Below are 72089 nucleotides of genomic sequence, written 5' to 3'. Positions count from 1 at the left end.
CCTTGCCAATGGATTGGACCTGCTTTGGGCTTGCTTTGAAGGTGATTTCAAACCGGCAGTTTGAAATCACAAGGGAAGACATGGCTTCACAACGGAATACATGGCTGAGCGAGTAGTGAACCTCCTGTTACCTCACCACCGCAGCCAATGGGCCAGTTAAATACAGTGCATTCGGAAAGTATTCAGAGCCTTGGCTTTCTCCAAATGTTGTTATGTTACAGCCTCATTCTAAAATGAATTTTTAAGTTTTTTTCTTCCCTCATGTCAACACACAAAACCCCAAAATAACAAAGCAAAAACAGTTTTGTTTTTTTGTAGAAAGTATTTGTAGAAATTATATCGGAAATTTCACAAGAATTCATACCCTTTATTCAGTACTTTATTGAAGCACCTTTGGCAGCGATTACAGCCTCTCAAGCTCTGTCAGGTTGGGTGGGGAGCGTTTCTGCCCAGCTATTTTCAGGTCTCTCCAGAGATGTTCGATCGGGTTCAAGTCTGGGCTCTGTCTGGGCCGCTCAAGGACATTCAGAGACTTGTCCCGAAGCCACTCCTGTATTGTCTTGGCTGTGTGCTTAGGGTCGTTGTCCTATTTGAAGGTGAACCTTCTCCCCAGTTTGAGATCCTGACTTCTCTCCCAGTCCCTGCCACTGAAAAACATCCTCACAGCATGATGCTACCACCACCATGCTTCACCTTTAGGGATTGTGCCAGGTTTCCTCCAGACGTGGTAGTTGGCATTCAGGCGAAAGAGTTCAATCTTGTTTATATCAGACTAGAGTCATTAGGTGCATTTTGGCAAACTCCAAGTGGGCTGTCATGTTCCTTTTCCTGAGGAGTGGCTTCCTTCTGGCCACAACCATACAGGCCTGATTGGTGTAGTCCTGCAGAGATGATTTTCCTTTGGGTACTCCCATCTCTATAGAGGAACTCTAGAGCTCTGTCAGATTGACCATCGAGTTTCTTGGTCACCTCCCTGAGCAAGGCCATTCTCCCCCAATTGCTCAGTTTAGCCGGTTGGCCAGCTCTAGCAAGAGCTTGGTAGTTCCAATCTTCTTTAATTTAAGAATGTTGGAGGCCACTGTGTTCTTGCGGACCTTCAAAACTGCAGACATGTTTTGGTACTCTTCCCCAGATCTGTGCCTCGAGACAATGATGCCTTAGAGTTCTATGGACAATTCCTTTGACCTCATGGCTTGGTTTTTGCTCTGACTGTGGGACCTTATATAACAGGCGTGTGCCTTTCCAAATCATGTCCAATCAATTTAACACAGGTAAATTGGATGGTGCCAATGCTTTAGCCATAACACTCCAATCAAGTATTAGAAACATCTCAAGGTTTATCAATGGAAACATGATGCACCTGAGCTCAATTTGGAGTCACATAGGAAAGGGTCAGAATTATTTTTTATTTAACCTTTATTTAACTCGGCAAGTCACTTAAGACCAAATTCTTATTGACAATGACGACATACCCCAGCCAAACCCGGACGACACTGATCCAATTGTGTGCCACCCTATGGGACTCCCAATCACAGCTGGATATGATACACCCTGGAATAATTATGTAAATAAGGTATTTCTGTTTTTCTAAAAAACAGTTTTCGCTTTTTCATTATGGGGTAATATGTGTAGATTGCTGAGGATTTTTATATTTTATTTAATACATTTTAGAGTAAGGATGTAACGTAACAAAATATGGAAAAAGTCAAGGGGTCTGAATGCTTTCCGAAGGCCCTGTATTCCTGGCACAAGGCTTCTGTCATTGATTTTATGATTTCCTGATAACAAAAAAAAATGTATTTTTTTGTAGGGAGAGTGTGTGTGCATGTGTGTGTGTATTCGGGAGGATGATTCTTTCCCGGCTGGGCCCTAACCACGGCAGTGTGGGGTGGGGGATGGTATATTGGAGCCGCTGCTGCCGCCCCATGGGAGAAGGCTTGCCCTGTCTGAGTGGAGCTGAATAGTGTTGTGCGGAGGCTGTTTGTGACCCTGCGACCTCGTACGAAGACAGGGTTGGGTGGGATTAAATCAGAGTTGGACCGGTGCCAATGCTTTAGCCATAACACTCTGGCCAGAGATAACATACTTTTTAATTACAGGGAGCTACACCTCTGTCCAATCTCTCCACTGAAACCTCTCCAGGGGGGTCACTGCTATACTTGACATAATACATCATCAAACAGTCCTTAATGTGATTGCACACTGGGCCCGCTGCAAGGAAGTCAAGGCTGAGGGCAGAAGTTGCCAACACTTTTGTATCTGGCTGGATAGTTTGTGTGTAGAATAGAGCTCTTTTTCTCTTGTCAGCGGTCTTCTTGAAAATGAAGCGAGTCAGGAAAAGTGCTGTGTTCTCTTACGCAACCTGTCCAGGTTTTATGTGTGTGTGTGTGTGTGTGTGTGTGTGTGTGTGTGTGTGTGTGTTTGTGCTCATTAAAATTCAAGGTTGCGCAAGGTCCTCTCTTAATCCATTTTAAATCTGCATAATGACTATTTTTCAACTGCTTAACACACTCTCAGTCGTGGCTAAACAAGATAGTATGAATAATAACAACTTAAGAAAACAGATATTGAAGCAGACGGATACCCTTGGGGGAAAGAGTTGATGGAAGATGTGAACGAAGCTAAAGCTATGCCACGTCCTAGCGCTCCAGATGCATTTTCAACGTTACGGGCGCTATCGTTTCAATCCATTGCCATTGATACAAATGTTTTGGAATAAACAGACGCGTTTTTTGGAAGCATAAGCTCCGATGAATTATCCCTATTGTGGAGGTGATTTGTTTTTGCCACGCGTTCACTCCTGTGCACTCTGTCTTCCTGTAACAGCACGACATGGGAAAAGTCACCTCGTCTATCAGGTTGCTTGGTTGTTCAAGGTAACCTCACAAGTCTGTGTCATATGGTCAGTGCACTAGCCCGGGCACTAGCGCTGATGCTCTCTGAGCCATTGCTTTGGAGGTCAAAGGTGTAATGGCCAAGTCCATCATCACAGGAAGAAAAAATGAGGCAAAGCTCCAATTCAGCAGGTTTGCAGTCTGGCCAAATGGCTTTGATGCTGGAGACTGGAGAGGCTTGTAGTTGGATCTCTTTCGTTTTGCTCTGTGTTGTTTCTGATCTTCACAGGATTTTGACCTATCAAAGCCAAGTAAAATAGCATGGGATGTTTGCGCTGTGTTTTGGGTTTGTCTACAATGCGATAAACTTCTGAATAACATAAAGTGTAATTACTGTGTTAAGACAAAGCCAAACAGGAGTAGGTTCTTTTTTTTTAAAGGCATTTCCTCCGTTAAATAACTGGCTCCTCATTGGAATGCATTGGTTGTTACTAAATTCCCATCTCAGTTCTAAAGCCCTCAATACAATTCAGCTGAATTTTGATCACATGAATAAAGAGTGTGTCTGACATGCAGACGTATTAACATACAGTCTCAGAGTTTATATTTATGCCATACCTGTGCACCCTTTACTAATGAGGCAATCATTTAGACGGCAGGCCTGAGGTTCTATCAGGTTATAGATGCCATGGAGTTGGGAGCCGAGATTAAAATGGTTAGCTAGACTTCAGAGAAATAGCGGACAGGGAGGATTTCACACTGCCTAATGAAGAAGACTTCCACATTTCATGGCAAATAATTAATTTGAAAACAAATTGGCCAGCAGCCCTCCGAAAGCCATCTATATGAATGTAAATTATGAAAGCACCAATCCTCTTCCATGCTGATAAGGCTGGGGATTTGGTTACATTTTCCTACCAGGAATATTAAAAAACACCCTTTTTCACATTACCACGATCAATCTTTCTGAATTGTATTATCATACCCGATCAATAAGTCAGATGTGAATCAATTGCCTATGCCCATATAACCGTTGTTAACAGATAATTATATATTTAAAAAAATAAAAACATGCTTGCAGACCTCAAAGCTGAGGCCCAACAGTGATATCGAAACCTGTCCTAACCTGTCCTAACCGGCCACTGATCAATTGCACTCCTTTTCCGCGGCTTTAAGATGAACTTGATGGCCGTGATCAGAGGCTGTAGTGTAGCCAACCGCAGTCACGCAGTCACGCAGTCACGCAGTCACGCAGACACGCAGTCACGCAGACACGCAGTCACGCAGACACGCAGACACGCAGACACGCAGACAGACACGCAGACACGCAGACAGACACGCAGACACGCAGACAGACACGCAGACACGCAGACAGACACGCAGACAGACAGACTGACATGCAGACAGACACGCAGACAGACAGACAAGACAGACACACAGACAGACAGACAAGACAGACACGCAGACAAGACAGACACGCAGACAAGACAGACACGCAGACAGACAGACACGCAGACAGACAGACACGCAGACAGACAGACTGACATGCAGACAGACTGACATGCAGACAGACTGACATGCAGACAGACTGACATGCAGACAGACACGCAGACAGACACGCAGACAGACACGCAGACAGACACGCAGACAGACACGAGTCAGCAGGCCCCCATGCTGCTGGATTAACAGCGTTTCACAGCTGAATCAAACTCCTATGGGATTGAATGACCAAAAGTGTATCTGTATCGACCTGTTTGTCTTTCCCCTTTTTACTAGATGAAACAGTAACAGCCTAATCCTCAGCATTTTAAGTGCTTGGTGATAACCCCTTTATATTGTACACAGATTATTTGCATACTTAGCCATAGGCCTATGTAGGCAATTGTTCTGCTTTTTCTGTGCTCTCGAGAAGTAACTCTTCCCTCATTTTGATATTAAGAGTACTATGGGTACGAAAACAAAAATATTAAACCATTTTGTCACTGGAAGTTAACTCTCACCATCTCCCACCAATGTATTATTACAAAGGCATGTGCTTTAGATGTCATCAATAGCCAGTACAGTCAAGTCAGGTCAGACCAGGTGTTTTATAAAAAGATGGCACAAAACAAAAGTTCTTAAAAATGGCCAAGAATATGATGGAAACTTGTTTTTATTTTGATACTTAATTATCTTCCCGACGGCTGGTCTGGTTTGAATTCACTTTGGAAAGAGTTGCAGAAATCAATTCCAAGATCCACTGCGTGTTATTAGATCAAGCTTGTTTCTCCCCACTTAGTTGCAAGGCTACAAGTGGATGAAATACAAGGTATGCTATGAGTGCAAATGAGTGCAAATTTTTCCAAAAGTATCGGGAAAAGGATGTTCAATAGCCCGACTAATCATCACAGGCTCTTCGATTACCTCCAGGGGCACGTTTCCAGCTAAAAATAAATTGGTGGTAGTAAGCTCATTAGTTTTGAGAAATGCAAGGGCTACATTGAAATGATCCAAATAATTGGAACCTCCATATTTATCACTATCCCAGAAGTACACTATGTTCTGTTCCCTGTTCTTAAGACAGGTTCTTTTTCATGCTGCCGAGGGTAAATGTTGTATTAATATCCACAGATGACCTATTGGATGACCTGTTGCGTTAGTCTTGTGCATTCTACACTGTCCTGTGTGGACATAGAGTCATGTCTTGTTTGACTGGTGGGTTGACCCTTTATAGTGGCCATTAGAATGTAGACCACATGTCTGGCCTATGTCTGTCCCTCAGTTACACACAAGACATTTTAAAGCAAATACAGAGCGAATGTAATGTGTGAATTCCTATTCGTTTGTGTCTCTGTGCTCTGCAGTTGTGATGACAAAACACATGCAGAATTTCTGACTCACAGTCTTCCTCATGCACACAAACACAGGAAAACACGGATGGAAGCACACACACGTACGCACAGACAGACAGACATGCCTGCACACACACACACACACACACACACACACACACACACACACACACACACACACACACGCACAGGCAGACAAATACACACACCTTTGTTTTACCATCCTTGTGGGGACCAAACAATTGATTCCCATTCAAAATCCTATTTCCCTAACCCTTAATCCTAACTCCTAACCCTAACTCTTAGCCTTTACCTAACCTTAACCCTAACCTTAACCTTAACCTTAACCCACCCACAACACATACACAAATGACTCATTTTCCACACAGCTTAGGCTTGCTTCTCTTATTCTTTAGTTTTTTTTCCCACCAACATTGAAAATTGTGAGTGACAAGTTCAAGTACCTGGAAACATTAGCATTGTGCTGTCATTTCCATAACTGTCGCGTTTCATTATCATCCGCTCTTCGAGGATCTACCTCATAGGAAAAAAAAGTCCTCATGTTAACGAACAAGCTCTCTTTTATAACCTAATTGCTTTTGGTTCAATAGCTTAAAAACATAATTAAATACAGGACAGGCTTGTAATGGAGGTTAAGGTGGCTTTTTGGCCAAGGTAATGAGGCAGTATGCACACAGTCCAGGCAGTTTTAATGGCATAATAGGACGCTTGAATATAATTGTTCCGGGCCTTTTCTTTTATGAAGACACCGGGGAAGATGATAGAGAAGGAGAGAGAGAGCGTTGTCTGAAAAAGATCATTGAATTCAAAAACCGGACTAAATTGTTGCTCGGTGTTTCGACCCATTGTGGATGTCATCAGAAATGATATGTACCGTGGTAACACGAAATGTAATGTATTTGTCTGTGCAGAAGAGCACGTCCATCATGAGCGTTTTCATTAGTGTGTCAGTTGGTTGAGGGTGGGTGGGTGGTTCTCTGAATGCTGTAGGTCTATGTTTTTTTTCATCATATCACATCAAAGAGACCGTGTTTATTTAGATACTTGGCTTAGTACTGATTACCTGCCTAGGGTTCTTCCAAATTAAAAACACAGATCTGTAAATATTGTCCCAAGAAGCATGAGATGCTCACTCATCCTCTGCAAGGATTATATAGGTACGCTTATCAAGCGGGAAAATGTATTTGAGCTATTTTATGTCAATTGTAAAGACAAAACTAATAAAAACGTGCATTTACATTTTTAGCACCGATTAAGCCAGGAGCAAGTATAAAAAGCCTTTAACCTAATGTGTTGGACTGTTTGGTTAGAAACACAGCACAATGCCTGTCATTTTCTCTTGAGTATCTCCGGCCTTACTAACCAAAACACACCTGGCCCTGCAAGGAACACAACACACTGAACAGGACATTTTTGTCCATTGACCTCTGAACCTGAACGACCAGCGGGGGGATCCAATGACATCATAATGGCCGATACCCCAGAGGAGAGTGAAAATTGAGGGAGGGTAAGAAAGAGAGAAGAGGGAGGGGGAATAGCACCAGCACGGTGACTTTGGAGGAGATTAGTCGTCTTCACCTTTAAAGACAGCCAAGATAGTCTTTCAGGAGGAGGGAAATGCCCGAGCTCAGCAGTTTGTTTTGTGTGGCTTTAAGAGCTTCCTCTGTCAGGTTCAGGTTGCCTGTCTGTCCCCAGCCGCCGCCCATTGTCTCCACGCCACAAAAGGAAGACCTAGCATGATCGAAGGGACTGGTACTGCACATCTTCACAGCCATACAGTCTTCTTAATTTCCCCACCGGGGATTAGACCTGGTTTCAAATACTTTTTATAGAATAAAAGATGTGGCCCTTACACAGATCTTTCAACTACTTTCAGTGTTTGGTTTATCCTGTCTGAAGTGCCAGATGGGCAGGATTTGCACTTTTGGGATCCATTCCATCAGGCAAGTTCAATCAAACCCAGCTAAAGTATTTTAAATGATTTCAAATAGTATTAGTATTTAAATGAGTTCAAATAGTATTTAAACCCAAGTCTGCCAGGGATTGACTGGGACTTAAAGCCTTTCCACGACTCCATATTTGTGGGTGTGGCCCTTTTGCAAAATTAACGCGATCACACTCTCAGCGTTGGCACACAGGGAACATCAAGGAAGGAAGTTGTTGCTCATCTTCAAAGAGTGGTTTGATTTGTTCTATCCCTGCCGGACCCCCCGCCGTTCTGTTTATTGAATTGTGGGGAAATGCAACTTATGGCGGGGGCGTGCTGGATAAACCACCCTCTAGCTCGCATCATTCACATCCCCCAATATCATAAAGTGATCTAGAGTGACATGGTACTGGAAAGCTGGCAGCCACTGAGGCAGAATACAGATGATGTGTTTTTCTGTTTTCATAGTTCTAAGATGTTGCTTTTAGAGTTTCTTCGGCGACTCCAGGCACAGATTAAAGGCTTTATAGCTTGATGATATTTCATTACTGCAACTTGATGCACCGTTTTGTTGTTGTGTTGTGGTTTTTTTTGCGCACCTCAATACTTTTTTGATAATGCACTCCAGATGTCTTCACTCCAGAAAGGGGAAGGAAACAAAGACACAGGTAATAGTTAGTGGGTGTGCCTTGATCTCCGTTGCAAAGATTTGATCAAAAAAAATTGGAATGTAGGTCACATACTAGTTCCCCTGTCTATGGGAACAAGGGTCATCCAGAGTTCTCTGTGAAGATTACGAGAGAGAGAGAGAGAGAGAGAGACGCTAGAGTCATGGGAGGTTGACAGTAGCAGCAACGGCTTATCCACCCCACGTCTCTACTCCATCACAATGACATGATGATCCTCCCCATTGGGCAAGAAATAGAATGTTATGTTGAATCAACGCGGAAAACTGATTGGATTTGCAAAAAGTCATCAACATTTTTAAACCTAAATACAATGTCATGGTGACATTTTTTACAGTTGATTTCACGTTGAATTCACGTTAGTTGACAACTCAACCAAATGTAAATAATAAAAATAAAAAAACGTTGAACTGACATCTGTGCCCAGTGGGTCGTTCCTCATCGCTCACCAGCTCACTGCGATGGATTACTTAACTAGTACATCTCCCTTCTGAAGTGAAATTGAAGCACTTTAATAGGTGATATATATATATATATATATATATATATATATATATATATATATATATATGCCTAGTATAATGCCGAAAGAGAATGCTGTTACATACAGTCATTGAGTTATGTCAGTGATCAGTTACTTTAATGCATGACTGCCCAAAAACACTTGCCTGGTGTGATAGATTTGGTTTGGCCTCTGAGATCAGAAAGAAGACGAAGCGTCGTGAAGCATAACCAGGCAGGGAGCTGTAAGCAGTGGAAAAGCCTGGATGGTACACATGATGTCTAGCTTTAAAGTGGAATAGCTGGTCCAGACACAGGCCAAACAACCCCAAGGGCCTTCACTTTGCAGCCAAATTAAATTAAAAGGACTTCACTCCACTGCAAATGAAAAAAGGAAGCGCTTGAGCGAGTTAGGCCCATATAGGGGCGATGTCCTGCTGTCCAGAAACTGAGACTGATCCCCTCCCACACTGGCACACACACACATGCACACAAACTCACATCCACTTTCCCCACACACACACAGCCTCTCTCCCCCCACAAACACACGGCCTCTCTCTCTCCCTCTCTCCCTCCCTCTGGTTCTGAACCTGACATTCCTGCTGGCCTGCCTCTTTGAAGTGGGCTATTGGAGCGGGGTCTCGTTACAGGGGCCGAGGCTGGCGAAAGTGGATCCGTCTGGGCTGTGGAAAGCGGCCCTGGCCCTGGGGTTAATCAGGAGCCCCAGCACAGTGCCCACTCTGTCCCCACTGCACAGCTGTAACAAGACTCGCCAGATTTGGAGGTTAAGAAAGACAGCACAGCCACCGCTTTGAAGTTGACTGACAGCGCTGGATTGGGAGTTAAAGAAGAGAGAGCCTTTTCTTCTGCTGGCCTCCGTTCAAAGGAGTGTGTGCTGCTTGGGAGAGAGAAGCTGACTAATCTTTTTTTAACCCTCTCCTGCACTCTGTGTTATGATGTCTTAGGACATGTTTAGGTCTTCCCCTTCCTTGTTATTCTCAATGCACCCTACTCCGTTTTCGAAATCTAATCAAGCGACAGAGTGACTCACACTTGCAAGACGATGGCCTTCGAGCCTTGCGTCCCCAGAAATAGCATAATGTGGTTTGCAATGAACTCAGAGATCATAAAAGGAGATAATGTTGTTGTTTTTTTTAGTCGCACTTTTACAATCCTGAAGCTGAAAAAAGATTAGAAGACTACTTAAAGTGTCTGTTAGGAATCCCTATATGCACCATAATGGTTTAAATGGCCATTTGGAATATACATTAAACCTTTATTATGATATAATGAAACCATTAGGCTAGTGCACTTAGCGTGGCCATTATGCATGTTCACATTCAAATTGCTTTTATTTATACTTTATGCTTCAGTGGTGTTATGGCAAGGGAGGCATCTAACACATAACCAGATGACAATAGACCTCGAGATAAAGCAAAGAAGCAGACAGCCAATATACCATCCCACCCGAAACATATTAGCTATAAATTAACAATTTCATGCCTTTAGAAATGCTAATTGTAAAGTCAGGAGTAGATCGCCATTATCGACACTAAGGAAGTACCCAAATCAATTCGCAAAATCTAATGCAAACGTTTCAAAGCTTCCATCTGACTCCAACGGTTTCTGATTATGTGAACTGGGTCACAGGAAGGCACGCTTATTCACGTCATTCATGTGATAATGATATCTCAGGAACAATTGCAATTCACATTTATAACATTCCTACTCCTGAGCTAGACACCGCATATACTCTGTGGCTTTTAAGAAATAAATATCTGATACTGGCAGCCGTTTCAAGTTATTTCCAAGAACCAAGGCCCGAAACAAAGCCAAGTTGATGTCAGAGTAAAATAATCCATAACAAAAGCCACTACAAACCCTATATGTGTGCTAACTCACTTTTAAAGCAGTTTTGTGTCCTGTTAACATTGTCTGCGTATAGTGAGTGAATATATGAGCTAACTGACAAACTCCCTCCGTAGAATCCATTTATCTCCCTTGTAGCATCTGGGCATGGAAACAAGGGTGGACTCTATCCAATATGGCAGCAGGACAAAGTCAACAGTGCAATACAACCACACAATGACAAGTCATCTCTCTCCATATTAACATAGGTGCAATGATGACCCTAATGCCACGGCAAACACAGACAATGACGAGCCAATGGCATTGCAGGATCAGGCTGTGTATTGAATGTTAACATTGAGACATGGTGGTTTCAAACAAGAACATTGCTAGAATGTCGCTAGGTTGATTCAAAGTCTTCTTTTTTTTGCAGTAGGGTAAGAAGAATGACCTTAATGAAATCCATGTCAAAGAGGAAGGAGGCCCTTGAAATTTGGGCCAGCTGCAGCAGACCAATTTGATAAATGACCCTCGGGTGCCAAGGGTTACACGACCGCCATTTTGTTATTAAGTGCATTACCAGACATGACCCGAGATACACATTAAGTGGTCCAGCATGCTCCCACCTTTAGTTTGTTTTAGTGTAATACATGTGATGCCCATTAAATGAATTCAGTTGCACAGTGTGTTTTGGCCAGGCGTTAAGTATTCAGTAGCCTGTCATTTCTCGAGGACCGGCTTCATTTGTGTCTTTTGTTTATCAAGATGTTTGAATATTAACAAGGGCCATTTCTCCGGTCATAACGAAACGGCAATGCGTATCTACACATCTGCATATTTCCTATATTACTCTGTAATTCTGCCTTCATTCTGCTCTCCTCTCTTCATTTCCTGCTACACACGTGCCCGCGAGAGCACTCGTTTGCATATGCATCACAGGTCCTCTGACTTGGAATGTCTTCCATGTCTCTATTCCCGATGTTTGTTTACCGATCATTTGCATCGAGTGTAAATGGCGTAAGTGTGATGGTCTGTTGTTCTGGTTTGGGTTGATCGTACATGTGTCGGATAATGGGGACTGAAGACTGAGATGATTACCACTCCCAGTGAGCTAGTGTGATTCTATTGTCACCGCTGGTAACTTAACAGCTTGATGCTTGCACTCTCGGAGACAGAATGCCCTATCTTTTATGAGAACCCAATCCCTGACAGGTGCATAAACAGTGCAGTTAAGATACACTGAACGAATCCCTGCGGCTCCAAACTTTAATATTCATCTTAACCGATAAAGGGAATTACTTCTCGATTGCTTGGAGGAACACTGATGCATCTGGTAGATATTGTGCAGCTTTTGGAAAAGTGAATCAGTTTGGGATTTTTATTTTTGGCTAAACCTTTGCTGGGAGCAATGAATAATTGTGTACAGTGGTTCTTATCATGCTCGGCAACATTTGTTCTCCAACAAGCCCAAATGTGTCTTACGATACACAGACCTGCGAGAATTGGATATTCAACAGCTAATTCTGCACAAACATACTCTCAAGCATGCCTACACAAATGTGGAATTCACGTGTGAACGCAGACACTGCGTCCGATAGTGTACATCAGTGGTCAACAACTGTTCCATCAACTAGTCAATGTCAAAGGCATTTCTAGTCGATCGCCAAACATTTCTGTAAAAAAAGAAAATATAAATCCTTGCGTTCCTATTTTTTTTATTCGTCTCGCGCTGTTGGCGATAGGTGCACTCGATTCAGCTGTAGGAGTAGTGTTCTGATGTTAAACCATTTCATGTGTCTGAACATACAAACTCTGGCCAAAATAGTAAATCAAGTGCAATATAGGCCTAGTGCTGGCCATCGGATGGCTCAGATAACTGTGTCTGTCGTAAAGTAGCAGGCGCAAAGGGAAGCTGCAGCAAAGTACTGTGAGATTTCAAAACGGTTCAAATCAAATCAAATTCTATTAGTCACAAACACATGGTTGACAGATGTTAATGCGAGTGTAGCGAAATTCTTGTGCTTTTCGTTCCGACTATGCAGTAAAATCTAACAATCAAACACACAAATACGCACAAACGTAAAGGGATGAATAAAAATATGTAAATATAAATACATGGATGAGCGATAGCGTGCGGCATAGGCAAGATGCAGTAGATGGTGTAGAATACAATATATACATATGAGATGAGTAACGTAGGATATGTAAACATAATTAAAGTGTTGTTATTTAAAGTGACCAGTGATACCTCAATGTGAACATTTTTTAAAGTGGTGTAATTTAAAGTGATTAGTGATACATTTATTAAGTATGTTTATTTAAGTGGCTAGAGATTTAAGTCTGTATGTTGGCAGCAGCCACTCAATGTTAGTGATGGCTGTTTAACAGTCTGATGGCCTTGAGATAAAAGATGTTTTTCAGACTCTCAGTCCCAGCTTTGATGCACCTGTACTGACCTCGCCTTCTGGATGATAGCGGGGTGAACAGGCAGTGGCTCGGGTGGTTGTTGTCCTTGATGATCTTTTTGGCCTTCCTGTGACATCAGGTGGTGTAGGTGTCTCGAAGGCAGGTAGGTTGCCCCCGGTGATGTGTTGTGCAGACCTCACTACCCTCTGGAGAGCCTTGCGGTTGAGGGCGGTGAAATTTTAGTAGCAGGAGGTGATATAGCCTAATAAGATGCTCTCGATTATGCATCTGTAAAAGTTTGTGAGATTTTAGATGACAAGCCAAATTGCGCCTTCTTCACCACCCTGTCTGTGTGGGTGGACCATTTCAGTTTGTCCATGATGTGTACGCCGAACTTAAATCATTCCACCTTCTCCACTACTGACCCGTTGATGTGGATGGGGGGGGTGCTCCCTCTGCTGTTTCCTGAAGTCCACGATGTTTCCTGAAGTCCATGATGTTGAGTGAGAGGTTGTTTTCCTGACACCACACTCCGAGGACCATCACCTCCTCCCTGTAGGCAGTCTCATTAGCAACCAGGCCTACCACTGTAGTGTCATCAGGTACAGGAGGGGAGTACAGGAGTGGGCTGAGAACACACTCATGTGGGGCTCCAGTGTTGAGGATCAGCGGGGTGGAAATGTTGTTTCCTACCTTCACCACCTGGGGGTGGCCCGTCAGAAAGTCCAGGACCCAGTTGCACAGGGCGGGGTCGAGACCCAGCTTAATGACGAGTTTGGAGGGTACTATGGTGTTAAATGCTGAGCTGTAGTCAATGAACAGCATTCTTACATAGGTATTTCTCTTGTCCAGATGGGATAGAGCAGTGTGCAGTGTGATTGCGTCGTCAGTGGGCCTATTGGGGCGGTAAGCAAATTGGAGTGGGTCTAGGGTATCAGGTAAGGTGGAGGTGATATGGTCCTTGACTAGTCTCTCAAAGCACTTCATGATGACAGAAGTGAGAGCAATGGGGCGATAGTCATTTAGATCATTTACCTTAGCTTTCTTGGGAACAGGAACAATGGTGGCCATCTTGAAGCTTGTGGGGACAACAGACTGGGATAGGGATTGGTTGAATATGTCCGTAAACACACCAGTCATCTGGTTTGCGCAAGCTCTGAGGACGCGGCTAGGGATGCCGTCTGGGTCGGCAGCCTTGCGAGGGTTAACATGTTTAAATGTTTTACTCACATTGGTCACGGAGAAGGAGAGCCACAGGCTTTGGTAGAGGGCCATGTAGGTGGCACTGTATTGTCCTCAAAGCGAGCAAAGAAGTTTATTAATTTGTCTGGGAGCAAAACTTCGGTGTCTGCGACGGGGCTGGTTTTCTTTTTGTAATCCGTGATTGACTGTAAACCCTGCCACATATGTCTCGTCTTTGAGCCTTTGAATTGCGACTCTACATTGTGTCTATACTGACACTTTGTATTGCTTTTATGATTACCTTGCGGATGGAATAGCTGCACTGTTTGTATTCGGTCATGTTTCCGGTCGCCTTGCCATGATTGAAAGGGGTGGTTCGTGCTTTCAGTTTTGCCCAAATGCTGCCATCAATCCACGGTTTCTGGTTAGGGAAGGTTTTAAAATTCACAGTGGGTTCGACATCTCCAATGCACTTGCTAATAAACTCGCTCACCAAGTCAGCGTATACATCAATGTCATTGTCTGTGGCTATCCGGAACATGTCCCAGTCCACGTGATTGAAGCAATCTTGAAGTGTGGAATCCGATTGGTCAGACCAGCGTTGTATTGACCTGAGCACAGGCGTTTCCTTTTTTAAGTTTCTGTCTATAGGCTGGGAGTATTAAAACCACGACTATTGAGAGACTGTCGACGAATACAGCAAATTGCTACTGTTTTTATGACTGAGTTCATGTTTAATTTCTTACTCAGCACTGTCAACACTTTTTATTCAACACTTTTATAAGCCATAAGTTGTGTGTTCTTCCTACTTCCAGTCGCCGTACAAAAAGACACTCAACTTTTTGGTCAGTGTCAGCTGAGGAAAGGGAGAGCGAAGGGACTTTGTGAGGCGGACCCTCAGCCTGCTACTCTCTCCATCCGCTGAGACCGACCAATCAGATGCAGGAACCATCCACCCAGTAAAATTAAAATAAAAAATGATTTACATATATGCTCACTCAGCTGTGCCTCACAAGTAATACAACAACTTATCTATTACGGGTGTGATCATTATAGTCTACAGTACCACAGATTTTGAAATATAACATTTTAAAATGGTCCAAACAACAATGCATTGGCAGGGCAATTCAAGCAAAGCCAAAATGTGGTGATAATGTATTGGGCCTATTGTTTACTGCACAAACCTCATTTCTACAGAACTGTTTTTAATAGGATAATGTTGCATAGGCGTTTTTAAGTCATGTAGATCTCGGCTTGCGTTTTGACTCAGAAAGTGCTCTTGACTTAGAAAAGGTTGGTGACCACTGATGTACAGTTATATATGTACAGTGCTAACACTTGGAGCTATTTACCTTAAATAACTTTGGATTAGTGTGCCAATACCCTGTGTTGAAATTCAGTCCATCAGAAGAACTGACAATAACATTGAATGCCCACACTCAGTATGTGTAGAAAACACCTGGCTTTTCTGCTTTACAATCCACGTCCACATTGAACAGTAACATCCCACTGGGCACAAAGTGGTTGAATCAATGTTGTTTAAACACAATTTGTCAATTTATTGTGACATGGAATCTACCTGGAAAATACATTGGATTTGCAAAAAGTCATGAACTCTTGTTTTGAGGGTGACATTTTTTCACTAACTTCCAGTGTTGGGGAACGTTCATTTTAAAAGTAAGTCATTGCATTACAACGCTATTCCCATCAAAAGTCATTTGTTACGTTACAACGTTCCTTACTGTGAAAAGTAACTCGTTATATTACTTTTGCATTACCATTAACCGAAAACCTGAAGATGCCTTGCGCATGTTGGTCGTTATGCACAGTAGATGGTGGACACTACCTTGACTCTGACTTGTCTGATAGGCCTGGCTTCTACCGTAAAAAAATAAATATTGCATAGCCTACTGTCCGTAATCTATAACTCTGGGCTATACCAACTCATGTAATAATGACAGACACAATATCTCCTTTACAAAATTCAAAATTTTGTTGAATTATTTACACATAATGAAATACATATAAAACTAACTGGGCAAAGTAAAAGGAGAGCTCAATTAAAAAGAGAGCTGGCTACCACGGTGGAGAACGTGTTAGATCCTTCCATGTTATCAGAATTCCACCGTCTCCATCCGGATCGCCCTGCACCTCGCCCTCCGGGTCGTCCCCGAGGCCGGAGGGGGAGGGGAAGGGTACTGTCACGACTTCTGCCGAAGTCGTTGCCTCTCCTTGTTCGGGCGGTGCTCGGCGTTCGACGTCACCGGTCTTCTAGCCATCATTGATCCATTTTTCATTTTCCATTGGTTTTGTCTTATCTTCCCACACACCTGTTTTCAATCCCATTCATTACCTGTTGTGTATTTAACCCTCTGTTTCCCCTCATGTCTTTGTCAGAGATTGTTTATTGTCAGTGTAGTGTTTTTTGTATATGTGCGTGCGTGACGGGTCTTCGTACCCATATTTGTTTATATTCATTTTTCTATTTAGTGTTATGGAGCATGTTACTTGGACATTTATTAAAAGACTCCATTTTACACTACGTTTGACTCTCCTGCGCCTGACTTCCCTGCCACCGATACACATATCTCTGACAATCCTCAAGGCAGATGGATTGCATTGAAAATATTAATAATAATCTAATTAGTCTCCAAGATAAAAATAACAATATCATAATGGTAGGGGACTACAACACATTTTTAAGTATGTCAATAGACCGTAAAGGCAACCATAATACCAACTATATTGGCTTAAAAAAACAGATCTCGTAAGATATACTTGGAGGAGGCTTCATCAAGCTAGTCAGACTGATTATTTTCTGTAATCCTTTTCTATGGTGCCAAAAGTGAAAGAAATATTAATTGAGGATCAAACTCGATCAGATCATCAACTTATATCCCCTCCATATAACCATGACAGACTTTCCACGAGGATGGGAATATTGGACATTTAACCAGGGTTTATTGACTGATGCTACTTTGTTACCAAAACTAAGGAATTCACAATAAACTTTTTCTTGCACGATACAGGTTCAGTGGGCCCACATAACATATGGGTTGCCTTTAAATGTGCCCTTAGAGGCCTTTCCATAACATTTTCATCCCAAAAATGAAAACCCCATCTGATCAATGGCGAAAAGGCTTAAAACATAAATAGAAAATCTAACATAACATATCAATGGGGTTGATAAATGTACAAAGAATAATTTCGGCTCAAGACAAATGGATATTGAAGAAACTTATTCAGATCAAATTTGATGGAGATTGTCCAAAAATGTTAGTTTTTCATTACAATAAAAGAAAAGGAAATGTTATTAGTCATATACACATATTTAGCAGATGTTATTGCGGGTGTAGCGAAATGCTTGTGTTCCTAGCTCCAAAAGTGCAGTATTATTAGTATTGTTATTAGTATCAGTAATATCTTAAACTTAAATATAGAAGCGCAGCCAAAAATAACCTACTGTTTTTGGGGAAATCCTTGTCTAACCAAAGGAGATTTTGAATGAGCAAGTCAAATATTTTAAACAAAGGTTCTCTTGTCAAGGTCCTCCAACTTGACAATCAGTTTTGTGATACCCTTTTCCCCAAAAAATAATTTTAAACAACCTGCGACACAAAAAATAATAATGAAAGGCCTAATTACACAGGACCAGTAGTTCGTAACTATGGTTGCCAATGAATTCCTTTCAATCAGGGAAAACCCCTGGCCTTGATGTCAGTCCAATGGAAATATATAACACTTTTTATGAACTACTGAAAGATCCATTACTATCATGTTTTAATTACTTGCATATTAATGGAAAAACAGGCTGACACACACAAAGATGGACTGATTTCTCTCCTATTGAAACAGGAGCAAAGGGGTCAAAACAAACACCCAGTCTCTTAAAACAAATTGGAAGCCCCTCATCGATTCAATACTGCAATGCAAAAATATTGGCATTATGTATTGCTCATATAATCGCTCATATAAATGCTCACATAATTAATCACGATCAGACAGGATTCTTAAAAGGATGATATGTTAGGCAACTACTAGAAATAATTGACTGATAACAACTATGAGAATAAATAGTAATTATGAGAATGCAGGGAAACCCGGTATAATCTTTATGGCAGATTTGGATAAACCTTCGATACAGTACGTCTAGAATATGTTTGTTGTGCCTGGATTTTCTGTTCTTTGGAGAATCGCTCATAAAATGGGTAAAGGTCATGTTCAACAATGCTTAATGTAAAATAATAAAAACGGTTCTTCTCTGAGAACTTTTGTCAAGAGGCATAAGGCAGGGTTGCGCTCTGTCAACATATGTTTTTATTACTGCCATTGAACTGTTGGCTATATAAATCTGATCTAATGATAACATAAAGGGGCATAAAACATATGGATTGGAGACAAAAGTATAAATCTGTGCCAATGGGTCAAGTTTTATGTCCTCAATCTTCAACATTGAAGGGCCTGATTGAGGACCTGGATAATTTCTCCAGTTTCTCTGGATTAAAACCTAACTATGATATGTGTACTATTTTATGGATTGAGTCACTAAAATATACAAACTTTAAATTGCCAGATGGTGAAGTTGATGTGCTTAGTGTACATATGTTGAGCGATCTTGCAACTATTAACTTTGACAGAACAAAAATAAATAGGATCTTGAAAGTGTGGAAAGAAAAACACCTGTCCATCTACAGGAAAATTACATTTACATTTACATTTAAGTCATTTAGCAGACGCTCTTATCCAGAGCGACTTACAAATTGGTGCATTCACCTTATGACATCCAGTGGAACAGCCACTTTACAATAGTGCATCTAAATCTTTTAAGGGGGGTGAGAAGGATTACTTTATCCTATCCTAGGTATTCCTTAAAGAGGTGGGGTTTCAGGTGTCTCCGGAAGGTGGTGATTGACTCCGCTGTCCTGGCGTCGTGAGGGAGTGTGTTCCACCATTGGGGAGCCAGAGCAGCGAACAGTTTTGACTGGGCTGAGTGGGAACTGTACTTCCTCAGTGGTAGGGAGGCGAGCAGGCCAGAGGTGGATGAACGCAGTGCCCTTGTTTGGGTGTAGGGCCTGATCAGAGCCTGGAGGTACTGAGGTGCCGTTCCCCTCACAGCTCCGTAGGCAAGCACCATGGTCTTGTAGCGGATGCGAGCTTCAACTGGAAGCCAGTGGAGAGAGCGGAGGAGCGGGGTGACGTGAGAGAACTTGGGAAGGTTGAACACCAGACGGGCTGCGGCGTTCTGGATGAGTTGTAGGGGTTTAATGGCACAGGCAGGGAGCCCAGCCAACAGCGAGTTGCAGTAATCCAGACGGGAGATGACAAGTGCCTGGATTAGGACCTGCGCCGCTTCCTGTGTGAGGCAGGGTCGTACTCTGCGGATGTTGTAGAGCATGAACCTACAGGAACAGGAATTACCCTGATTAATGATCTAGTGATATCGCAGTTACATAATTATTAATGAATCTACTGACTACTACCGAACATATGACATTTTTATTTGGAATGGGATACCAGATAAAGTTAAATGGGCATATTTATATAACAAACATGCGTTTGGAGGGTTAAATATATGAAATATTAAGTTATAAAACCTCTCTATTAAAACTTCCTTTATACCGAAGTTATATCTCAATGCAAACTGGTTTTCCAGGTGGCAATTAAGAGAGGTCCATCCTATGTTTGATTGTGCTCTTTGCCATTTTGCAGATTAAAACACACATTTTTCGTGGATTGACAATGGATCCATGTTTAAATGAAGCCATACAGAGTTGGCTACAATTTACATTTCATCCTCCAGAAAAGACAGATGAAATATCACAGCAAATAACTCCAATGTACTGATAGAGAAAGAAAATGACCTAAAAACTTTACATGAAGGGTTTAATATTTATGAATGACATTTTAAACAAGGACAGTAAAATGATGTCACACAAGCAACTAATGCTGAGCGATTGTTTTTCACTTTTTTAAAACAAAATAATTGACTGATGTCGGTTCAATTATGTGAATTCCATGTAGTTTGGGTTTCTTCTGTGAGCTCGTTACACAGGTCCTCTAGAGATAAATCAGATCAAGCCCGAATAGTGCGATGTAGTAAGGGAGATGCAGTTTCCAACAGGCCAATACTTATAATATAATAATATATGCCATTTAGCAGACGCTTTTATCCAAAGCGACTTACAGTCATGTTTGCATACATTCTACGTATGGGTGGTCCCGGGAATTGAACCCACTACCCTGGCGTTACAAGCGCCATGCTCTACCAACTGAGCTACAGAAGGACCACTTAACATGGTAATTAAAAAACGTGGTAATTAAATACAACGACCATAATCTGTTGCTTGCCCACCTACTTGTCCAGGTCTGTGTGGAGCAGACACTGGACACGGAGATAAAGAGGGATGATCGAGCGGGATAGAAAGCAGTGGCTTAGCAAAGTATCTCTACCTGAAAATCCATGATCTACGTGATTTGAAGTTGGTATTCAGCAGTCATTAAAAGTATGCCCTATTTTCTTTGAAGAACTACTGAAATTGGTATTTTCTCACAAATCGGCTCTCTAGAGATGAGACGATGACTTGGAATGAATTAATGGTAATCAAATAAAACGACTGAAATATTTGTATTAAAGTAAAGTCATGTGAATAAATGATGGTTAATAAGTTATAAGCAGTAATGGGCAGTCACTACCATCATGGGACTTTTATTCATTGTTTTATTCCGTGATGTTATAGCATTCAAACCACGTAATGCATAGTGCATTTAATATTTAAAAAATATATATTTAATAATCAAATTAAAACCAAACTGATCTCTAAATGGCTCTAATCGCTCGCCATTACAAGCAATTAACAACAGTGTATGGAGGTGTATGCTCTGTCACAAAATTGGAAGGGGCAATTACTTAGACTAATTCTTCCATTTCATATTTGTCTGCCACCCATTAAAATCCCTAAATGGCTTAAAATTATATTATGAATGGAATATGAATGTAGCAGTTTCGCTTGAAGTCAAATGGTTTGACAGCAATGCTGCATACAATTCAAGTCAGTTTGGAACAGGTCTTTGATGTTACTACGATACCTCGGATCTATGAACTGATGCGGTGCCTTGCAAAAGTATTCATACCCCCTGGATTTCTTCACATTTGATTATGTTACAAAGTTGCGATTAAAATGAATGTCATGGTAATTTGCTGTCAACAATCTACACAAAAAATACTCTGTCATGTGGAAGAATTGTTTAAGACAATCATTAAAGATTCATCAAAATGAAGTAACTAAAATATAGTCATTGCATAAGTATTCAGCTCCCTGAGTCAATGTTAGAAACATATTTGGCAGAGATTACAGCTGTGAGTGTTCTTGGGCGAGTATCTAAGAGCTTTAGACACCTGGATTGTGCAATTATTAGCCCATTATTATTTTCAGAATTCTTCAAGCTCTGTCAAGATTTTGGGGATTATGGATAGACAGCAGATTTAAGTCAAAACTGTAACTTGGCCACTCACAAACATTCACTGTCTTCGTGGTAAGCAACTCCAGTGTAGATTTGGCCTGGTGTTGTCAGCTATTGTCCTGTAAATTTTCTCCCAGTGTCTGATGTAAAGCAGACTGAGCAGGTTTTCCTCTAGGATTTTGCCTGTGTTTAGCTCCATCCCGTTTTTTTTTTCATCCTGAAAAACTCCCCAGTATTTGTCAATGTCAAGCATACCCATACCATGATGCAACCACCACTATGCTTTAAAATAAGGAGGCAGTTACTCAGTGATGTCTTGTGTTGGATTTGCCCTAAACATAAGGCTTTGCATTTAGGCAAAAAAGTTTATTATTTTGCTGTGTTTTTCCCCCAATATTACTTTAGTGCTTTGTTGCATACAATATGCATATTTTGGAATATTTGTATTCTGTATATTTGTATTATTCTTCTCGCTCTGTCACTTAGGTCATTATTGTGGAGTCACCACAATGCTGTTGATCCATCCTCAGTTTTCTCACATCACAGCCATTGAACTCTGTAATTGTTTTAAAATCCCCAATGGCCTCATGGTAACATCCCTGAGCAGTTTCATTCCTGTCTTGGAGATCAGTTCAGAAGGATGACTGAATTGTTGATGTGTCTGGGTGGTTTAATACATAATCCACAGCATAGTTAATAATCTGACCATGCTTAAAGATATATTCAATGTCTGATTTGTTATTTTTACCCATCTACCAATCACTGCCCTTCTTTACGAGGCTTTTGAAAAGCTCCCTGGTTGTTGTAGTTGAATCTGTGCTTGAAATTCAATACCTGACCTTACAGATGTTGTATGGGGGACAAAGGAAGGGGAAGTCATTAAAACATCTGGTCAACCCCTATTATCTTACACAGAGTTAGTCCATATAATTTATTATGTGATTAGTTATGCCACATTTTACTCCTGAACTCATTTAGGCTTGACTAAACAAATTAACTATATATATATATATATATAACTGTATGCTTGTGCAATGACTATATTTTAGTTATCTAATTTGACATTACAGAGTATTTTGAGTAGATTGTTGTCAGAAAATTTCAGTTATGTCCATTTTAATCCCACTTTGTAACCCAATAAAATGTGAAGAAATGCAAGGGGTATGAATAGTTTTGCAAAGCACTGTATATAAAACAACAATTGACACATCAATCCATTTCAATTTAAGCTAACATATACAATATTTGCTACAGAAATAAGGTCAATATATGGGGCATTGAACAGTCAGCCTTGTGCAAACTCTGCCACGAGGAAACAGGATCCTTAGACCGTATTTTCTGGAACTGTTTTGGAGTCAGGTCAAGGAATGGTTTTCATGTCATAATATCAGAGTTCAGACGGACCTACGAACTGTATTGTTAGGGGATCTGAAAACCACGATCAGTCAATGGGAAATATCATTAAAGTACAGTGCATTTGGAAAGTATTCAGACCCCTTGACACATTTTGTTACGTTACAGCCTTATTCTAAAATGGATTTTAAAAATTCTCAGCAATCAACACACAATACCCCACCCATAATGACAAAGTGAAAAACAGGTTTTTAGAGATGTTTGCTAACTTATTAAAACTAAAAACAGAAATAACTTAATTACATAAGTATTCAGACCCTTTGCTATGAGACTCAAAATTGAGCTCAGATTCATCCTGTTCCCATTGAGGCCACTTGTGGTAAATTCAATTGATTGGACATGATTTGGAAAGACACACACTTGTCTATATAAAGTCCCACAGTTGACAGAACATGTCAGAGCAAAAACCAAACCATTAGGTCAAAGGAATTGTCCGTAGAGCTCAGAGACAGCATTGTGCCGAGGCACAGATCTGGGGAAGGGTACCATAAAATGTCTGCAGCATTGAAGGTTCCCAAGAACACAGTGGCCTGCATCATTCTTAAATGGAAGAAGTTTGGAACCACCAAGACTCTTCCTCGAGCTGGCCACCCGACCAAACTGAGCAATCGAGGGAGAAGGGCATTGGTCAGGGAGGTGACAAAGAACCCGATGGTCCCTCTGAGAGAGCTCTAGAGTTCCTCTGTAAAGATGGGGGAACCTTCCAGAAGGACAACCATCTCTGGAGCACTCCACCAATCAGGCCTTTATGTTAGAGCGTCCAGACAGAATCCACTCCTCAGTAAAAGACAGCCTGCTTGGAGTTTGCCAAAGGGCACCTAAAGACTCTCAGACCATAAGAAACTAGATTTCCTGGTATGATGGCCTGAATGCCAAGTGTAACATCTGGAGGAAACCTTGCACCATCCCTATGGTGAAGCATGGTGGCGGCAGCATCATGCTGTGGGGATGTTTTTCAGCAGTAGGGACTGGTAGACTAGTGAGGATCTAGGGAAAGATGAACGGAACAAAGCACAGAGAAATCCTTGATGAAAACCTGCTCCAGAGCGCTCAGGACCTCAGACTGGGGCAAAGATTCACCTTCCAACATGACAACGACCCTAAGCACACAACCCAAAGCACACTGAATGTCCTTAAGTGGCTCAGCCAGAGCCCGGACTTGAACCCGATCGAACATCTCTGGAGAGACCTGAAAATAGCTGTGCAGTGACATTTCCCATCCAACCTGACAGAGCTTGAGAGGATCTACAGAGAAGACTGGGAGAATCTCCCCAAATACAGGTGTGCCAAGCTTGTAGCGTCATACCCAAGAATACTTGATGCTGTAATCGCTGCCAAAGGTGCTTCAACAAAGTACTGAGTAAAGGGTCTGAATACTTATGTAACTTTTTTTTAAATATATATTTTTTTATAAATGAGCAAGAATAAAAAAAAAAATGTTTTGCTTCATTTTGTATTTATTTTTATTTCACCAGGTAGGCTAGTTGAGAACAAGTTATCATTTACAACTGAGACCTGGCCAAGATAAAGCAAAGCAGTGCGACACAAACAACACAGAGTTACACGTGGAATAAACAAGCGTACAGTCAATAACACAATAGAAAAAAAGAAAGCCTATATACCACGTGTGCAAATGGCATGAGGTAATGCAATTCATAGGCCATAGTAGCGAGGTAATTACAATTTAGCAGATTTACACTGGAGTGATAAATGAGCAGATGATGATGTGCAAGTAGAGATATTGGTGTGCAAAAGAGCAGAAAAGTAAATAGAAACAATATGGGGATGAGGTAGATGGGGTAATGCGAGTAGATTGATGAGGAAAAAAATAAATAATGGAGATTAGAAAGAAACATTTACAATGATAGACCCGCTTTCTATGAGGACTGAATCAAATTAAACTTGAAATGTACTTGAAATAAAGTTTGATTTGATTCAGACCTATGCTTTAACTTAGATTGTTGGTTGAGATGGAGATGTGAATCCAACATATAAATTATACATTTGTAGACAAACTGGAATTAAAGACAGTCTCAGTGGCAACAACAAAAATATAAATCTCTTTCAAATGTTGATATTTTTTTGCGTTGTCCAACACAATTCAGAATTACATTTGTAATAAAGCAAATAGCCTAAAATTAAGGCTATCTTGCATACTAATGTAACAATATTTATTCAACCTTAAAATGAATAACACATCCATGGCCAGGTGACTATAACTATACTTAAGTAATCATATAAAGTATGCATGGTCAAGATAGTATGCAAAGGTCACAGGTCTGTCGACCTCTTCACAATATTGCCACACTTTTAGTAAAAAGGGCTCCAAAATGGTTCTTTCGGCAGGGCCGATAAGAGTTCCAAGTGTAGATCCCTCTGTGGAAAGGGTTCTACATGGAACCTAAAAGCGTTCTGCCTCAAACCAAAAGGGTTCTACGTGGAAGCAAAAAGGGTTCTTCAAAGGGTTCTCCTATGGGGACAGCCAAATAACCCTTTTAGGTTCTACATGGCACCTTTTTTTCTAAGACTGTATAATAATCTGCCCAGAAACTTGAACAGCATTGATCACTTGCACTATGTGCTTTTAATGTAATCTCAACTGCAATCCAGGTCATTAAATGGTGCTATTAGAGGAAGCACAGTGATAACACATTAAGGGCGCAATATGCAGAATTGGCTCTGCCATTTTCTGGTTGCTAAAATCAGAATCACTTGTCTAATTTCAGTTTATGTGAAAAAACAAGCTATGTCTGTGTCAAATCATTGTACCATCTAAATCGCTGTGAAATGTAACGATGTTCGCTGAGAGTCGGGAAGCAAGATCAGGGAGTGAGTGTTTTAATTAAATAAACGAAACATAATACAAAACAAGAACCTCTATTGGCACACAGACATGAAACAGAAACAATGACGACTGGGGAAGGAACCAAAGGGAGTGACATACTGTATATAGGGCAGGTAAACAAGAAGTGATGGAGTCCAGGTGAGTTTGATGACACGCAGGTGGTTGTAACGATGGTGACAGGTGTGCTCCATAACGAGCAGCCTGGTGACCTAAAGGCTGGAGAGGGAGCACACGTGACAGAAATATATTTTCCATTAGCAACAATATAGTATTTTCAGCTGTTTGAAGCTGGTGTACAAAAACCGAAAGTGAAGGTATAGCGGTATAGAAATAGGTATAGAAATAGCGCACAAAAAACAGATCTATTGCTTCTTAGTATTGCTTTCAATGCGAATGACAAATCTAGAACTAATATTTATATGTGAATTTGTTCGTGTTGTCCCAAAAAATATATATTGCTACTTTGTATACCCTTTTGAACCTTGTTGATTTTTTAAATGGTTGAAAGCGCTGTGATAAGAAATTAACCAAAAATCAGACATTGTTTTACCATTGGAATTTGGTTGTGATCTGAGAAGGTCGAACACATTGGGAATTCAACAAACGCCTGGCTGTCTTTTTTGAGTAGGTGAATGAAGGTTCAAATCTCATTGATTAACGTCTCAACCAAATATTACCCAGATTTACATGTTGAAAATGATGTGGTGGGCCCAGTGGGATTGGTCAGTATGATCAACCTAGCTGCCTGACCAACCTGAACCTATAGGCCATGGGTGCTCATGGGCGTCTCCTGGTAAAGAATAGCACACATTTCTGTGGACACGGCACTGTGTCTGCTCCTCCGGATCTGGGGGCCCATTCCATTTCGTGGTGCATCGCCCCTGCGTGTGATTATGCCGCACTTTCAGGCGCAGAGGATGAAACTGTTTGTGATTACTGATGTCCCTGACAGGGGTGTGTGGCTCTCCCCTTCTCCTTTGTGGAGACTGTCACCCTGCTGACGGTGAATTACCCTTTCCAATGTGAGGAAAGGAAAACCCTGCATGCTCCAGACAGGCAATGAAATGACTGGCTGGATGTTACTAAGATGCCACGCTCCTGGCATCATTTACATTGGTTGAATGGGAATCAGATGGTTTAGCACCTCGGCAGTGGTGGTTAATAGCAGCAGCGGCAGCGTCATCCCACTCCCACACAGTGCTGAACACCGATGTCATGTGCTTTGCGGGACTGGGAAATAGAGATAATACCGTGTAGGAAGGTGTTGCTTGCTGTCACACAAATGAAGGAAATGCACATAGCATAATGGGCTTGGACCCTGCTATTCTTTGCCAGAATCGAATGGATGCATTCGGATATGAGTGCACATGGATGTGTGTGTGTGTGTGTGTGTGGGGGGTGGGGGGGTGGATCTCCATGTGCTGTATTTGAAGGGGCGCTGTATTTGAAGGGACGCTCTCTCCCAGCATTGATGTTGTTTGATATGCAGGACCTGTCCTGTTAAAAATAAAGACACATTTTTTTTCTGCACATAGAAATGTCAAATCATTATATTTGACTTGCTCCTGTAGGTCCAAAAAAGACCAAGCGTTCAAAAAAATTGGTGACGACATTCCTTTTTGGAGCTGGGTTTTTCAGGGTGTGTCGGAATTGAATGAGGATGAATGACAGTCAAGCTGAATATGCATGGCAGAGAGAGGCAACTGATTTGCTTTTGGATTTGATTTGTAATTCATTAGCCATTAGACAGTTCCACAGGCAGCTGTGACTGCATAATGAAATATTTTCAGTAGTTTGGGGCAATTTCGCACATTTTACTTGTCAGGCTCGGCGAGCAAATCTCATAGGTCCACAAAGAAAATAAGCGGACGTCTCAATGATGTCTCTGCAATTATTCAAAACCTCTGGGAGGAACGTAATCTTGCCATTGTGAGGCACAGACAGGTGTGCTAGAATACGGTGGTGTTGTCATCATTAGTGGTTCATTTTGGTGCTACTGTGTATCAATACACATCACAGGACATTATGAAGTAGTGTTTACAGTAGGTCATAACATCAATCTCTGAGCTCTGTAAAGTGACCCACGCTCCAATGCCGAATCAAAGAATACTATGTACAAATTTTAATAACATAAAAGAGGGAGCGAGAGCGAGACAGAGAGAGACCGTGAAAGTGGCCCTGCACGCCTGTGTGTGTATATGTGAGTGTCTGTGTGTGCAATGTATTTGTGTTTACTGCAGGGCTCTCCAACCCTGTTCGTGGAGAGCTACCCTCCTGTAGCTTATTAAACAGCTAATTTTTAGACTCAAGTGAGTTAGATTATGGTTGGAGCGAAAACCTACAGGATATTAGCCCTCCAGGAACAGGGTTGAAGAGCCCTGGTGTACTGTTTGACTTGGCAGGGCGTCTTGGAGCGTGGAGATTCCCCTCTGGGTGTACAGGTATATAAAAGACCATAGACGCTGGCTCAGTACACTGGATTCCTTTAGGGCATAAGGGACATCTGATTCTCCCACTGCCTGAGCCACTGAACTAAATGCTCCATCAATTATTCATACGTATATCGCTTTATTGCATTGCAAGGCTTTCACTCAAAGTTTCCAGCACACCGTTTACAGTACATAACCCCCAGACATTGCTGTCAAACTTTAGGCTCCCCTCTCTCTCTCTCTCGCTCGATCTCTCTCTCGCTGATGACAACAAAATCTTGTCGGCTGAGTTGATGAATAGGGTCTTGGATAACATTATACTGTATTGAATGGGGACCTATGAGGAGATGTCGACCTAACTTGTTCCTGTCGGAGACGTCCAATGTAAGGTCATCAAACAGATCAGGAGATCTACTTAATCCGTGCATTTGGGGCGGCAGCGTAGCCTCGTGGTTAGAGCGTTGGACTAGTAACCGGAAGGTTCAAACCCCTGAGCTGACAAGGTACAAATCTGTCGTTCTGCCCCTGAACAGGCAGTTAACCCACTGTTCCCAGGCCATCATTGAAAATAAGAATGTGTTCTGAACTGACTTGCCTGGTTAAATAAAGGTAAAATTAAAAAAAAATAAAAAATAAAATAAAAACATTGCGTCGAACCTGGTCCCTCTGGTGCAAAACAATAAGTGCCAAGATTCTCCAGTCCTAGCAACAGATAATCAATCCAAGGAAGCAAAAGGAGCTGGAAAGATGTCCGGAACCTCGGCTGATTCTCTTGGAATAATTTTGAATCTAACATGGTATGACAAGCCAGTTTAATCTGGCCTGCTTTAAAACAAGACGCTCTACGCAGGAGCAGTGAAATCCGGATTTCTGGACATGGGAGGAGATATTGGACGGAAAAGGACCATAGGCACAGCCTGGAGAATATCGCTGCCCCAAAGAAGAGCAGGAGGCGGCGAAAGCGGAGAGGCGCTGGTATGAGGAGGCGACACGGATGGAAGCCCGATGTATTGGGGGGGGGCTCACAGGGAGTATGGCTACGCCAGGTAGGAGACCTGTGCAAACTTCCTGTGCTTACCGGGGGGCTAGAGGGACTGGGCAGGCATCGTGTTATGCTGTAGAGGGCACGGTGTCTCCAGTGTGGGTGCATAGCCCGGTGCGGTACATACCAGCTCCTCGTATCGGCCGGGCTAGAGTGGGCACCGAGCCAGGTAAGGTTGTGCAGGCTCGGTGCTCAAGAGCTCCAGTGCGCCTGCACGGTTCGGTCCATCCTGTGACACCTCCACACACCAGCCCTCCGGTGGCAGCTCCCCGCACCAGGCTTCCTGTGCGTGTTCTCGGTCCAGTACCACCAGTGCCAGCACCACGCACCAGGCCTTCAGTGCGCTTCACCTGTCCAGCGCTGCTGGAGCCTTCCTCCTCTACAGCGCTGCTGGAGTCTCACGCCTGTTCTGCGCTGCTGGAGTCTCCCGCTTGTTTAGCGCTGCCAGAGCCTTCCTCCTCTACAGCGCTGTCGTAGTCTCCTGCCTGTCCAGCGCTGCCGGAGCCATCCTCCTCTACAGCGCTGTCGGAGTCTCCTGCCTGTCCAGCGCTGCCGGAGCCTTCCTCCTCTACAGCGCTGCCGGAGCCATCCTCCTCTACAGCGCTGTCGTAGTCTCCTGCCTGTCCAGCGCTGCCGGAGCCTTCCTCCTCTACAGCGCTGTCGTAGTCTCCTGCCTGTCCAGCGCTGCCGGAGCCTTCCTCCTCTACAGCGCTGTCGTAGTCTCCTGCCTGTCCAGCGCTGCCGGGGCCTTCCCCCTCTACAGCGCTTTCGGAGTCTCCTGCCTGTCCAGCGCTGCCGGAGCCTTCCTCCTCTACAGCGCTGCAGGAGCCTTCCTCCTCTACAGCGCTGTCGTAGTCTCCTGCCTGTCCAGCGCTGCCGGAGCCTTCCTCCTCTACAGCGCTGCCAGAGCCTTCCTCCTCTACAGCGCTGTCGTAGTCTCCTGCCTGTCCAGCGCTGCCGGAGCCTTCCTCCTCTACAGCGCTGCCGGAGCCTTCCTCCTCTACAGCGCTGCCGGAGTCTCACGCCTGTTCTGCGCTGCCGGAGTCTCACGCCTGTTCAGCGCTGCCAGAGCTGCCAGTCTGCATGGAGCAGCCAGAGCTGCCAGTCTGCATGGAGCTGCCAGTCTGCATGGAGCAACTAGTCTGCATGGAGCAGCCAGAGCAGCCAGTCTGCATGGAGCAGCCAGAGCAGCCAGTCTGCATGGAGCAGCCAGAGCAGCCAGTCTGCATGGAGCAGCCAGAGCCGCCAGTTTGCATGGAGCAGCCAGAGCCGCCAGTTTGCATGGAGCAGCCAGAGCCGCCAGTCAGCATGGAGCAGCCAGAGCAGCCAGGATCTTCCAGATCCGCCAGTCAGCCAGGATCCGCTAGTCAGCCAGGATCTGTCGGAACCGCCAGGTGTTTATCGTTGTCTGATTGGGAGCCATATTTAGGCAGCCATATTCTTTGAGTGTTTTGTGGGTGATTGTTCCTGTCTCTGTGTTTGTTTGCACCAGATAGGCTGTTTAGGTTTTCGTATTACGTTTATTGTTTTTGTATTTTTCGTGTTTATTCGTTATTAAACATGTATGAAAATTACCACGCTGCATTTTGGTCCGATCCTTGCTACACCTCTTCAGAGGAGGAGATAGAAGAAACCCGTAACAGCGCCATACAGAAGAAAAATGCTAATCTGCTTTAATTGCTAAAGATAACACTAGTTAATCAATAGAGCTGCTTAACGCAATGGCAAAAAAACTCAACACTTCAGGACCTGAACACTCAACTTTGCCTGTGGCATTTCACAAAACTCAGCCAGACTATTAACTTTGCACTTAAGGCTTGACATGTTTGGTGGTAATACAATGCAAATGTAACTACACTTATTTTAGACATCTGCTTGCATTCATATCCTCGTCTGTGTTCTGTTTCGTTTGGATCTGAAGGATAAGGGAAGTCCCACAAGGGGACATTTCTGAGTAATCTGAGTAGTCTAAGGAATGCTGTACATCTCTGGTAAATTAATTGGATTTTTACCATACCAGAGATCCAGAGATCCCAGCTATGGATTAGCAGCTGGCAGCACACTCTTAAATGTCAAATGAGATACTGTACCAGCACCCACAGGTTAACCCACTTTCAGTGAAAAAAAATATGCAGGGTAAAAAAGAAATGCATGCGCATTTATGAATGAAATGAACAAGATATACACTTTAGCTAAAATAGAACCTACTCTCCATCTGCTACTTGTGGAGACTATAGAATGGAGACTATAAAGTACAAAAATCCTCATGGTCAAGTATCTGTGCTCTTTGTGTTCAACAATGGGGGACAGTAATATAAAGGAACACCTTTAAAAAAAAATGCCTGGAGACTGGTTTTCAGAAACTATCCCCACCCAATCGATAAAGCTACCTTTGACAATGGTGCATATTATCGCCTTGACATTTAGTCACCCTTATTTTCCATACCAAGCAACAGGCTGAAGGGGAATACAACAATGAGATTTAACCCCTGTAGGTCTAAGCCATTAAATAGCAATATCTAGTAAGATAACATATGGAATTGTTTTAAGATGGTCATAAAATGTATAATTTAGTCATTTGATTTTAAAATTTAGGACCCCTTATCAATATATTCATAAAAGTCACATTGTCCGAGAGAGATTTACATGGTTATCAAAACATCATGCCATGGTAAGCCTACACGAAACACAGCCCTTATTTTAAGTGTTTCTAAAATAACCTATTGGAAAAATTAATGGTGGAAAAATGATTGGAACAATTTCCCTGTTTGACAGCTAGGTTTTATGGGTATTGTGACACGGGCACTGTGGGGCTCAATAGAAGTAACCCATTTTACTTTTGTGGACAGTTTATGTTTGAGGCTTTACTGAGCCGGACAAACTTCTCTCTTTGATGAGAGCCCAAGCACTTCTCCAGTGTTTCCCCATATCCCCGACAACGATAAGACAGCCTATAGGGAGGAGGTCAGAGACCTGACCGTGTGGTGCAAGGACAACAACCTCTCCTTCAACGTGATCAAGACAAAGACGATTGTGGACTACCGGGCAAGGAGGACCGAGCACATCCCCATTCTCATCGACGGGGCTGTAGTGGAGCAGGTTGAGAGCTTCAAGTTCCTTGGCATCCACATCACCAACAAACTAACATGGTCCAAGCACGCCAAATGTGAAGAGGGCACGACAAAACCTATTCCCCCTCAAGAGACTGAAAAGATTTGGCATGGGTCCTCAGATCCTCAAAAGGTTTTACAGCTGCAACTACAGAGGGTAGTGCATACGGCCCAGTACATCACTGGTGCCAAGCTTCCTGCCAGAACCTCTATACCAGGCGGTGTCAGAGGAAGGCCCTAAAAATTTTCAAATACTCCAGCCACCCTAGTCATAGCCTGTTCTCTCTGCTACCAAACGGCAAGCGGTACCGGAGCACCAAGTCTAGGTCCAAGAGGCTTCCAAACAGCTTCTAACCCTAAGCCATAAGACACCTGAACAGATAATCAAATGGCTACCCAAACTATTTGCATCCTCCCCCCCTCTACACCACTACTACTCTCTTTTATTATCTATGTATAGTCACTTTAATAACTCTACCTAGGCCTCCCGGGTGGCGCAGTGGTTAAGAGCGCTGTACTGCAGCGCCAGCTGTGCCATCAGAGTCCCTGGGTTTGCGCCCAGGCTCTGTCGTAACCTGGCTGCGACCGGGAGGTCTGTGGGGCGACGCACAATTGGCCTTGCGTCGTCCGGGTTAGGGAGGGCTTGGTCGGTAGGGATGTCCTTGTCTCATAGCGCACCAGCGACTCCTGTGGCGGGCTGGGCACAGTGAGCGCTAACCAAGGTTGCTAGGTGCACGGTGTACCCTCCGACACATTGGTGCTTCTGGGTTGGATGCGCGCTGTGTTAAGAAGCACAGCGCGCATGGTTGAGTTGTGTATCGGAGGACGCATGACTTTCAACCTTCGTCTCTCCCGAGCCCGTACGGGAGTTGTAGCGATGAGACAAGATAGTAGCTACTACATCAATTGGATACCACGAAATTGGAGAGAAAAAAGGGGTAAACAAAAAATAATAATAATAATAATAATAATAATAACTCTACCTACATGTACATATGACCTCAATTACCTCAACACCTGTGCCCCCGCACATTGACTCTGTACTGGTACCCCCTGTATATAGCCTCCACATTGACTCTGTACTGGTACCCCCTGTATATAGCCTCCACATTGACTCTGTACCGGTACCCCCTGTATATAGCCTCCACATGGACTCTGTACTGGTACCCACTGTATATAGCCTCCACATTGACTCTGTACTGGTACCCCTGTATATAGCCTCCACATTGACTCTGTACTGGTACCCCCTGTATATAGCCTCCACATTGACTCTGTACTGGTACCCCTGTATATAGCCTCCACATTGACTCTGTACTGGTACCCCTTTATATAGCCTCCACATTGACTCTGTACCGGTACCCCTGTATATAGCCTCCACATTGACTCTGTACTGGTACCCCCTGTATATAGCCTCCACATTGACTCTGTACTGGTACCCCTGTATATAGCCTCCACATTGACTCTGTACTGGTACCCCTGTATATAGCCTCCACATTGACTCTGTACCGGTACCCCCTGTATATAGCCTCCACATTGACTCTGTACTGGTACCCCTGTATATAGCCTCCACATTGACTCTGTACCGGTACCCCTGTATATAGCCTCCACATTGACTCTGTACCGGTACCCCTGTATATAGCCTCCACATTGACTCTGTACCGGTACCCCTGTATATAGCCTCCACATTGACTCTGTACCGGTACCCCTGTATATAGCCTCCACATTGACTCTGTACCGGTACCCCTGTATATAGCCTCCACATTGACTCTGTACCGGTACCCCTGTATATAGCCTCCACATTGACTCTGTACCGGTACCCCTGTATATAGCCTCCACATTGACTCTGTACCGGTACCCCCTGTATATAGCCTCCACATTGACTCTGTACCGGTACCCCCTGTATATAGCCTCCACATTGACTCTGTACCGGTACCCCCTGTATATAGCCTCCACATTGACTCTGTACCGGTACCCCCTGTATATAGCCTCCACATTGACTCTGTACCGGTACCCCCTGTATATAGCCTCCACATTGACTCTGTACCGGTACCCCCTGTATATAGCCTCCACATTGACTCTGTACCGGTACCCCCTGTATATAGCCTCCACATTGACTCTGTACCGGTACCCCCTGTATATAGCCTCCACATTGACTCTGTACCGGTACCCCCTGTATATAGCCTCCACATTGACTCTGTACCGGTACCCCTGTATATAGCCTCCACAGTGACTCTGTACCGGTACCCCCTGTATATAGCCTCCACATTGACTCTGTACCGGTACCCCTGTATATAGCCTCCACATTGACTCTGTACCGGTACCCCTGTATATAGCCCCCACATTGACTCTGTACCGGTACCCCTGTATATAGCCTCCACATTGACTCTGTACCGGTACCCCCTGTATATAGCCTCCACATTGACTCTGTACCGGTACCCCTGTATATAGCCTCCACATTGACTCTGTACCGGTACCCCCTGTATATAGCCTCCACATTGACTCTGTACCGGTACCCCCTGTATATAGCCTCCACATTGACTCTGTACCGGTACCCCCTGTATATAGCCTCCACATTGACTCTGTACCGGTACCCCTGTATATAGCCTCCACATTGACTCTGTACCGGTACCCCCTGTATATAGCCTCCACATTGACTCTGTACCGGTACCCCTGTATATAGCCTCCACATTGACTCTGTACAGGTACCCCTGTATATAGCCTCCACATTGACTCTGTACTGGTACCCCCTGTATATAGCCTCCACATTGACTCTGTACTGGTACCCCTGTATATAGCCTCCACATTGACTCTGTACTGGTACCCCCTGTATATAGCCTCCACATTGACTCTGTACTGGTACCCCCTGTATATAGCCTCCACATTGACTCTGTACTGGTACCCCCTGTATATAGCCTCCACATTGACTCTGTACTGGTACCCCCTGTATATAGCCCCGCTATTTTTTTTTACTGCTGCCCTTTAATTATTTGTTATTCTGATCTCTTACTTTTTTTTAGGTATTTTCTTCAAACTGCATCGTTGGTTAAGTAAGAATTTCACTGTAAGGTCTACTACACCACATGTGACAAATAAAATGCTATTTGATTATGATCAAATATGCAGACATTTATTCATCTCCATTCAGAAAAGAATTTGCAATAACTTTTTACCCCCTGGCACATTTTCGGGCTGGCACCTGCATTGTCTTCCTTGTTGTTTTCTTTACTAATAATAACTTTGGACATGTGTGCATTCTTATCAAGGTGAGTACCTTATTACAGTATCCTTGTCGTTTCTGTATATCGTGTTGTTGTTTCTACTGTAGCACACCGTAGCCATTTTGTATTTTTTTATTTCACCTTTATTTAAACAGGTAGGCAAGTTGAGAACAAGTTCTCATTTACAATTGCGACCTGGCCAAGATAAAGCAAAGCAGTTCGACAGATACAACGACACAGAGTTACACATGGAGTAAAACAAACATACAGTCAATAATACAGTATAAACAAGTCTATATACAATGTGAGCAAATGAGGTGAGAAGGGAGGTAAAGGCAAAAAAGGCCATGGTGGCAAAGTAAATACAATATAGCAAGTAAAACACTGGAATGGTAGTTTTGCAATGGAAGAATGTGCAAAGTAGAAATAAAAATAATGGGGTGCAAAGGAGCAAAATAAATAAATTAATTAAATACAGTTAGGAAAGAGGTAGTTGTTTGGGCTAAATTATAGGTGGGCTATGTACAGGTGCAGTAATCTGTAAGCTGCTCTGACAGTTGGTGCTTAAAGCTAGTGAGGGAGATAACTGTTTCCAGTTTCAGAGATTTTTGTAGTTCGTTCCAGTCATTGGCAGCAGAGAACTGGAAGGAGAGGCGGCCAAAGAAAGAATTGGTTTTGAGGGTGACGAGAGAGATATACCTGCTGGAGTGTGTGCTACAGGTGGGAGATGCTATGGTCACCAGCAAGCTGAGATAAGGGGGGAATTTACCGAGCAGGGTCTTCTAGATGACATGGAGCCAGTGGGTTTGGCGACGAGTATGAAGCGAGGGCCAGCCAACGAGAGCGTACAGGTCGCAATGGTGGGTAGTATATGGGGCTTTGGTGACAAAACGGATTGCACTGTGATAGACTGCATCCAATTTGTTGAGTAGGGTATTGGAGGCTATTTTGTAAATGACATCGCCAAAGTCGAGGATTGGTAGGATGGTCAGTTTTACAAGGGTATGTTTTTCAGCATGAGGGAAGGATGCTTTGTTGCGAAATAGGAAGCCAATTCTAGATTTAACTTTGATATGGGTCTGGAAGGAGAGTTTACAGTCTAAACAGACACCTAAGTATTTGTAGTTGTCCACGTATTCTAAGTCAGAGCCGTCCAGAGTAGTGATGTTGGACAGGCGGGTAGGTGCAGGTAGCGATCGGTTGAAGAGCATGCATTTAGTTTTACTTGTATTTAAGAGCAATTGGAGGCCACGGAAGGAGAGTTGTATGGCATTGAAGCTTGCCTGGAGGGTTGTTAACACAGTGTCCAAAGAAGGGCCGGAAGTATACAGAATGGTGTCGTCTGCGTAGAGGTGGATCAGAGACTCACCAGCAGCAAGAGCGACCTCATTGATGTATACAGAGAAGAGAGTCGGTCCAATAATTGAACCCTGTGGCACCCTCATAGAGGCTGCCAGAGGTCCGGACAGCAGACCCTCCGATTTGACACACTGAACTCTATCAGAGAAGTAGTTGATGAACCAGGCGAGGCAATCATTTGAGAAACCAAGGCTGTCGAGTCTGCCGATGAGGATGTGGTGATTGACAGAGTCAAAAGCCTTGGCCAGATCAATGAATACGGCTGCACAGTAATGTTTCTTATCGATGGCAGTTAAGATATCGTTGTATTGAGCATATTGTGTATTTAGTTTTTTATTCAGGTTTTCTAGTACTGGTGACTGATCATGCATTCTGATTCATGCATAGCTTGTAATGGACACATACTGTCTGATGTGTGTAAAATACTTTTTGGAAGGTTGTACTGATTGTAATGAAGTAATGCTAAGCTAAATTCCAGCTATGTGTGGCGCCATGTTTGTTGACATCATACAATGCATTCTAGTCTGTCAGACCAAAGATCTTATAACAAAACGAGGTGCAAAGATGGTTCACTCGACAGACTTAGATTGTAGCTATCTGTTACTCAGGGTTGCCAGCTCAGAGCCTCTTTCCAGGGGTTTTATTTTTATTTAGATCATAAACTTCTCCTGTGTTTAACCCCATTTAGTACTATCGGGGTAATATTTCCTGCATCTTATCCCCTACGATACCTTCCCCCATTTCTACCCCCCATGGATTTGAAGTCCTACATAAATTAAATGAACCCCCCCCCACAACCGCCCTAAAATGATTTCCTTCAAATCTGGCAACCCTGTTTAGCTTCCGCGCTAAGGTTAGGCTAGGCAAGTAGGCTTGTATTTGGGGAGATGATCCATGACGTGATAACATTTTATTTGCTTAGTGATTTGTAAAAAAAACTGTAAACGACTTGTCAAGTCATTTGCTCCGTTTCTTGTATACACTGTAACAAGAACATTGAAGATTTGTTATATACTAAAATGTGGCCGAACTAAATTTTTCGGGCAATGGGTGCAGCCATCTTTCACTTTGTTTATTTGCATCTTATAGTGATTGGCATTCTGAGATTAGGGAGTTTTCACTTTCACAAACATAAACAAACATGGCTGCCATCATAAAGAATTTAGCTACTGTTAGCTTAGCTGACACACATCTCTTTTCTAAACAACATTACATTTCTCCCAGAGATGTGGTACATTGTCTAGCTGTTAGGTCACTAACTTATGTTGTTTTTTTTGTCAGCACAACCTGTTATTTAGAATGGTTTATGGGAAAGGGAAGGGAAAGGGGGATACCTAGTCAGTTGTACACCTGAATGCATTCAACTTTTTTTGTCTGTGGATGTGTCTGTGTGACGCTTGAATGATGATGTTCGCATGTATCTTCTATATTAAAAGGTGAAATTCAGGAATAAAGTTGTGAAGACCTTTATTTCCTATCAGTACAAAACATTGTTTCGATGCTTTTCGGACAACAATGCTGTTTGAACATGTTTGTTGCGTCATACGTTCTGTTGCTACTGTTCCAATCACATATTTGTGATGGTACGCTGCAGGGACCAGTCAACAATGATCCCAAATATGTGATAGTACGCATCAAAGGGGTACAGTGATTTCAGAAAGTATTCACACTCCATGACTTTTTCTAAATGTTTTCACATGTTTTTTTGTCAACAATGTACACAAAATACTCTAATGTCAAAGTGAAAGAGAAATAAAAGGAAGATTAAACACTAATATACTGTACCTTTATTAGATAAGTATTCAACCCCCTGAGTCAATGTTAGAATCACCTTTGGCAGCGACTACAGCTGTGAGTCTTTCTGGGTAAGTCTCAAAGAGCTTTTCACACCCGGATTGTACAATATTTGCCCATGATTCTTTAAAAAAATGACTTGAGCTCTGTCAAGTTGGTTGTTCATCATTACTAGACAGCCATTTTCAAGTCTTGTCGTAGATTTAAGTCAAAACTGTAGCTAGGCCTTTCTGGAACACACTAACATTGTTAGTATTGTGGAGTAACTACAACGTTGTTGATCCATCCGCAGTTCTCCCTTATCACAGCCATTAAACTTTGTAACTGTTTTAAAATCACCATTAATCTCATGGGGAAATCTCTGAGTGGTTTTATTCCTCTCCAGCAAATGAGTTAGGAAGGACGCCTGTATCTTTGTAGTGACCGGGTGTACTGACACACCACCCAAAGTGTAATTAATAACTGCACCGTGCTCAAAGGGATATTCAATGTCTGCTTATTTATATATATATATATATATATTGAAATTACTGCTCGACTGAGGGACCTTACAGATAATTGATCGTGTGGGGTACAGAGATGGGGTGGTCATTGAAAAATCATGTTAAACACTATTATTCCACACAGAGTGAGTCCATGCAATGTATTATGTGACATGTTGAGCACATTTGTACTCTTGAACTTATTTAGGCTTGTCATAACAAAAGGGTTGAATACTCATTGACTCAAGACATTTCAGCTTTTCATTTTTAATTCATTTGTAAACCTTTCTAAAAACATAATTCCAGTTTGACATTATGGGGTATCGTGTGTAGATCAGTGACACACAATCTCAATTGAATCCATTTTAAATTCAGGCTGTAACACAACAAAATGTGTAAAAAGTCAAGAGGCGTGAATGCTTTCTGAAGGCACTGTATGTGATCGATAGGCACACTCAAATGATTTGCTCGCGTAATGAATGGTGGTGGATGAAAAAAATGGGTCATTTCCTGTGGAATTTGTCGTCTGGAGAGTCTATCCCTAATAGCTCTGAGGATGATGTTTCATTACTGTTAAAATGCTGTTTTTCATACAATCAAATAAAGGATATACACATGTTTTAATCAAGGATATGACAGTAACATCACCCCTAATCTGCTGTGCATTTATGAAGATAAATATGTGTGTGCATGTGTGGTTGACTATGTGCATTTTTTTGTGTTTGCATGTGCATGGATACAGTGTATAGATTCCAGTGGTTATGTTTTTCAGGGCGGCCTATATGTGCAAGTCAGCGAACGTGTTGGTAGAATTTGGTCCTGATTTGGTTTTGCCCAATATTTATGTAAATACAGTACTGTAAATTCGGGTTGGTTTCAAGTACAGCCTGTCTGTGTAGGCTCGGGTGTGTAGTATGTCTGTTGCATGCATAGTGTCTGTATGTATATAGTCTGTGGTATGTGTAATATGAATGTGGTTTACACAAAATGTACACAATCTTTGTTGGGGTCTGTGTTTGTTTTTGTATGAATACACTGCTATTCTGCAGTCCGGTCCTTTCACATTGTAAGTTGTTGCAAAGCTTGGGTCTGGGGCCAGCTTATCAGACCTTGTGACTGACAACCCTAAAGCCCGGTGTTTAACATCTATCCTTGTGTTTCTCTTTTGATCAGCGTCTGCCATTCTTACTGATTTTCCCAAATCACTGATGCTTGTCAAAGAATTAATTACCTGGATCGGTGCTCCATTGACTCCAAGCACCAGCTGCAGGTTCACCGGAGAGCACCTCGGCTTTCTTCCAGCATTCCCAGCTAATCACCCACAATCCATTTCAACGGCAACCTGGTTGGCTCAGCTACTCGGAGAATAATGTGGAATTAGGCTTCACCCCAACAGTAACAATTTTAGATTTGCATACCGGGCGGTACACGGCAGATTATCTACGCTGCTCGGCATAGTGGGAGTTGAATATTAGCATCAGCGCCAGTGTTAATGGCAGTTGCGTCCTACAGCTTATTAAATAAATAATCGTTTCACAAGCATTCCGCTAAGCGCATATCCTCCCCATGTTATCATCTCATCTGCTGCACAATGTGTTAATTACAGGCAGGATAGGAACATTCAGAACCATGGCAAAAAGGAAAAAGTATATAGTACATTTGATGGGGAAATGGGTGGCCTTAACTGAACAGTGGACACCAGGGCTGTCTCTGTAAAGAAATAATGACATTTCCTTGACGTTTACCTGTTACAGAACCTTGTGATAACCGTTTTTTTTTTGGTAACCCAGGTCAAATGAACTCCGACACACAGTGAGAAAAACGGTAAACACGCCATTAGAGATTATTTTCTCATTTGCTAACGATATTGCGGTAATGAGGATTCGCTCCAAATACCTCCTGTTGGAGGCAGCATGACGTCAACCTCTCTCGTCACCAAGCACCTCGCTGACCCCTGTGTCACAGACACGCCGTGGAGAGGAGGAGACACGACAAAGCAGACGGTCATAGAACCAGGCAGACGATGCTTAGCACAGGCAACTAGACTGGCACATACGTATTCTGTCACAGAACAGACTGTGCCCGTCTCAGATGGAGCAGAGCACAGTGCAGGCGAACTAGAGACACTTCACAACACGGACACTTCAGAAAACACTGCAGACACAAAACACAGTACAGACAAGATTTATCGATAGCATTTCATGTATGTAACAGGAGACTGTTTATATTTCTCTGCAGGGTAGACATACCACAGCAGAGTTACCGTCTGGTCCGTCAAGAGCTCTCACACACACATGAACATACAGACACGCACCGCACCACACCGCACACGTCCAACAGTGCAGCTCCCAGTCAGACCAAAGTGCAGACAGCTTGTACCCTGTTGTCCCCGCGACCCTGACCCAGACAGTCCAGCCAGTACCAGACACCACCACACCCGAGACATCATACACTACTCCACCGAATGATAAGTATCCTACACTATATCACTATTTTATACAGTGCAGGGCTCTAGACAGTTAACTCCCTGGGAGTCATTGCATTGTTTTTCCTCCTTAGCCTTCAGCAAAATGTGAAAGGGCAGTCGCTCCACTTAATGAAGTTGTCATTCAGGTTCTTTTTTTTTTTTCAGGCTGTCCGACTTCACTTGGCCGCAATTCCAAGAATAGGACGTGTGAGAACTTTGTTGTGTAATACCTCAGAGGACTGAAGCTCCGTTTTCCGAACGACAGCAAATAATTTAGGTTTCACACTTCAACAAGGATGGTTTTCTTGATAAATGGTCATTTTGTTTTGTACTTCCCCAACTCGGCTACCTGCGCCTTTCGTTTCCCCGTATCTTTTTCGAGTTTCTCAAGCTCTTTGGGGTACATCTCCGTGGTAGTTTGAAGCGTGTCCAGTGCCTTATTCACTAGCCGTCCGAGGGGGGCCTGCAAAAATGGCATGAGGCGAAATGAGGTTCACAGTGAAATATATCAAAATAGTGTGATTAGTGACATAATTCAAGTAGTTGAATGGAGCTTTATCATTCATGTATTATCCTTAACTCTTATGTTGATGGATCCTCTATGGTATTTAGTGTGCTATCTGCGATATAGAATGCAACTGCATGAAAATATTTTTATTTTGAATGAAATTATACTTCTCATACTTGAGTAAAAGTAAAGAAACCATAATAGAAAATGACTCAAGTAAAAGTAAAAGTGACCCAGTAAAATACTACTTGAGTAAAAGTCTAAAAGTATTTGGTTTTAAATATACTTAAGTATTCATAGTAAATGTAATTGCTAAAATATACTTTCAAAAAATGAAATCATTATATTAAGCCAACCGGACGGCACAATCCCCCCCCCCCCAGATAACCAGGGAACTCCAACACTCAGCCATAATTTACAAATGAAGCATGTGTGTTTATTGATTCTGCCAGGTCAGAGTGCACAAATTTGACCTTTTTTCCTGTCCTGCTAAGCATTCAAAATGTATTTTTAAAGTAATAGTAAAAGTTGTCAAAAATATAAATGGTAATGTACAGAAACCCCAAAATACTACTTAAACTACTGAATATACTATAGTTCTGTCTAGTGTTGCACTTCTGTTTGCTGGAATATCGTCATAATTTCACCACAATATGGAATCGACTCATTCTGCCAATCAAATAACTTTGGAGGTTAATGTCAGTCTGAAATTAGTTTGAAATTCAATAATGATCCTACGGCAAATTTTCCTCTCCAATCTCATTTTACGGATGTATTTAAATTTGAGGCTCTCACTGATTCAAAATATCTGCTACCATGGCTTATACTAGAGCCAGAATAGTATTATGTCCATAATTATCAACCTGTGACTGTGTTTGCACTCAAAATTTGGACACTGGAGAGCATTTGTAATTCCAAATTCACAGATGAAAACTAATCAGAAGCATCCATGATGCCTTGAGGCCAAATGTTGGTCCTAGGGCTTGGAGTTGATTTTTGGATTCTTCTCAGTGGCAATACTTCAGTTCAGTTTTGAAAGTCAATTTGATATTTTGTTTTAATATGGGGTTGTTTTACTTGAGGGATAAGGGCAGTTTTAGTAGGTCATGTCAAATTTGGAATGTTTCACTTTAACTTTAGCGGTATATAGCAAATTCCTCTTTGGTGAAGCAAAAGTATTGTGGACAGTTTCATTCACAGTCATATCAAACTAAAGCTCAGACATATGATGCTACTGATACTCCCTCACAAACCTATATCAAGGATCACGGCTGATCCAGCAGAATCAAAAAAGAATCGACCTTGCATTGAAGTGAGAAATTGCTTCAGAATCATAATTCACCCAAACCAAATGTCTTGGCATTGTCTAGCCCCGCAAACATCATTGTCTTCCTCTCCTCTGTCTATTTACAATAAATGATTGAATTCAACCCCACAAAAATCCAATTTCTGCTTTGTGTGGATGGGCACACACACACACACACACACACACACACACACTGCAAAGCTTATCTCCCTCGTTCCTTATTGGAGGCCCATGGAAACACTCTTTATTATTTCCCTCGTTCTTCCAAAGCGCTGCTGTGTGCTTTGGGATTAGGGAGGCTCTCCGTGGCGGCTGCAGAACTAACTGGCTGCAGGCGGCAGGGGCTCCAACTCCCCTCCTCAATAAAAACCTCTTCCCCTCCCCCTCCTAAGCCCTCCCCTTCCAATGCCCTACACACCAGCCATTCCTTGGAGTATTACACCATCCTGATGTAATGTCTAACCAATCACATGATGGCTGCGCTAAACCATCCAGGATTATGGAAGCTAGTAGCTCAGACTGGGTAATGAGAGTTTATGGAGAGAGAGAGAGAGAGAGAGAGACAGATAGACAGATAGAGAGAGAGAGATCACAATACTTATTTTCAAGAGTAGCTAAGAGCAAATATACACTGCCTGATGAAGGATGGTAGTCCTTTGCTTGCCTTGTAATCGTGTTGAAGAGATATGTTTTCATTTGCTATACTCCTCATCCAAACTAGTGTCTGTAGTGTCTGTGGTCAATCAATAATTGACAACAAATTGACAAGTTTGAATTATAACATGACATAGCATGCTTCAGATCAACTATTGGCGTTTGCTTACAGGACCTACTATCTAATATGAGCCAAGCCCCTTCATTTGCGTTCTAATAGCTATTTTTTTTATGATGTCTGGCCTGGGTTAAAAGCTTCCCTCATGGACTGTGAGCTGTCCAACCATGACGTATCATTAGTTGTGCTCCTTACCACTTCAGTGCACATGGGAGATGGAGTCTGTCAGTCTCAAAGATTGGCACTGCTCAGTATCACCCCACTACACACACACACAAGGCAGACACACTACACACACCCACATACACATTTCACCCTGCAGGTACCGACTCCCCTGTCAGAGACGCCTTTCGCATGTGTCTGCAGCGGTCTCAGTATGACGTGGTGTGTGAGCATGCTGTGTGTCTGCTGCAGCACTCTCTAAACGCCAGAGGACCTGCGTAAAGAGAATGCACTGGAAAAACTACAGAAGAATTGCCGTGGACTAGTTGAGAATGTTCAGGTCTGCTAGGAGTCTTGCTCTGGGAATGATGTAGCACTAGTGGGACCAATAGATCTGAGAATAGATTACTACATGTTGTGACATTCTATTCCTAATTCAATTTGTGTCAATGTCTTGTGTCCTATACTACCCATTTAACATGTAACTGGTGAAGAGGGTGATTGAATGATGCAACTATAAAATACAATAGTTTAAATGTGTGAACCACAGCCAACCCTCTTGAAACCAAAACAGTACAGACACCAACAGAAGTTTTGGTCTAAAGTATTGCATCTATCTGAATGAAACAAGGTCTTCAAATGGTTCCTCCTCAGCTCTTACGGTTTCCTTGGAGTGCTCTTGTCCGATAAAGAACCTTTGAGTTAAGTGTGGGGCGTCTATGTGTCCCCTCCATAGCACACTGTAAATTGGCCACTGTTAACAAGTGTAGATTTATTTAGTGTAAACATTTCTAGTGTTAATTCAAAAGTTAAATGAACACTCTAAAGATTAACACTAAAAAAAAAAACAGTGTTGGTGGTAATAACCAGAATTGAACCAAAATCACTACTAGCAGTATCATATTTCCCAGCATGCTCTATTGCAGGTTGATACTTAGAATTGTTTGTTTCAATATCCATGTTTTTGCATGTACATTGATTGATTAAGTCATTGTATGCTACATAAATGTAAATAACATACATTTTCCTAAACTATTTCTATCTGTTACTTGGACTTATTGCATCCGTTACTGAAACGGTTGTTCCAGTTGAGATGTTTAAGGTAGTCTGATATCTTAGTGTTGCCTGACTTAGGAATGTATGCCTTTCCTACGCACAACTTCCCAGTATTTGGTATTTTTCAGGAGCACAACACACACTTGCCTGCTCTGAATACATTTCAATCAACCACTGAAAACCATCCCAGTTGCTGGCCAACATATTTTCCAGTGGAGTTGTCATTCAACGGGGATTTCAGTAGATTTAAAGTATCTTAAGCCATCCCTTTAAATACTGTATACCTTTTAATTAGAATACAGGGATCAATTGAAGAAAGCCATCTATGCATATTCATCTCCGTTTCACACCAACTGATTTAGAAAATACTCTGATCTTGCAGATTATTTTACGCTCTGAAAGTATGCATGAATAAATAAACAGTTTTAGAGAGCCTTTATGAGCTAAATATGTTGATGAATAAAAATGCAGTGGTTTGATTCATCTTTAAAGTTGCCACATTCAAGTTCAATCCATGAAATGTTGGAAGGTGGAAAGAAGTGTACAACAGGGGTTGAAAAACAATCCTCTTAATTCTCAGTAATCGTGGAACAGTATGACAATGATCCAGTCGTGGTGAAACGAGCGCCAGGCTCCAATTCTAAACTGCTATGTGTGGCCTGAGTTCGATAATGATTCAAATAGGCTACATGTCCCAAATTACTGCACAAAGTTAGCCTAATTATGATCCACTAATGCTAGTTGCCCTCAGGAACAACTTACAAGGGCGTGAAAGAGGAAAGGAAGCTATACGGAACGGAAATGAATCGAATGGAATGATACACAAATAAATGTTTGGGTATTGCTGACAGTGGCTCCTGATAGCTAATATTTATATATTCTAATAAATTGTCAAATAAAATTGAGAAAAGCCTGAGCATATAATCAAAACATTCTAAAGCACATATATACATATATATATCAACTAGGTTCAGCCCTATGGAAGCCTATTGGGTCTCCAAATTTCATCTGCAAATTATGAGGGCACACAATTAAAATTCGGACTAACAGCATATTTATAACCTACTTCACAGTGGGAAAGGGGCCTGCAATATGTCACGTTGATACGATGTTCAGTCTGCTTCCACATTCATCTCCAGGGATCATAAGGACCAAATGATCTTAAAACAATGCTATGTGTATTTTACAATCCCCCCCTCTCCAATCAGATTATTCATTTACCAAGCTCTTATCAAAAGCTCTTATCAAAAGCTCTTATCAAAAGCTCTTACAAATTTGGAAAGTACAGTGCATGGAAAATGCTTTTTTGTTGTTGTTGATAGGAATAAAGAAAGTAGACGCTTTTTCCGCTTGGAACTGGCAGGTTTGCTCAACCTTATTCATGGTTTCCTCGCGCATAAGGGTGGTGGAATGATGAGTCGAGGTCAGAATACAACGACACACCTCTGACACACCTTAATTTATTTGAGCTCCATCTCAAACGACTAGTGGGTGAATAGCATGCTATTCTCATGCTTAAGACCAAGGTCAGAATACACATAGAGAAGTTCCGTTTACGCACACTTCACTTTGGGTTGGGATCGGGCCTTAAAAAAACATATTCATTTAGGATCTCACTTGGTATAGGCCCAAGAATGAAAATGAATGAATGCAACAACCACTTCTCTGTAAACTCAGTCGAAAATTCACTCGAAAGGCTCCCTTGGAAATATGCAAATAAGGCTTAAAACCCTACAGCAGGGCTATTCAATTCCGGTCCTGGAGGGCATGACATTTCTGGCTTTGGATTTTTGTGTGGTTCTTCATAAAAATCTTTCAATTTTTGGTTCTTCAGAGCCACTAAAATGGCTCTCCTATGGCAAAGCCCTCAATAACCTTATTTGGTTTCAACTTGCACTTTTACTGTTAAGTGTATAATACAAACATTTATTCCAATTGTGTCAAGTGGCTAGACATTCTCTCTGGAGGGAAAACATATATTTTAAACTGTATGAATGGACTGCCTATTCTGTGGTAAAACTCTTCCAATTTTGTAAAAAAGTTGACGTCATACGAAATGTTTCATATCTTGGGTACGATGTGACCGAGATAATTCCTATGCCCTCATAGTTGAGTGGTTCTGTAATGTGTGTTCGCTTCCCTGTTCCCTCACTCATTGATTGTCAGAGGTGTCAGGTTTGCTTTCCCTCCAGGTCTCTTTGGGGCTTTGCTCTGAGAACACTCTGGCTGTTCAACTGACACACTTGTAATTCCACTCCGCCTCCCGGGAGTTATCCCAGGTTTGTGTTTGGCTTTCTCATTTGAACCCCTGCCAAACGGTACACGACGAGGAACCACCACATTCCTGCTATTTCAGTCAACCTCTCCCTCCTTCCTTCTCCGAGGAGCTCTGTGATGCTCTCTCTCTCTCGCTCTCTCTCTTTTTCCTGGCTCACTGTTCCATATCCAAACTTTGGATTGCAAAACAGGTTGAAATATGGGGAATATGGAGGATAGGAAATGGAGGGGGGTTTGCATATTCTCGTTAAAGTGTGTCTTCTCAGACACACCAAGTGGAGCTTTCAAACCTCTGAGAGAGAGAGAGAGAGAGAGAGTTCTCCTCTGCAAAGATGAATGAAATACTCCAAATAAGGAAAACATAAAAATATTTCATTAGCACCTCTTTATTTCTCCTTGAGTGACAGAGTAGAGGAGATAGTGTCACGGTGAATTAATGATTTTAGATGTTTTTTTTCCTCTCGTCTCTGTTGCCACTGTCGCCTCCCTGCCTCCCTTCCTCCCCCAGAACGAAATCAGCAGATGGATTTAGCTCCGTTTTTATGAATTACTCACAGACCCAGCTGCACATAATTACACCCAATTCTGCCACCTTATCTTTCAAATTAAAAAGATTTGATTATTTGTGAAAGAAATGTATGCAGCGTCTCTCAACATACAGGCCCAGCAAGGACCACAGTCATTTTGATAGTGCCTCATTTTCAGGTATTCGTACATAGCCAACTGAGTGTCTCCATATTGACTCGTATAGAGAAGGTTTATTTTAGCACCGATATCTAATATCAACAAGCCCCACGATTGGTTTATATAATTGAATCAACAAAAAAATGAGTTCTTTCAAGAATCCACTACAGAGTCATCACTGCTTTTGTTGTTATATGGTATACATTAAGAGTCGTATTAAGAACCCTTGATGTATGCGACAAAGAATATGGCTGCCGTTTAGGCTATATTGTGTTGCAGACTGGAACATAGACTTTTTTTTTGTATCATCGTTCCTTATCGCAGCAAAATAATACCTCTTTCCCTGTTCAGATAAGAAATACCGAAAATTCTGTGAAGTGCTGTGATAAAAATGCCCCTTTTTTTCTTTTTTTTTCTTTTTTTACTATTCAGTGAAGTTTATATTTTCTTCGTGATCATTGTCTGAAACATTGGACTGTCTGAAGTATTAACTTTCCCAGACAAAAATATTGCGTTTCCTGTATTATTTCCCTCCATTCATTCATTTAAAGTCCTTATCATCATGGCAAAATTACATCAACATACAATGGCGGAAGACTGTAACAAGATTTGCTGAAATCAAAGCGGTTTGATTTGACATGTTGACAAAGTAACAGTTTAATTGAATTAGACATGCTATTGTTGTAAGACATGCCATCACTCTGTTGAATCTAATGCAAGACCTCGAATTTTGCTATTGAACAAATAGGATTCTTAAGAAGTTGGTGTGAGGAAAGAAAGTAAAAATAAAAAGGATTTATGGTTATTTAATTTGAATTTGCACACCATTTTCTGGATGGTGATTGGTTGGTCAAGTTAAAGTATATCTTAATGACGATGCCTCATTTCCCCTGTTATGTGTCATGTTATATGTAATGACCAGTTATAAAATGTTTGTTTTGATTAGTCTGGGGTGGCTTTGGGAAGAAACAACTGTGTCAAATAACCATTTTATGGCTGGTCATTACATATAACATATCAATAACATAACAGCGGGAATGAGGCATGTCAATTCTTAGAGTGGAAGGAAACCAATCAGTCTTGCTCATTCTTACCATCACAAACACCACTCTAGACATTAGCTTATACCTTCACACTACAGTGTCACCAATTGATTAGCTGATTGAGATCCCATTAATTCCGGGTCAGGTCTTTAACTTTAATTAAACTAGACTAAGACTAAGACGAAACGTGCTCCGGAAGATCACTATTCTACTGATCAGATGTACTGTATACTTTCATTGGGAATTAGCTTTGTGGGAAATTTATTACAGTGGAAAGAGGTTGGAAGAGATGGTGAGAGGATATGAGGGTTGGGTGGCATTGGCGGTTGCGTCTTTCTGTGTGTCTTTCGCCTCGTACAGTTAACACAGAAAAGAGAAGCACGGCAGTCTGGGTAAAAAGGCCTGAGCTCTTTTCCTCCTGCCATACTTAATCACTGGGAATGATTGCAAACACAATCATTAAGCAAAGGAGAGCGAAAACACATGTTTGTCCTTCAAATACATGGCTGCCATTCGATCGGCATCATTATCCGCCGATAAAATTGCTGTCTAAGTGCTCTTAGAGATTTGTCATTGAATTGGGTGGTGATGTCGTTGATTAAAGTTATAGCGTTTTTGGGGTAGACAATTAAGGCATGTTTTGTATTCCCCCTGTTGTGTTACAGTATTTTGATATTCCGCAGACATAGTAATATGATCGTTATTCAGTTTCACGAGCAGGCTTTGCCCTTAAGTAGAGGTGACTTTGGCACTGAGTTACAACAATCACTGTAGAGGACCATGTTGAAATGAGCTGTTAATCTTTGAAAGATTATTTAAGGCTGTGGAAATCAACACTGGAACATTTGGCACCAGACAGGACATTTACTGTTTCAGGTATTTCTTGAATATGTATGTTTCAAAAACGGATATTATTACACTCTTTGTATGTAGATTAAGATCCTTTGTATTTTAGTATTTTATTAGGATCCCCATAGCTACTGCTAAAGCAGCAGCTACTGTTCCTGGGGTTCACACAAAACATACAATTCAACAACTGATGTGTTGCTAAACAGAACCAATCCATTGTCATCCACCTCCAGGTTTGACCAGTTTCTATAGATATCCCTAAAGACTATAAGCATTTTATGTTGAACTTTGGTTGGTTGTCTATGAAGACTTACATGCTGTGCTGTGTTTGGTCTGTGAAGACGTTCATGTTGAGAAGCTGAAGACTGCCAGCTGTAATAGAGTAGGATACTGTAGTTTCTCTCCAGTATGTGGCGACTGTGGCATGTTGCAGCCTCGGGATATAGACTATCTTGCTGACTAAACTGTACTATTTGACACAGGGCCTAGTTTCTCTCATGAAGCATTACAGCAGGCTGGCAAAGCTAGCGTTTCCATGGCGACCGATTCCTTGATCAAGAGGTTTCAGGCCTCCCTATCTCGTCGCGACCGCCAGCTCAGCAGATGTGATCAGTCACCGGATTTCAGAGCAAGATTCCTCAAAGGGAAAATATATTTCTGATTTTCAGAAAAAAAAAAAAATGTCTATTGGAAGAATTAATTTGTTTTGGGGTTGTCCTTGAAAATAAATCCATAGATCCATAAATCCAAGATGTTGACTTGGTCGCGCCGTTTGTTGAACGTGTGTATGAGTTGAAGAATTTCAACGGTACAATCAGTGTTTCATGAAGCTACCGTTCATAAACAGACATCTTACATGCAGTCCTAAGATAAGGTTGTGCGAATGAGGAAATGATCAGCTCTCTAAACGTGAGAAGATGTATCTCACAGCTCCAATTAAGGCATACATTTCCATATGACTGGGTCCGTATGAGGGGGTGTAGTCTGTCTTTGACTGTTTGGTTGTGGTTCACTACGTTTTGAAATGAAGCCTGAAAGATTCAGAACAATAATTGTCACATCTGTCCCCTTTCACAAAGGCTGTTGCACAATTTGAACCAGAGCGCTCATCCTGTATAAATTATGGAAATGGGTGAAAATAGGGAAAAGTATTTAAATCAAATGTTTCTTTCAGTTAATGAAATGTCTCGTTCTTATCTTGGTCCGCTATAATCCATATGTTAATGTCTAATGTAGAACTGTTTATCTGTGCAATTTGCCCCTCTACTCTTTGTGTGTTATCTGAAATTGTCCTGTAGATTTGGCCCCGGTGAATTACTATGCTTATCGACCTGCCCATAAAGCAAATATTCAAATTTTGTTGCATGATTAGCCCTATTTATCTATATAATTGGATTGAGTTCGCCTCTAGTCTGTGTGAATGTGAGCTGCTGATTTAGAGCCGCAGACAAATATATGCCGTGGAAGATGGCCACCTTAATTGTATTTCAGAATAATTCCATTTGGATACAATCAATAGGTTTACCCTTGAATTTTTGGAGTCTAATCAAGTCATAGTTGCCTATGAGATTATTGAAAAGAAAACAACCCCAGGCCTGGCGTCAAAATGAGACAACACAGAATTTACTGTGGGAAGGATTAGTGTCTGGAGACCGAGGGAGATTTGCACAGGCAGAATGTGAACCCGGCAATACAATACATTACAATCGTTTCCGGCATGCCGTAATTCATGCAAACATCCCCAGGCTATTTATACCACGCCACTAGAATCTAATTGTGTCCAATACTTAATCCAACTAAAAGTAACGGTGACAAGAGGTTCAAGCTCTGTTAACATGAATATTGAAAAGACGTTGTGTTGCTCGACAAGTGTGACAGTTTGCTTGTGTAAAAGAGTCCCTTTTAGGGAGGGAGATTCAATGAATATGTTTAAGACCACAGGACAAGTCGCGGTTTTACTCCAATTGTTTTCATTTTTTTTGTATTGAAGGCAAAAAATACTAATCTTAGAATGATGGGCTAAGTGAATGTGGGACAAATCTGTCACATTAGACAGCTTTGATCAATGGGAGGCTCGACCACCTTTGAGCCCCCATTACTATGTGCTCTGGGAGGCAGCCTCTCATATCATTACGCTTCCAGCATCTAACATCCAAGCGGGGAACAAGCACGCACACAACAGCATTAGCACACAAAAGTAAAGGAATTTCATTACCCGCCCCTAAAATTGATTGTGTATGTTTTTACTGAAATCAATAGCGCTTTGCTCTGCAAGCTAATTGGATTACATGTGCAAATATCAAGGCAATGTGAAATGTTTATGAAATGATTTACCTTGAAAGTAGGAGGTTGATGTCGATCAATAATTCATTGGTATTTATTCATCTCTCGAAAAAAAAAGAAGCTAAATACACACACTACCTGTCCTGTCTTAAGCTAACGGCAACACAAACCCAACATTATTGCCTCTGTGAGTGTGAACAGTGACATTAGCATTAGCGCTAACGCTCATCGCTAAAACGAGACGGCTGTGAGGATGCACTCAGCGTTAAGACTGTTTATTAATCAGGGAAATAGTAAGTAATCCATGGCCATTTAATGGAAATGGCTGACACTAATGGATGACAGTTGCTCTCCCACACTTAAGCGGGGACTTCATTACTGACATGGAGATTTAGTGGACGGGAAACCGCATTAAAGACTCCACCTGTGAACGCCGCAGCGCGCGTTGCCTTTGACAAGATGATGGAACACTGTCAAGCTCATTTGCTCTTCAATAGACTACGTTTAATTAGAGGATCCTCAAAAAGAAACCAGCCGGAAGAGAAAGAGATGACATCAAACAAATCATCTCTCAGGTTCTTCAGTGCTCCAATGACTCACATTGTATAATCACTTTTTTTTTGTTGCACTTATGACCTTCCTCTGGAGTCCTTATAGAGTAATACTAGCTTTGTAAACCAGTGTGTTTTAGCTGACGAGAGGTTTAGGTGACAGGGCTGAGAAATATGTGACATATTAGCCTTCACCATAGCTGTTCAGTAGCTGGTGGAACAAGATGCTAATTCCACAGCTTTCGCTTGCCGTCAGTGTCCCCAACACACCATCGTAGATGATACAAACCCCTCGGGTTATATGCCATTTGTGTCAAATATGGACATACGGGTTGTATAATGCATCCCAAAAATCTGTAGCTGGCGTATACGACAAGCCACCAAAGGGTTAAGCACTTAGCCGGAGACATGACAATGCAAAATTCTCCCCATAGCGCAATAACATGCTCCCTGAAAGTGATGAGTGTCTGATCATGCATCTCAGCATTAAATATCAGACCTCTTTAATGGATTCTTCCAATGAATCCTTGCCATTGCATTATTGAGAAGGAATAAAATGCCAAAAACGGAAGGACTCACAGTTTGATTGGCCGGTGTGTCTAATAGTCTAAACCTTCTCATGCCGGCTAGAACTGCTTTTACAGCACCTGGAGGATTGTCTGTGTTAGAGAGATCTAGTTGATGTGACGTGTCTGTCACGTCTCTGAGTACGGGTGTTTTTTCACTTAAACTGGCTCAATGCAAAGTGAAGAGCACTTTGCTAATTAAAACAATTATCCAGACACAATACATTGTTCAAGCTGTTGAAATTAATAAAGGGCTTAATTGAGGCAGATCAAGAGCAGTTTTTTTTTATTTTTTAGAAGAGCGCTGTAATCGTTAGAGACTCGATGTGGTAACGTTCTCGCACTGGTTGTCTGTTAATTGCATTGCCAATTTGCTGAGCATTTCGTTTTTGTTCAACTCTAGGCCTGCTCTAGACTGTACTAGACTCAATACTTCACCTTCAATGATTGCAGATGTGATGTGGATTTGACTTTATCAAGAGCATAGCCTACATAGGGTCAATAGATACCAATATGGTGAAAGAGAATATCAACAGAAGGTGTTTCCACGCGTTCAATGTATACTTTGTCTGGGATAGACGTATAGTATTGAACATAGGAGCTATAGGACGGTGAAAGGAGCTGTGGGATGACGGCTCACTGTAATGGCTGGAATGGAATGAATGGAACGGTATCACACACATCAAACATATGGAAACCACACTCTTGACTCTGTTCCATTAATTCCAGCCATTACAAGGAGCCCATCCTCCTGTAGCTCATCCCACCAGCCTCCACTGGTATTGAAATACTGTGACATCTGTCAGTTAATTTACTTGATATTCCCCACCCAATAAATAACCAACTATGACAAGTTTAAACACACTATGATGACCTGAAATGTCTCTGCAAGCATTTTATGGGCAACAGACTGAGAGGAGATCTCCAAGCCCTGTGAAAAATGCCACTAATCATCACGCTCTAGCGTTTCTCTCTGTCACGGCTGTCTCTGTGGAGCAAAGCGGTGCCCAGAAGTCTCCATCATCAGCCCTAGGGTCCCAGGGGACAGGAGAAATCACATTATATATGCTGTCACACAAAGTCACTGTCAAGGTGCACAGAGCTCTGGTTAGATATAGACTGATGAATTGCTACGAAAGCTCACCCCAGCAACAGTATGCTTGAATACGCTCAAATTCCAACAAGTGAGATACATTTCGCGGAGATATCAAGCAAACAACACAGCTCTCATCTCATTTGTACTTCCAAAATGTGTATTCTTTAAGTGTTGAATTTGCAACCGAGCCGACCTTGTGCTTCCTCCGGGTGCATCATCTTGGATTTTGATGAAGAGGCTCTCGTTTTCTTTCACCACCCACCAGGTTTTTTTTATTTATTAAGAGGACCTGCCTATCAAATTGGGTGGTGGATGATGAAATTGCAGTGCAATAGCTAGCGGTGAGCGCTTGTTCAGCACACCAGACTTTGCTGACCGTGTTGTGTCAGTGGGGTTCCAGACAGCTGCATTCTCTTGAGGCTGGGCTGCCCGCTGAGCAACAGAGAGAACACAGTAGACGGAATGAACTGCAGCTCCAGAGAAACGGGACCCAATGACTCGTGACCATGAATCAATTTGTCACTCTTTTGATCAGTCATTTTAAATGATCATATCGCCACGTGATAATCTCATGTGGAATCGAAAATTCCAACCGGTCATTATAATAATGCTTTATTGTGTTCCTAGCAGATATATGAAGAGTTAGATTTCAGTCCGAAACGGTTGTAGTGGAACTCAACAGTACTTCTCTCCCAAAGTAAAGGATATAATTCAGATGAGTTTTGTATGGATATCACCTCATAAACCTTTCAGAATGTGTTTCTAATGAATATGATGTATTTCATAATACTACATTATTTCATTCTCCGGAGATGGAGAGAAACTGGCTACTATGCCTGTGCCCATCGTCTGAATTCCCTGGAAATGAAAGCACGCCTATTATTCATGTTCAGTGCACGTTCCGCGGTTTGTTTGCGTTTCTTATCCAACTGATGTGTTCAAACCATTAATTATTCAGTCCAGCGTATTCTATACAGATGCTAATGACAGATATGTTAAACATTGTATTCTATGCATTTACAGCACACAGCTGCTTACTGCACAGCACACTCAGGACCTCTGGTGGCAGTGTCTGCTGTGTCCCTCCTCACCACCAGTGTGGAATCAGCAAGAACAAAAAAGGCAGTAGTCCCTCCAAAGACCGAGAATAGCAAATGGCAATGGTAGAAAGTTTTGCATGCACTGTATTCCGTTCCAAGTAGCTCTGATGAAACAGATATTTCACAGTTAATGTAGAAGTCTACAGACTGAAAAATAAGGCCATTTTGTGTCCATATTTGTTCTGCTTCAGTTCCTGGAAATCAATTATAGACCAGGACGACATTAGAAATGGAGTCTGGAGTCATTATTAGTTGATTGATTGATTGGAGCCTTGAATGGGTAATGGTTGATTAGACTGCATATGTGGACAGGTTAGATTGGAGGTTGCATTGCATTCTCTGTCTCTGTTATTTATTCCAGTCAATTAGGACACCATGGTGAAAGAGTCTCTTCACTCATAGATGTAAACATGTGTGTACAATTTGCACGCATGCTGCTAGCCTAATGTGTTAAATTGCCCATGGACAACTGAGCACACGCAAAGGGTGGACACCCTCACGTACGCGCTGTGCACATGCGATGCTTTTCACATCACTCAGTCAAATGGATCCGTTTGATTATCCTCCCAAATGACCTCCTCTGGAGTGGCTCTCACGTTGTGGTTCCTCATTTTCCCGCGAGCCAATTAAATAGATCCAGCTCTGGAGAGCATGACCTTGGAGTTCATCTGCTGCCGTATCCCATCCATTCCAGGAAGTAAGGCGGAGAGTGCGGGATAGATCCGGAATGCTGCTCACAATAACAGAGTAAGAGAGAAATACAGTGTTAAAGGGAACATTGATCAGTGCACAGCACATCTGAAATGCAGTCTACTGCACACCATCACTCCTCCAAGCACGTACCCCCTGACCGGAGCTGAGTGTTTATCCCACGACCGAAGCATCACACTTTAGATTGGTGACCCCAACGGGATCTATCGTACCTATCTTTTTAGAGCATCCCCGAAGAAGCATTTCTCTTTCCTCCAGTCTTAGACTGTGCACCATAGGGACAGGGGATGAATGAAGTGGACACTGTGTTCATGGCGTAAGGGGCTGGGACCCTATAGAACCGTCCACGGGAAGCGAAGAGAGGTGTTTATTTTCAGCTGCGCCACCCGGGTGAAACACATGTCCCGATGGGGCTTTCTTCATGCTAAATGTATGGTGGTTCCGTGGGCAGGCGGCGTGCATTGATACCATGCGCTCGCCTGCTAGCTTTTAGATGACAGAGCACCAGGCGGCCCTAGATGATGTAAACCCCATTTTGGGGACTTTGTGGTGCAACGTTCCAGTTCCACTCAGTTTGTGCTGAATGGGCTTTCTGAAGCATTGTCTGCAGTGGGACGCTTAATCTCACATTCTGTCCACTGGAAATGAACTTAACGTTCTCAGCAGAGTTCTACGCAACATATAGAGCAAAGAGACTTGAGTTCTGGGAAGGACCCAATAAATGACGTATTTCTGAGTATCAGCTAAACCAACGAAGGCAAAACTGTGATAGAAGGTACAGTGTGTAGTGACATGGATGCCCCTTCGTTTGCAGCCAAGGGCCTGAAGAAATCACGCGAGAGACATGGGGATATTGGCAGGTGCAATCACAGAGTCTCTAAAGGAAACAAAGCTTGTTCTCTCTGAGGACCCACACACACACACACACACACACACACACACACACACACACACACACACACACACACACACACACACACACACACACACACACACACACACACACACACACACACACACACACACGCGCACACAACCACACACACAGAAAAGTATCCCATCTGTAATTAGTAGTTAGAGTGGGAGCAGTGGGGGAGAGTGTTGAATGCGGGATTGAACTCCATTAGCGCTGAGCTGTGAGGAGACCCAGCATGCATTTCACTTGTGCCTCGACAGAGCCCCAAATATATGGAGATTCAGAATCATCCTCTTCCCCTCGCACGGATTCCCCCTCAACATTGGCCCTGTTAACAAACACGGTGTGCTGTGCATATTTAAGCCTGGCATTCCATTTACAGAGGATAAACGGACATATATGGGTCTGCACACCCTCAAGGACAATAGCTTAGCATGTTCATGTTTGCTTTTGTCTGCAGTCATGCACATTTAAACCAGACTCTGTTTGAAGTGTGTGCCTCGACATGTAATATTTGATATGAGGGTCGATTTGCTTTGTGACCGGAGCGACTGGTTCTGAAGAATATTGCTAACCTAATAAAAATGATCAAACAAAACTCCATCAGCAATGGGCTGCCACTCTGTTGACAAGAGGAGGTGTTATGTTCGGCTTAATCACGGGCACAAACGAATCATGCCGCCAACCGAAGTGAGTAGAGTGGAGTAGAGTCCTTGGGGGTACTATGATTGACACTCAATTGCCTAGTATAAACAGAACAAGCTATTGGTGAAATCTATTCTTTATTCTCATACAGTAGGTATAATGCATCGAAGAGAGACACAATGTTCAACAGCGTAGTTGAAATGATCTTGAATACCAGTCAACTACATTCATCAATCAGACTCCTTTACTATGTGAGTAAATGCTATAGGTCATGAACATATACCGATTTAATCTAGCCATCTTGGGAGTCTGTCTACGCGTCAAAACTCAGATCATTAAGAGGCTTGTAGGACTTATGAGCTGTTATTTGCGATCACAGTCCAAGCCTTCATTTTGCAAGTTTATCTTAGCCAGACATCTACAGTTCGAACCTATGCATAATCTAATGCTATGTGTATAGTGTAGATAACATCTACCAATAGATCTTTCTATTACTATGTAAAAACGAGGAATGTATTTACTCAAATCAACCAATAAGATGTGTTAGTCATGAAAGAGACACTCAAATGACCACAGTGTACATGAAATATGTGCTCCGTTGCAGAATAAGACAGAGTAAATTACTATCAACTAATAATGGGTGACGTGGTTGCAAGCATCTTCAGTTCAGAATAGTCTCTAAGAGAGAGAATAAAAACTGTGTGTCTGATACACGCTTACGGATACAAGATTTATCAGCCAATTCACTGCCCTTTTAACCAAATTCAAGCGGGAACTCACCACCATTGAATGAACATTACTTTGCATTTTGCTCGTGAAAACAAAAAGGTAGGACAACGCACCCAGATTGTATTGTAATCAACTCAATTCAATTTGAATGTTATGTCCGGACAATAGGAATGTGCCTGATAACCAGTCAACCCAACATAGAATTTCGACCCAGTCAACCAGACCACACACAATGCATGCAATAAGACATATCACAATATTCAGCTATTCATAAAGCTCTTGAAACAAACCAAACACAACTATTTAATTCACACAATCAACATCAATTTAGTCTATTCAAGTCCATTCCAGTTTTCATCACATCTATCCTGGTGTCAATGGCCCTAGGACATCCGTTGCGAGCTCCGGATGTACGTTGCTTGTTTGAAATGTAATCACATGGCCATCTATATGGAAAATGCTGTATTGAATCCACATGTCAGGCTGGCATCAACAACTTGCCATACACGAGTATCAACATCTAAAAAAACGTTCCACTACACCTGACTTCGATAAAGAGCTATTTTCCGGTGTCCAATACTCACTGAAGATGTAATTCACCAAAGCTTGCCGGTCAATCAATTATAAAGTAACAATCTGCATATTATTCATCTGGACAGCGATCGTCATGATTATTCATGAGTTATTCATATACAAATTAAAACAGGACCAGTTTCAACTAAGAATGTGTCATCATTTTTATTTCCTAAAACGATTCAAACATTTACATGTGTAAATGTGTTGGCCTTTTTAAGTAATGTCACGTCTTGGGCGAGATCTTTTCTTATTTTGGTCAATTAGTCATTCAGCACATACATGTGCAGACACGCACACCCGGCCGCTCGTCAACCGCCCGTCTGCCGCTCGTCCCATGTTAATGAATCACACTAGTGCTCCTGCAGCCTTCCATTCCAATCTCACACCGATAAGTCTTCTCATCATGTCATTGGAAGTGATCAAGATAGAATACCAGTCAGTTTTCTAATCTCACGCTCTTCCAAGGCCCTAAATGAATCTGCAGCTGATCATTCTTTAATGTGAGCGGCATGGAACTTCATTCTCAAGTTATTCAATTAACTAATGAGAAACGACCGTCTCGTTAATAACTGATATCAGATCCTCATTAGCGACATTATGTGACTTTAGCTTGCCGCGTCGGAAGCTAAAGATTCCATGTCGTGAGCGAAGTGCGTTTTGCTCTACAGTGCTTGTGGCGCAGTGAGAATCGTGTCGAGAGTCCTCAACAGGCACATTCAACAAGCTACTCAGTATCAAGATCAAGCCTGATGACTTAAATTGATATAACAACGCTGCGGAGGATTCCGATGGCTGGGCGCACTGTTAGTGCTCTTTTATAAGCACACTTAAGGATGTACCTATTTTGTTTTGCTTGATTATTTGGACTTCATGAAGTGTTCAGCCGCACCAACTTGACAAGCGTCTCCATGGACATAAATTACTGAGAGTCAACTCCATTAATAAAACACAAGCCCGTGTACTGTTATAATTGCATTATGTCAACCCTACATGTGTGTATTACTGTCTCCCTGTGATAAGTGGACGGAAGCCAGCACTTAAATTGATATTACACGTTTTTTAAACATTTTTTTAAATCACACAATTTTGAGTTTTTCCCTCCCCCAAGTTTTGGTTGGATTTTCTTCAAGTTTGCCCTTGTTGGTGTTTAACACTGCGATAAATAGGAAGCTCAGCTAAAATCAGCTTTATTGTTTAGTGTGATGTCAGTGCCATATTGGCTTCATCGCATGATCTCCTCTTGGAAGCCATATTTCCACATTGCAGAGGAAACAGAGGGTGCATTCTCTCTTGTCTCTGTATTGAAATTCCTGTCTCTCGTCCCAATAAGATTACCCCCTTCGATCCTATGCCAACCCTTGCCCTATTGTAAGTATAAGCCACCAATGCTAAACCCTAGGAATAATTATACTGCTGTGTGACTTTTGGAACATGCTCGCGGTATTTTGCCAGCCAGAGGAAGCACAGGTATAGGATTGTCAGTCAGAGGGATTGGAGATGAGGTTTGAGTGTAGTTCTGGGCGTGTGAGTGGATTGGAGCGGACATGTGTAATGTGTGTGGAAAGATGTCCTGTTGTGTGAGAGCCAGCTGCGAACTGTGCCAATTCTCCCTATTCCCCTCTATTGCACCATCTCCATCACTCTCTCTCTCATTCTCTCTCTCCTTCTGTCCGTCCCTCTTTCTCCATCTTTCTCTTCCTGAAACAATTATACAGATGTCTAATGCTCTCTCCCGGCTGCAGGGAGCGCACAGAGCATCTATCATCCTTGGAGGGGGGTGAGCGCCAAGCCCCGCGTCCCGCTCCACAGAACACTCGCTCCTCTGGGCTGGAAGGGCCGCAAGTCGTACCGTGATCCAAACCTTGGCCCACAGCCCAACAGCAGGTTTCCACAGCTCTCCCCTCTCTCTCTCCCAGATATAGTCTGTATCCATGTATGCATGCAGGCTTTGCTGGTATCTAATCTAAACCAGGTTTTTGTTTGTCTTCTGAGCTTGTTGATCAAGAGAAAGCGGTCGGGGAGGAGATAGAAGGGGAGTATAATGCTGGTGACAGTGAGATATCAGTTATGCCGAGACCCTCCGTGCCCCTACAGGGGCTGTTTGCCAACCGGACCAAAGGTATTCAGTGGTCGGTTAAGAAATAAGGACAGCTAAATATACCAAACAGGATATGGCTCTGATGTATCATAATGCCTGACTGCTGTATCGTCATGTTCGATGCTAACATACTGTAAGGTAGCAAGCTGTCTTAAGCCTGTCAAGCCTGTTTCCCTGTGTTCTCCACGCCACCCAGGTCAGATAGATGAATCTGTTTTCTTTAGAATCTCCCGCTAAATAGCGAACAAGCTGAAAGGTGTGGTGAGTGGGGGTCGGCTGAGAAGCTTTAGAGAAGCTCTCAAGCATCCAATATCTTGATAAATAAATGTGTCGGACAAGCAGAAAAGAAATGAGCAAAAACTTGTACCCACTTAAGACCCATCATCTGTTCCGTGAAGTCACTGGAGGTTAAGGGGAATGTTCATGTCAAGTAGCCCTTCCTGCTGTAATATCAAAGCACTCTCCATAGTTCATTGCCTTGCAGATGTCTCCCTGCTTCACTGTGATGCGGAGTAAAGCTTCAAGGACTTCGGCATTTATGGATGACACACCAAAGTGATATTAGTCATAGCAGAGGTCGCTTCTCAGGGACATTTTCTGCCATGAGCATATAGACAGATCTACTTTTTTTGTATACTTGTCCATTTTGTGAAGTTACTGTATCAATAGGTTTAAAGTAAGAAGGATAAGTAAAGCATAGCCCGCTGACTTAGAGCAGCTAAACACTTAACATGTGCACACAGTAGCTCCAAAATTATTGAATGCATCACCCAGGGACCAACTACTTTCATCAAAGATCCTCCCACTCAGTTACCCTGTAGCGTGATAAATTCACCAAAATAACACATCTACTCTGAGGTGTAATACAGTTCCCATACCAAAAGGTCAGGGATTAACCAGTGGCTGCGGTGCTTTGACACTGCGTGGGTGAATTTGAGGCCCAATCGAACAGGAATGATTGGGATCGATACACACCAGGACACACTGGGGCTGGAATCAAGAATCAAGCCTTAGGTGGATACGATGTGGACCAGAGAGAGGGCCGAGCCTTCAGAAATAATTGTGTACACATCCCTACATTCCAGGATCTCAGTGACCTTTTGCTGGGTGTACTGTAGCTCTGTGAGTTCTCCGATGCTGCCGAAGTACATGGAAACAGAAGGGGAAAAGCAAAATGGCAAATCCCAGCTGTCAGAGTGACCCCTGGGGTCAGCGGCTGTGCTTCTGCCTGACCAGCTGTAAAATTAGGAGCAAACGAGGCACTCCTTTTACAACGTAGCCTTGTCTCTCAGGGGTAAATAATTCATATTAAAAACAAGCTAGCCCGCAAAACCACCAAAAAATAGGCCCAGGGTTACAAAGCCGAACGTTGTGTCAAGCGGGTTTAAAAAAAAAAAATCACACGTTGGATCCACACAGTTTCCTTAGAAGTGTGTTCAGTAGATCTGTTTCGGCGATCTTCCCGGAGCTAGAACACATGTGTGGTATACTCGCCTAATGGAAAGTAGTGACCGGAATAGAGTACATTACAATGTCCCCTTGCTGTGCCTTTTAATTCAGGGAATGATGCTTCGCTGCCACTCGCCTTTTCAATCTCAATTTCACCACGTTGTTAGCTTTTTCCGACACCAAAGCGAGATATTGGAGCGGTTTACCCCTTTGAAAGGTCAGGGACAGAGGAGATCAGACTCGGAGATAGTTGCTTTGTAACAAATATCTGGCCACAGCATGCATAGTTATACAGTACTACCTGTTCTGAAACATTGTTGCACCCCACATCCAAGTCCACCAATAAGTGAATGGATCTCATTTCCAGTGCATCTAATCTGTGAACAAATGCCCGTCTCGTCCCAAGCTATTAATGGTCTGGTTCCTTAATTGGTGAGCTAGCCTTCTAAATGTGTCCGTCCCAGTAATTTAATAATGGCCATTTTATGCTACTCTGACTTTTCAAACAGCTTGCTCGGGGCGGCCACAGGGACTGGCTATTGATTGAAACTCATAGGCAGGGCTGTGTGTGTGAGAGAGCCTGCTCCGGCTTCTTCCCAGACTGAGAGTCCAGCCCCAACCGCAGCCCTCCCCACTCCACACACTCATAAACACAGAAGCACACACAGAGAAAGATACTCTCTAACACAAATAATCAGGCACGCGGACTAAAACAGATACACTCAAGCAGAGTGACACACAGACACACAACAAACGTGCGCACATAGCCAAATGTGTGCTTACATATACAGAAGGCCACTAATACACACACACACACTGGAAGAAATACTGAACCAGAACTGTCTAGCTCTGTCCAGTGCAGTACCTAGCCCTTGTCTGTTACCCCTAATACAGCCACCCTAGTTTCGGTAGCATACGATGTTTACAAGACAGACTCATCTCCATCCCCCCACCTCTGTGTGCGTGTCTGTGTCCCACTATCTGGCCCTGTGCATGACGTCGTCCCCGGGCATGCGTCTGTGAGTAATGAGTAGTGGACAGCGGAGAGAGAGAGATAAGGAGAAGAGTGATGGGGGTCAGGCTAGCTTAGTTGGCAGTGGGCTTGTAGACCTCCCCTCCACCACCACACAGAGCCCATGACAGTGCCGTTTGTTTGCACAGGGTGATACATTATTTGGCTTTTGTTGACGTGGATTAATGTAACCTTTGGCCTCCTCGCTCCCTCCGTGTTCGTTCACAGGAACATTTTGGCCCTCTGAAGCCCGGTCCTTAATGGCTAAAATGCATGAAATTCATATCTGCTTTCAAAGGCGGAGGCCAGAGAGTGACCCCGGTAATACTTGGAAACCGTCAAGGAACTTTAGTGTGAGAGGTGGTTGAGATGCATTGAACAGACACAGTTCGTAGTTCGCAGGCCCTCATAAGGTTATCTTAAGAACAGAGGGTATAGTTATATTATCTAAGACTGTGTCTCGCCAACCGCTATTGTTACATTGTAAGAGGCACTTTAGGATATCAAAGATGTTTCTTATTTCAATAATTAATCAGTGTACGGCTAAGGTTTCTCATTATTACACTTAATGTGTGTGCCCTATGGCCCTTATCTTTGATCTTTCATTCCACTCACAGAGGTTTGCATAATTCTGTAACGTTGGGCAAAAACATAAAAGATAACAGGAAATGCGCAGACCGGATTGCTTGTCACCTGGGCAGAATATTAGTCAAGTAAACAAATGGGGGTGAAGGGGTGTTTAGGAGGTTGAACAGTATGAGTTGTGATAATGCCTGTGATGTTTTACATGGCAACGTACGTTTAAACAGTTGAAGTCGGAAGTTTACATGCACTTAGGTTGGAGTCATTAAAACTCGTTTTTCAACCACTCCACAAATTATAGTTTTGGCAAGTCGGTTAGGACATCTACTTTGTGCATGACACAAGTCATTTTTACAACAATTGTTTACAGACAGATTATTTCACTTATAATTCACTGTATCACAATTCCAGTGGGTCAGAAGTGTACATACACTAAGTTGACTGTGCCTTTAAACAGCTTGGAAAATTCCATAAAATTATGTCATGGCGTTGGGCTAATTGACATAATTTGAGCCAATTGGAGGTGTACCTGTGGATGTATTTCAAGGCCTACCTTCAAATTCAGTGCCTCTTTGCTTGACATCACGGGAAAATCCAAAGAAATCAGCCAGGACCTCAGAAAAAAATTGTAGACCTCCACATGTCTGGTTCATCCTTGGGAGCAATTTCCAATTGCCTGAAGGTACCACGTTCATCTGTAAACACCATGGGACCATGCAGCCGTCATACCGCTCAGGAAGGAGATGCGTTCTGTCACCTAGAAATGAACGTACTTTGGTGCGAAAAGTGCAAATCAATCCCAGAACAACAGCAAAGGACCTTGTGAAGATGCTGGAGGAAACACGTACAAAAGTATCTATATCCACAGTAAAACGGGTCCTATATCGACCTAACCTGAAAGGCCACTTAGCAAGGAAAAAGCCACTGCTCCAAAACTTCCATAAAAAAGCCAGACTACGATTTGCAACTGCACATGGACCAAGATCGTACTTTTTGGAGAAATGTCCTCTGGTCTGATGAAACAAAAATAAACTGTTTGGCCATAATGACCATCGTTATGTTTGGAGGAAAAAGGGGGACGCTTGCAAGCCGAAGAACACCATTCCAACCGTAAAGCACGGGGGTGGCAGAATCATGTTGTGGGGTGCTTTGCTGCAGGAGGGACTGGTGCACTTCACAGGAAAATGATGTGGATATATTGAAGCAACATCTCAAGACATCAGTCAGGAAGTTAAAGCTTGGTCGCAAATGGGTCTTCCAAATGGACAATGACCCCAAGCATACTTCCAAAGTTGTGGCAAAATGGCTTAAGGACAACAAAGTCAAGGTATTGGATTGGCAAAGCCCTGACCTCAATCCCATAGAAAATGTGTGGTCAGAACTGAAAAAGCGTGTGTGTCACACTCTGACCATGATTTGCGTTGTTTGTTTCAATGTTTTGTTTGGTCAGGGTGTGATATGAGTGGGCATTCTATGTTGTATGTCCAGTTTGTCTATTTCTATGTGTTTTGGCCTGATATGGTTCTCAATCAGTGGCAGGTATTTGTCGTTGTCTCTGATTGGGAATCATATTTAGGTAGCCTTTTTTGTATTGTGGTTCGTGGGTTATTGTCTATGTGATGTTGCATGTTAGCACGCTGTTTCTATAGCGGTCACGTTCGTCTGGTTAGTTTGTTTGAGTGTATTTAGTGTTTTTTTCGTCTTTCATTAAATCATGCATTCACACCACGCTGCGCTTTGGTCCGCTTCTTACGACAATCGTGACAGTGTGCGAGCAAGGAGGCCTTCAAACCTGACTTAGTTACACCAGCTAGGTCAGGAGGAATGGGCCAACATTCACCCAACTTATTGTGGGAAGCTTGTGGAAGGCTTCCCAAAACGTTTGACCCAAGTTAAACAATTTAAAGGCAATGCTACCAAATACTAATTGAGTGTATGTAAACTTCTGACCCACTGGGAATGTGATGGAAGAAATAAAAGCTGAAATAAAACATTCTCTCTGCTATTATTCTGACATTTCACATTAAAATAAAGTTGTGATCTTAACTGACCTAAAACAGGAAATTTTTACTAGGATTAAATGTCAGGAATTGTGAAAAACTGAGTTGAAAAGTATTTGGCTAAGGTGTATGTAAACTTCTGACTTCAGCTGTTTATCTCGGGTTGTTGTTAAACTCTTCGTAGGTGTGTGCCTGTGAGAATTATATTGGTCTGTTGGTATCTACAGTGTATACTTTATGGACTAATCCTGTGGGCTATTTTCTTAGCCAGTTGGATGTAATTTCTGCAAATTAGGAGTTCCAGTCTGCATATTTCAGTGGCCAGGAGGTGTACAGGAGGTGTAAAGTAACTATACTGAACAAAAATATCAACGCAACATGTACATTTTAGATCTCATGTTTAATGAGCTGAAATTAAAGATCCCAGAAATGTTCCATATGCACAAAAAAAAACATATTTCTCTCAATTGTGTATACATCCCTGTTAGTGAGCATTTATCATTTGCCAAGATAATCAACCCACCTGACAGGTTTGGCATATCAAGAAGCTGATTAAACAACAGTATTATTACATTGGTTCACCTTGTGCTTGGGACAATAAAAGGACACTCTAAAATGTGCAGTTGTGTTACACAAGACAGGTGTCAAAGTTGAGGGAGGATGCTGACTGCAGGAATGTCCACCAGAGCAGTTGCCAGATAGTTTAATGTTCATTTCTCTACCATAAGCCGCCTCCAACATTGTTTCAGAGAAATTGGCAGTACGTCCAACCGGCCTCACAATTGCAGACCACGTGTAATCACACTAGACCAGGACCTCCAGGTCCAGCTTCTTCAACTGTGGTATCATGTCAGACCAGCCACCCTGACAGCTGATGAAACCGTCTCAGGGAAGCTCATCTACGTACTCATTGTCCTCACCAGGATCATGACCTGACTACAGTTTGGCATCGTAACTGACTTCAGTGGGCAAATGCTCACTTTCGATGGCCACTGTCACGCTGGAGAAGTGTGCTCTTCACGTATGAATCCCGGTTACAACTGTACGGGGCAGATGGCAGACAGCGTATAAGGCGAGTGCTCATAAAATAAATGAAGACACTACTTGAAGTTATTTCCTACTGTACATTCATTTCCTCGCTTTCAATTTAATGCATGGAAACGATAACGTTCAAGTAACCTTAGCGGAATTAGCCAATCGTTAAGGTCAATGTTTTTGTTTTATAAAGTAACTCAATTCATTTTAATCTGAGCTACTTATTATGTTTACTTAAGTCGTTTTTTTGTACAAAAGTAATTTTTACTTTGACGACTTGAGTAAAATGTCAACAGTACTTCTACTTGAGTAACATATTTCAGTACTCTTTCCAGTACTCTTTCCATCCCTGGTACTTAGCTCTGTGAATAATGCATGTGTCTGTGTTGGTGGGGATGTGTGATGTTTTAGTACAGTATGTTCCTGTTTGCGTGTGTGTGTTGTTTGTGTGTGTGTGTCTTTTCTCTCTGCGTGTGTGGCTCTGGGCAGGAGCTCAGGCCCTGCGGAGGGCTCATCATCCAAGAGCCCCCTTCCCTGCAGGCATGGGTCACAGCTCCCCTTCTATCGTGAAACTCTCTTCCCACAAGCCACCACCACGATGTCTGGTCTGGCCACTGCAACGACACAACAGCTCACCCCCCCCCCCCCACCCCTATCCCTATCCCTCTCGCTCCATATCATCTCTCTAACTCCCTTCATCCGCCCTCTCTCTCCTGTTACACAGCTGGCAGAGGTCAGCGTGGAGGGCTCTCCGTTTACCCTGCTCTCACACAGAGACACAGACCTCCATATCACCCAGATTCAGACTTGCTGCTGCTGCCCGAACTCTCACGCATTCAGGTCTCACTGTCAAGCCACATACAGTACATGTTGTTCATGCTTTTACAATGTAGCACTGGGCATTTTAAATGTGATCTTCACGTATTTCCACGGGGGATTCCAGTTCGATGGTGTGTAAAAGAAAGTATACGTCTTCACCTTTTATCTTTAGGAGTTTTAGCACTGACGTGTATGTGTGTTATATGAAGTTCAGCGCATTCTGCCGACTGATATGTTCACAATAAAACGTGGACTTGATATTGTATTTTGACAGAAAGCAGTGTTATACGTTTGTGTGCACGTCTTTTGTACTTGTGCTGTTGTGTTGCACCTCTGCTTAGAGTACACTCCAGGTCTTAGCCCAGGTTAGGCAGTAGTATAGCTCTAAACAGCGGGCCCACACAGACCAAGGCAACACCATTTGTGGATTAGTCTGATGAATTATTCAAGGCGAAAATTCCCCCATCGAAATGTGTTAAAGGTCCCTTGCTGGGTTTAAAAAGAGAGTGTTACAGTCAGCACTGACAACAAAAGGTTCAACTTCAAATAAGGCCCCATCACATGAGCTCATTTGCATTGCAAGTTATTCATTTTAACGTTAGACTTTTTGCTCCAACTGTGTGGCTAAAAATATGAATCAATTTAAGACAGATTTTTTTCCCCCCCTGTAACCTTGTTGTTGAATGGTTTGCCACACAAAGCAAAAACAATTAGCTCCGTGGGGCACTTTTGAAAAGTATTTTTTTTTCTTCTGAAGTTTGTACAGAGCTGCTGATGGTGAAGTCTTGTTAAAATAGTCATGTGAAAACAGAGCCTACGTGTTTCACTGTATGATGTAACACCTTGCCAACAGTTCCTATGTAATTGTATCTTGCATATACAGTATGTGCAACATATTCCATAGCAGACCAAAACTGCCTCGCCTTCATATTGTCAACATACGCGTACTGTGTAGCCGACTGTATGGGGATGGAACATTGATGACAAAGCAAGTCACTGAAGTAGGAAAATGGGTCACACATACTTCGCTGGAATTGTATATCTTAGAGTGGTTACTTAGACCTCTGGATTCCATATGTGCATTAAGTATTAAAATACTTGTGTGTGTGTGTTTTTCCCCTGCAGGAGAGAGCTAAATGAAGAAAAGTGCAAGTCCTGAATGATGTATGTAATACATATCAGATGACTCTAAGCGGTTCTAAGCAGTTCTCACTCCTGCTGTATCCTACGCGTGAGAACCACACAAATGTATGTTTTATAGCAAACTATTCCCCAGAATTTACACTAGGAATAGAGGGATGATGATAATAATGCAACAATTGTTTTGGTTTCTCATTGGATGGCAAGGTGACTCATGAGAGAGAGCACCATATTTCAAACAATTACAACAACCGTTTCCCTTTAACCCATCAAAGTTTAAGCTATATGGGTGATGGGTGACATTCTACTAAGCTATATGGTATTGTTTTAAGAAGGTCATACCAAGCACAATTGAGCTATTTGATTTACATTTTTAAGACTCCTTAAAGTATCAAAAAAATATATGAAAACATTATTAGATTGACATTTTTCTGTGTCCTTATTGCTATTAGCCCATACTGTACAAACACATTGAATAACAGATTCACTACATGGAACAAGAGATTATCCCCCCCGGAAAAACCTATAGGATGTTTGTTCTGAAGTGTCCGTCCTATATCGGAGAGATGCACTACATATACAAAAGTATTTGGACACCCCTTCAACGTCGTGGATTTGGCTATTTCAGCCACACCCGCAGCTGACAGGTGTATAAAATCGAGCAAACAGCCATGCAATCTCCCTAGACAAACATTGGCAGTAGAATGGCCTTACTGAAGATCTCAGTGACTTTCAACCTTTCCAAAAAGTCGGTTCATCAAATTCCTGCCCTGCTAGAGCTGCCCCGGTTATTGTGTAGTGGAAACGTCTAGGAGCAACAACAGCTCATCATTAAAGTGGAAGGCCACACAAGCTCACAGACGGGATCGCCGAGTGCTGAAGCGCGTATCGTGTAAAAATCGTCTGTCCTTGGTTGCAACAATCACTACTGTGTTGCAAACTGCCATTGGAAGCAACGTCAGCACAAGACCTGTTCATCTTCATGAAATGGGTTTCCATGGCCGAGCAGCGGCACACAAGCCTAAGATCACCATGTGCAATGCCAAGCGTCAGCATGAGTGGTTTAAAGCCACCATTGGACTCTGGAGCAGGGGAAACGCGTTCTCTGGAGTGATGAATCACACTTCACCAGCAGGCAGTCCAATGGATGAATCTGGGTTTGGCGGATGCCAGGAGAGCGCTATCTGCCCGAATGCATAGTGCCAACTGTAAAGTTTTGTGGAGGAGGAATAATGGCCTGGGGCTGTTCTTCATGGTTCGGGCTAGGCCCCTTAGTTCAAGTGAAGGGAAATCTGAACGCTACAGCGTACAATGACTAGACAATTCTGTGCTTCCAACTTTGTGGCAACAGTTTGGGGAAGGAACTTTCCTGTTTCAACGTGACAATGCCCCCATGCACAAAGCGAAGTCCATACAGAAATGGTTTGTCAAGATCGGTGTGGAAGAAATTTACTGGCCCACACAGAGCCCTGACCTCAACACCATCAAACACCTTTGGGATGAATTGGAATGCCGAATGTGAGCCAGGCCTAATCACCCAACATCAGTGCACGACCTCACAAACACTCTTGTGGCTGAATGGAAGCAAGTCCCCACAGCAATGTTCCAACATCTAGTGGAAATCCTTCTCAGAAGAGTGGAGGCTGTTACAGCAGCAAAGGGGTTGCCAACTCCATGTTAATGCCCATGATTTTGGAATTAGATGTTCGACAAGCAGGTCAACCAATCAAATGTATTTATAAAGCCCTTCTTACATCAAAGTGCTGTACAGAAACCCAGCCTAAAACCCCAAACAGCAAGCAATGCAGGTGTAGGATCAACTGTCTACATGCTTTTGTTAAGAAAAGTCAGGATTATTATATATATATATGTTTTTAACCCATTCATTTTGGCACTATACAGTATCCATATACAGTATACTTACATGAATTTGTTTCAACTGGTACCTTCAGACGAGTCTTGTGAGGCCTGTGGGCGTCCTAGAGCAAAACCACCGGCACTAACGTGTTCGTGAGAGTCTCACATATTAGCCCAAACTGTTCGGACTCTACAGATAGAAGTTGGCAGTCCACAAAAACGGAGAACACAATCGTGTTTGCGTTTCCCATCGAGGTGTCATAATATAACAAGCAAAAATATAAACGCATCATGTAAAGTGTTGGTAACATGTTTCATGAGCTGAAACAAGAGATTCGCACAAAAAAAAAACGTATTTCTCTCAAATTTTGAGCACTAGTTTGCTTACATCCCTGCTAGTGAGCATTCCTC

Source organism: Oncorhynchus keta, chromosome 35 (genome assembly GCF_023373465.1).
Source record: "Oncorhynchus keta strain PuntledgeMale-10-30-2019 chromosome 35, Oket_V2, whole genome shotgun sequence".
NCBI lineage: Eukaryota > Metazoa > Chordata > Actinopteri > Salmoniformes > Salmonidae > Oncorhynchus > Oncorhynchus keta.
The sequence above is the reverse complement of the archived record's forward strand: the minus strand, read 5'-3'. Positions refer to the sequence as shown.